General features: G+C 44.0%; 4 protein-coding genes and 1 pseudogene across 6 annotated transcripts; 2 read left to right on the forward strand and 3 right to left on the reverse strand.

Moving 5' to 3' along the window:
* Positions 1 to 14535: 14535 nt before the first annotated feature.
* On the reverse strand, positions 14536 to 22965 carry LOC120028668 (BTB/POZ domain-containing adapter for CUL3-mediated RhoA degradation protein 2-like). Its single transcript, XM_038973878.1, has 7 exons — positions 22776 to 22965; positions 21626 to 21834; positions 21078 to 21266; positions 20636 to 20805; positions 16779 to 16915; positions 16387 to 16582; positions 14536 to 16275 (listed from the first exon to the last, which is right to left on the reverse strand). Exons 2-7 carry the CDS (start codon positions 21720 to 21722, stop codon positions 16039 to 16041), a joined length of 1026 nt encoding a protein of 341 aa, XP_038829806.1. The 5' UTR covers positions 21723 to 21834; positions 22776 to 22965; the 3' UTR covers positions 14536 to 16038.
* A 1168-nt stretch (positions 22966 to 24133) lies between these two features.
* Positions 24134 to 31277, forward strand: LOC120028350 (intraflagellar transport protein 20 homolog). Of its 3 annotated transcripts, none has more exons than XM_038973568.1 (5): positions 24134 to 24248; positions 27549 to 27699; positions 27981 to 28066; positions 28411 to 28514; positions 30250 to 31277. In XM_038973568.1, the coding sequence occupies exons 2-5, from the start codon at positions 27573 to 27575 to the stop codon at positions 30329 to 30331; spliced, it is 399 nt and encodes a 132-aa protein (XP_038829496.1). In that variant the 5' UTR covers positions 24134 to 24248; positions 27549 to 27572; the 3' UTR covers positions 30332 to 31277. The 3 variants fall into 3 exon arrangements, with proteins under 3 accessions (XP_038829496.1, XP_038829495.1, XP_038829497.1); XM_038973567.1 differs by having other exon boundaries at positions 27562 to 27699; XM_038973569.1 differs by having other exon boundaries at positions 24147 to 24248; positions 27529 to 27699.
* On the reverse strand, positions 30966 to 36234 carry LOC120028529 (annotated as a pseudogene).
* A 4168-nt stretch (positions 36235 to 40402) lies between these two features.
* On the forward strand, positions 40403 to 44265 carry LOC120028747 (signal recognition particle receptor subunit beta-like). The gene is made up of 7 exons (XM_038973978.1): positions 40403 to 40619; positions 41114 to 41208; positions 41302 to 41379; positions 41527 to 41609; positions 42169 to 42305; positions 42419 to 42473; positions 43331 to 44265. The coding sequence occupies exons 1-7, from the start codon at positions 40442 to 40444 to the stop codon at positions 43539 to 43541; spliced, it is 837 nt and encodes a 278-aa protein (XP_038829906.1). The 5' UTR covers positions 40403 to 40441; the 3' UTR covers positions 43542 to 44265.
* A 1507-nt stretch (positions 44266 to 45772) lies between these two features.
* wdr53 (WD repeat domain 53) lies at positions 45773 to 49712 on the reverse strand. The gene is made up of 3 exons (XM_038974256.1): positions 49643 to 49712; positions 48207 to 48714; positions 45773 to 48106 (listed from the first exon to the last, which is right to left on the reverse strand). The coding sequence occupies exons 2-3, from the start codon at positions 48696 to 48698 to the stop codon at positions 47417 to 47419; spliced, it is 1182 nt and encodes a 393-aa protein (XP_038830184.1). The 5' UTR covers positions 48699 to 48714; positions 49643 to 49712; the 3' UTR covers positions 45773 to 47416.
* Between the last annotated feature and the right edge of the window lie 13206 nt (positions 49713 to 62918).

The raw sequence follows: 62918 nt of genomic DNA on the forward strand, positions 1-62918 counted from the left end.
TAGCTATTGATGAAGAAACAGGCCCTACCTGTACCCTAGCTATTGATGAAGAAACAGGCCCTACCTGTACCCTAGCTATTGATGAAGAAACAGGCCCTACCTGTACCCTAGTTATTGATGAAGAAACAGGACCTACCTGTACTCTAGTTATTGATGAAAAAACAGGCCCTACCTGTAACCTAGTTATTGATGAAGAAACAGGCCCTACCTGTACCCTAGTTATTGATGAAGAAACAGGCCCTACCTGTACCCTAGTTATTGACGAAGAAACATGCCCTACCTGTACCCTAGTTATTGATGAAGAAACAGGCTCTACCTGTACCCTAGTTATTGATGAAGAAACAGGCCCTACCTGTACCCTAGTTATTGATGAAGAAACAGGCCCTACCTGTACCCTAGTTATTGATGAAGAAACAGGCCCTACCTCTACCCTAGTTATTGATGAAGAAACAGGCCCTACCTGTACCCTAGTTATTGATGAAGAAACAGGCCCTACCTGTACCCTAGTTATTGATGAAGAAACAGGCCCTACCTGTACCCTAGTTATTGATGAAGAAACAGGCCCTACCTGTACCCTAGTAATTGATGAAGAAACAGGCCCTACCTGTACCCTAGCTATTGATGAAGAAACAGGCCCTACCTGTACCCTAGTTATTGATGAAGAAACAGGACCTACCTGTACTCTAGTTATTGATGAAAAAACAGGCCCTACCTGTAACCTAGTTATTGATGAAGAAACAGGCCCTACCTGTACCCTAGTTATTGATGAAGAAACAGGCCCTACCTGTACCCTAGTTATTGATGAAGAAACAGGCCCTACCTGTACCCTAGTTATTGATGAAGAAACAGGCCCTACCTGTACCCTAGTTATTGATGACACAACAGGCCCTACCTGTACCCTAGTTATTGATGAGGAAACAAGCCCTACCTGTACCCTAGTTATTGATGAAGAAACAGGCCCTACCTGTACCCTAGTTATTGATGAAGAAACAGGCCCTACCTGTACCCTAGTTATTGATGAAGAAACAGGCCCTACCTGTACCCTAGTTATTGATGAAGAAACAGGCCCTCCCTGTATTCTAATTATTGATTAAGAAACAGGCCCTACCTGTACCCTAGTTATTGATGAGGAAACAGGCCCTACCTGTACCCTAGTTATTGATGAAGAAACAGGCCCTACCTGTACCCTAGTTATTGATGACACAACAGGCCCTACCTGTACCCTAGTTATTGATGAGGAAACAGGCCCTACCTGTACCCTAGTTATTGATGAAGAAACAGGCCCTACCTGTACCCTAGTTATTGATGACACAACAGGCCCTACCTGTACCCTAGTTATTGATGAGGAAACAGGCCCTACCTGTACCCTAGTTATTGATGAAGAAACAGGCCCTACCTGTACCCTAGTTATTGATGAAGAAACAGGCCCTCCCTGTACTCTAATTATTGATTAAGAAACAGGCCCTACCTGTACCCTAGTTATTGATGAGGAAACAGGCCCTACCTGTACCCTAGTTATTGATGAAGAAACAGGCCCTACCTGTACCCTAGTTATTGATGACACAACAGGCCCTACCTGTACCCTAGTTATTGATGACACAACAGGCCCTACCTGTACCCTAGTTATTGATGAGGAAACAAGCCCTACCTGTACCCTAGTTATTGATGACACAACAGGCCCTACCTGTACCCTAGTTATTGATGAGGAAACAGGCCCTACCTGTACCCTAGTTATTGATGAAGAAACAGGCCCTACCTGTACCCTAGTTATTGATGAAGAAACAGGCCCTACCTGTACCCTAGTTATTGATGAAGAAACAGGCCCTACCTGTACCCTAGTTATTGATGACACAACAGGCCCTACCTGTACCCTAGTTATTGATGAGGAAACAGGCCCTACCTGTACCCTAGTTATTGATGAAGAAACAGGCCCTACCTGTACCCTAGTTATTGATGAGGAAACAGGCCCTACCTGTACCCTAGTTATTGATGAAGAAACAGGCTCTACCTGTACCCTAGTTATTGATGACACAACAGGCCCTACCTGTACCCTAGTTATTGATGAGGAAACAGGCCCTACCTGTACCCTAGTTATTGATGAAGAAACAGGCCCTACCTGTAACCTAGTTATTGATGAAGAAACAGGCCCTACCTGTACCCTAGTTATTGATGAAGAAACAGGCCCTACCTGTACCCTAGTTATTGATGAAGAAACAGGCCCTACCTGTACCCTAGTTATTGATGAAGAAACAGGCCCTATCTGTACCCTAGTTATTGATGAAGAAACAGGCCCTACCTGGCCCTAACCTGATGTTTAATGTCTGGTCCCATCGGGCTCGGATTGGGGAGCAGAGCTCTACTGGTCGATAATTTGACCATGACTTCTGCAAGATTAGATAGCTGGCCGCTAGACTAATTTAACCAATCTAAAAAAAAAATGTGTTTCCCATCTCTGCTCTAGGAAATAAGGTGCAATTTGGGACACAGCAGGAGTGATACAGCTGCTTGTTCTCCTGCCAGAAGAGGAGAGTGAACACAAGCGAGCGCGTGTGTGTCTGGTACTGAGGTCGTTAACACCTGTCATTCCACTTCTGACTGAGACAGAGATGAAGATTGTGTCCCAAAATGGCACCCTATTTCCTCACAATTCATCTTTTAAAAGTCTTGGAACTTGGATTCTGTTTACTCTGTTCACAGCGAAGAAGAATTTCATGGGCTTTTTTCCCCAAAGAGATCAATACATTTTAATTTAAAAGCTTTCAATATATTGCCCATCTAGTGATGTATCAGCTACAAACCATTACAGGTGGCAGAAATCCGCTTCACGCCAGACATCCCTAACTTATCAACAGTAATGTGCCTGTCATTGTTGATCGAGCTGTAGATCGGTGGTTCAGGTTTTGTGGGGTATTGTGGGTAGGCTGGTAACACAACAACTCAATTTAATTCATTTTAAAATGTATGCTGTAACACAACACAAATGTGGAAAAGTCAAGGGGTGTGAATACAAATCAAATCGAATTTTATTTGTGACATGCACCGAATATAACAGGTGTGTCGACCTTAGTGAAATTCTCACTTACAAGCCCTTAACCAACAATGCAGTTTAGAAAAAAATAAGTGTTGAGTAAAATGTTTTAAATAAAAGAAACAAATAAGTAAAGAGCAGCAGTAAAATAACAAGTGAGGCTATATACAGGGGGGTACCGGTACAGTGTCAATGTGCAAGGGCACCGGTTAGCATATACAGGGGTACAGCTTAGTAATGAGACTATATACAGGGGCACCGGTTAGTCAAGGTAAAGGTAATTGAGGTAAAATGTACATGTAGGTAGAGTTAAAGTGACTATGCATAGATAATAACCAGAGAGTAGCAGCAGCGTAAAAAGGGGGGGGGGGGGGGGGGGCAACGCAAATATTCTGGGTAGCCATTTCATTACCTGTTCAGGAGTCTTATGGCTTAGGGGTAGAAGCTGTTAAGAAATCTTTTGGACCTAGACTTGGCACTCTGGTATTGCTTGCCGTGTGGTAGCAGAGAGAACAGTCTATGACTAGGGTGGCTGGAGTCTTTGACAATTTTTAGGGCCTTCCTCTAAACCAGGCGGTGTCAGAGGTCCTGGATGGCAGGAAGCTTGGCCCCAGTGATGAACTGGGCCGTACGCACAACCCTCTGTAGTGCCTTGCGGTTGGAGGCGGAGCAGTTGCATACCAGCCAGTGACGCAACCAGTCAGTATGCTCTCGATGGTGCAGCTGTAGAACTTCTTGAGGATCTGAGGACCCATGCCAAATCTTTTCAGTCTCCCGAGGGGGAATAGGTGTTGTCGTGCCCTCTTCACGACTGTCTTGGTGTGTTTGAACCATGATAGTTTGTTGGTGATGTGGACACCAAGGAGCTCTCAACCTGCTCCACTACAGCCTCATCAATGAGAATGGGGGACTGCTCAGTTCTCCTTTTCCTGTAGTCCACAATCATCTCCTTTGTCTTGATCCCGTTGAGGGAGAGGTTGTTGTCCTGGCACCACACTGTCAGGTCTCTGACCTCCTCCCTATAGGCTGTCTCATAGTTGTCGGTGATCAGGCCTAGCACTGTTGTGTCGTCTGCAAACGTAATGATGGTGTTGGAGTCGTGCTTGGCCATGCAGTCGTGGGTGAACAGGGAGTACAGGAGCATGCACCCCTGAGGAGCATGCACCCCTGAGGGGCCCCCGTGTTGAGGATCAGCGTGGCAGATGTTGTTACCTACCCTTACCACCTGGGGGCGGCCCGTCAGGAAGTCCAGGACCCAGTTGCAGAGGGAGGTGTTTAGTCCCAGGGTCCTTAGTTTATTGATGAGCTTTGAGGGCACTATGGTGTTGAACGCTGAGCTGTAGTCAAGAAATAGCATTCTCACGTAGGTGTACCTTTTGTCCAGGTGGGAAAGGGCAGTGTGGAGTGCAATAGAGATTGCATCATCTGTGGATCTATTGGGGCGGTATGCAAATTGGAGTGGGTCTAGGGTTTCTGGGATAATGGTGTTGATGTGAGCCATGACCAATCTATCAAAGCACTTCATGGCTACAGACCTGAGTGCTACGGGTCGGTAGTCATTTAGGCAGGTTACCTTGGTGTTCTTGGTGGTCTGCTTGAAACATGTTGGCATTACAGACTCTGTCAGGGACAGGTTGAAAATGTCAGTGAAGACACTTGCCAGTTGCTCAGAGCATGCTCGGAGTACACGTTCTGGTAATCCATCTGGCCCTGCGGCCTTGTGAATGTTGACCTGTTTAAAGGTCTTATTCACATCAGCTATGGAGAGCGTGATCACACAGTCGTCCGGAACAGCTGATGCTCTCATGCATGCTTCAGTATTGCTGGCCTCGAAGTAAGCATAGAAGTTATTTAGCTAATCTGGTACGCTCGTGTCACTGGGCAGCTCGTGGCTGTGCTTCCCTTTGTAGTCCGTAATAGTTTGCAAGCCTTGCCACATCCGACGAGCGTCAGAGCCGGTGTAGTAGGATTCAAACTTAGTCCTGTATTGACGCTTTGCCTTTTTGATGGTTCGTCGGAGAGCATAGAGGGAATTCTTATAAGCGTCCGGGTTAGAGTTCCACTCCTTAGAAGCGGCAGCTCTACCCTTTAGCTCAGTGCGGATGTTGCTTGTAATTCATGGCTTCTGGTTGGGGTTTGTACAAACATATTCCAGTCTGTGCTAGCAAAACAGGCCTGTAGCTTAGCATCTGCTTCATCTGACCACTTCCTTATTGAACGAGTCACTGGTACTTCCTGCTTTTGTTTTTGCTTGTAAACAGGAATCACGAGGATAGCGTTATGGTCAGATTTGCCAAATGGAGGGCAAGGGAGAGCTCTGTACTCATCTCTGTGGGTGGAGTAAATGTGGAGATTTTTTTCCTCTGGTTGCACATTTATTAACATGCTGGTAGAAATTAGGTAAAACAGATTTAAGTTTCCCTGCATTAAAGTCCCCCGCCACTAGGAGTGCCACCTCTGGATGAGCATTTTCTTGTTTTCTTATGGCACCTTGAGTGCCGTCTTAGTGCCAGCATCGGTTTGTGGTGGTAAATCGACAGCTACGAAAATATAGATGAAAACTCTCTTGGTAGATAGTGTGGTCTACAGCTTATCATGAGATACTCTACCTCAGGCGAGCAAAACCTCAAGACTTCCTTAATATTAGATTTTGTGCACCAGCTGTTATTTACAAATAGACACAGACCTCCACCCCTTGTCTTACCGGAGGCAGCTGTTCTGTCTTACCGAGGGACCGAAGACCGTGCCAGCTGTATGTTATCCATGTCATTGTTCAGCCACGACTTGGTGAAACATAAGATATAACAGCTTTGGTAAGACAGTCTTGATCGGAGCTCATCCATTTTGTTATCCAATGATTGCACATTGGCTAATAGGACTGATGGTAGAGGGGGATTACTCACTCGCCATCGGATCCTTACAAGGCACCCCGACCTACGTCCCCTATATCTCCTTCTCTTCTTCATGTGAATGACGGGGATTTGGGCCTTGTCGGGTGTCTGAAGTAAATCCTTTGCGTCCGACTCGTTAAAGAAACAATCATTGTCCAGTACGAGGTGATTAATCACTGTCCTGATGTCTAGAAGCTATTTTCTGTCATAAGAGACGGAGGCAGAAACATTATGTACAAAATAAAGTTATTTCTATGTGAATTTTTTCGGGGCGCCCAAACATTTAGATATTGCAGCAATAAAAGGTTTAATATATTTCTGTATACAGAGACACTATAGTACATTTTAGGTTACACAGTTTACAAAGTACATACAATTACATTACATTCTGTGTATTGTACAAAATCATTGCATTGATTTCTAAAAATGTGAAATAGAAGGAGAATATACAAATGCCGTCAGTAATAACAGTTCCATTTCCAGATGGTGATTGAGTTATCGGGAGCGATAGGTAATCAATATACATTCCTCACGTCTGCCGATCGTTCAATCCAGACAGATTGACCAAGCCAAGGGAACTGCCAATACTAAAGGATGTTTTTTTACCTTTAAGTAAGCAAAATCTTATTTACAATGACAGCGTACAGGGGAACAGTGGGTTAAACTGCCTTGTTCAGGGGCAGAACGACAGATTTTTACCTTGTCAGCTCGGGAATTTGATCCATCAACCTTTTGGTTACTAGTCCAACGCTCTAACCACTAGGCTACCTGCCGCCCCAAAGGTCAAAGCATTATCTCTCCTCATACACTGGGTCCCAAGTGGCACGTTAATCCCTTCATCAAGGATCTCTCTGTACTTTGCTCCGTTCATTTTTCCCTTCTATCCTGACTAGTCTCCCAGTCCCTGTCGCTGAAAAACATCCCCACAGCATGATGCTGCTGCCACCACCATGCTTCACCGTTGGGATGGTGCCAGGTTTCCTCCAGATGTGACACTTGGCATTCAGGTCAAAGAGTTCAACCTTGTTTCTCATGGTCTGATAGTCTTCAGGTGCCTTTTGGCAAACTCCAAGCGGCTGTCATGTGCCTTTTACTGAGGAGTGGCTTCCGTCTGGCCACTCAACCATAAAGACCTGATTGGTGGAGTGCTGCAGAGATGGTTGTCCTTCTGGAAGGTTCTCCCATCTCAACAGAGGAACTCTGTAGCTCTGTCTGAGTAACCATCAGGTTCTTGGTCACTTCTCTGACCAAGGCCCTTCTCCCCCGATTGCTCAGTTTGGCCGGGCGACCAGCTCTAGGAAGAGTCTTGGTGGTTCCAAACTTCTTCCATTTAACAACGATGGAGGCCACTGTGTTCTTGGGAACCTTCAATGCTGCATACATATTTTGGTACCCTTCCCCAGATCTGTGCCTCGACACAATCCTCAAATTCCTTCGACCTCATGGCTTGGTTTTTGCTCCGACATGCACTGTCAACTGTGGGACCTTATATAGACAGGTGTGTGGCTTTCCAACTCATGTCCAAGCAATTGAATTTACCACAGGTGGACTCCAATCAAGTTGTAGAAACATCTCAAGGATGATCAATGGAAACAGGATGCACCAGAGATCAATTTTGAGTCTCATAGCAAAGGGTCTGAATACTTAAGTAAATACAGTATCTTTACACACACATATATATATATATATATATAAGACACACATACAAAAAAAAAAAATCTTAAAACCTGTTTTTGCTTTGTCTTGTGTGTAGACTGATGAGAATGGTTTTTTTACATTTAAATTATTTATTTTTTTTAATACATTTTAGAATAAGGCTGTAACGTAACAAAATGTGGAAAAAGGGAAGGGGTCTGAATACTTTCCAAATAGGGTGCCATTTAGGATGCACACACTGATTTATAGCAATAAGCTACACGGAGACAATCAGCGTCTCCCAAGTTGGCAAACTGATCTCGACCAGCGTGTCTGGCCAGTACAGGGCCTACGCTGCACAGAAAACTGATCTCGGCCAGCGTGTCTGGCCAGTACAGGGCCTACGCTGCACAGAAAACTGATCTCGACCAGCGTGTCTGGCCAGTACAGGGCCTACGCTGCACAGGAAAAGCGAGACCTCCACAAAAGGCTGTCTTCATCAGTGTCAAGAAATGATCTCAATGAAACAAACTGAAGGGTTTCCTGGACGGAGATCAAGTCTAGTCCGAGGCTAAAAAGCAAGCTCAGTGAGTACCTCCTTGGAAAGTGTCTGGGGAAACTGGACACAATTGTGCATTTCATCCTACAATAAACCACCTAAGGACATTCATATGACTGCATCACTACCAGACATTGAATCACATTCCTGAAAACAAGCTTGTCTTTGGTGCACAGCAGGCAATTAGGTTTTATGAAAACATCAACAGGAAATATTAACTATTCATCTTTGCCGTTTTTAAAACACCGGTGAATATAACCAGAGGCAATTTTCAAAGACTAGAGCCCATAGCACCATGCTGCTGTCTCTACGTCTGTCTGTCTCTGCCTGTGTCTGTACCCCACAGGTACACCACCTAGTCTTTCCCCAACTGCCTGGTCTGTGTTGGGTAGCGGTGATGTCACATCATCTTCTGGCCCTATTTTATTCTCAGCATCACAGATATTATGATAGTTCTATTATTCGTATCATTATGCCAAGTCTCATTTTATATGGCAGGGGACACAAAACACAGTAGAAAACTCTGTTCGGCTGATGAGTCAGCCCACCAATTGTCATGTTCGACAAATAGTGTCCTAAAAGCTGGACAATCAGATGTGTTCATTACACTTCAATCAAATGAAATAGTAATGGTTTACTGGCATTTATTTTATGCAAAACTACAATGTATTCGGAAATAAAATGACAATTCTGCCCAAGCAAACTGCTCACAGTGTGGAACTGAGAAAAAAAAAACTTTATGCAGTTACTGCTAACATGACCCCCATTTTCTCCAAAATAGAAGCAGGATACTTGCCCAAAGAGGTTTTAATCATGTGGACTAGGGGGCAGTATTTTGACGTCTGGATGACAAGCGTGCCCAAAGTAAACTGCCTGTTACTCAGGCCCAGAAGCTAGGATATGCATATAATTGGTAAATTTGGAAAGAAAACTCTAAAGTTTCTAAAACTGTTAAAATAATGTCTGTGAGTATAATAGAACTGATATGGCAGGCGAAAACCCGAGGACAAACCATCCAGAAAAAAAGATTTCTGCCCACCATTGATTCCTATGGCTGTCATTTTTAATATGAAGGGTAAACCTCCCAGATTGCAGTTCCTAGGGCTTCCACTAGATGTCAACAGTCTTTAGAAAGAGTTTCAGGCTTGTTTTTGGAAAAATGAGCTAGAATTTGTAGTTTTTCTAAGTGGCTCCCATTTTGGCTGTAGTGTTTGTTACGCGTTCTGGTGAATGCGCGTACTTTGTTGTTTATCTCCGGTAATGACAATAACGATTCTCCGTCTTAAATCGTATCATTTATTTACGTATTAGGGTACCTGCAGTTTGATTATAAACGTCGTTTGACTTGTTTGGAGAAGTTTATTGGTAACGTTTGGGATTAATTTTGTATGCATTTTGAAGGAGGGAAACCGGTGGATTATTGAATGAAGCGCGCCAGGTTAAGTGAATTTTTGGGGATATAAAGAAGGACTTTATCGAACAAAAGGACCATTTGTGATGTAACTGGGACTTTGAAGATCTTCTTCTGTTGGCACTCAAAGGTAAGGCATTTATTTTAATCGCCATTTCTGACTTTCGTGGCGCATCTGCCTGGTTGGAAAATGTTTTTAATGCTTTTGTAGCTGGGCGCTGTCCTCAGATAATCGCATGGTGTGCTTTCGCCGTAAAGCCTTTTTGAAATCTGACACAGCGGCTGGATTAACAAGAAGTCAAGCTTTTAACTGATGTATGACACTTGTATTTTCATTCATGTTAAATATTACTATTTCTGTAATTTGATTTTCGCGCTCTGCAATTTCACCGGATGTTGTCGAGGTGGGTCGCTAGCAGCACGTCTAGCCCAAATAGGTTATTAAGCACTATGAAATGACTATTGGTTAACTATTGGTTAAAAGCTATTGGTTAACTTAAACTACCCTATTTCTTTCTGCATTTCAGAATCTTTAAAAACAAATGTTTAACCTTTAACTAGTCAGAACTCATTTTTATTTACAATGACAGCCTACCGGGGAACAGTGGGTTAACTGCCTTGTTAAGGGGCAGAACGACAGATTTTACCTTGTCAGCTCGGGGATTTGATCCGTTCGGTTACTGGCCCAACTCTCTAACCACTAGGCTCCCTGCTGCCCCTAATGTACAACAGGAAGAGATATCATTAGCGTACAAAATAAGTAAAACAGGGTTTCAGGTCCTTTTATGTCAAATCTGTTAATAGCAGTGAATAAGCTATGTTCCACGTAGTTTTTTAAAGAATAATTTTAAAGGCATCCAACTAACACCCTCTTACAATCATATTAATAGGCTCTACTGGCCAGCAATATAGGTCAATCTATTATTTTGGGGGGGGAAATCAGTGACAGTGGGGAGATTGCTTCAGGCAAAGTCCCATAACACCTGTTGTTATTGTGAAACTACAGTGTCGCTACACAGGTATAAGGTAAATGTGAAGTGTTAACATTCTGTGATCGCGTTGAGTTACAATTTTCTGATAGTATTGTACTGTATAGTTATGAAAAAAAAAAAAAATGGGTAGCGTTTTTAAACTGCTGTAAAAACTGATGGATTAGATTGTAACAATGGTTGTAATAACACCGGGCTCCCTCCTATTAATTTACCATTGAGAAACATATGGCTATTACTACGCTAATGGAAACTGCACAACATATAGTGCCGGAGGATCTTTAGTATGACTTAATAATATCGACATGGAAATTAGTCTTCACTTGCACAATGGCGCAATTAGCCACGCCAGTAGATAGATCATAGAGCTATTGTCTATATGGCACTGCAACAGCCTAGGCTGTGTGTTCCACCTGTAGCAATCGGTTTTTTCTATAAAAGGCTTCCATGGGATGCTTTTCATTCCAATGGCTCTTCCACATCATACTCCCTTGGGAAACTAAAAGTACTGAAGCGTCAACATTTAAGGGAAACCGAGGGAAGCCGCGACAAAAACCTGAAAAACGTAATGTAGCGTGTTCAATTTTGTAAATGTACTTCTAACATGCGTTGCATTATTCCAGCCGGTGGCTAGAGTAGGCTACACAGGTATAACAGAAATATGGTGTATCAATTCCTCTCTCGCGACGTATCCACAACATTATCATTCTTCATCATCATCATGTATCACGGAAATTGACCGAGAAATACATGATGAACCGGATTTGCTTAAATTTCCCCATTCAACCCTCACTCATTATAGACCAAGAGCTCAAAAGAGGCGTGAAACAAAATGCACTTACCTCTCTTTTCACATTCCATAGTAATTTATCTTTGAATTCTTCATCTGGGCACGAACCCATGGCTCTCGGTGGTCTTGTGTCCTTCTCTGTGACAAAGTTACGACTACAACAGCGTCAACGTGATTGTCCACAATCTCGGATGTCTGGTGCTCTCCGCCCTTTCATAAAGCTTTTATTTACTTCCCCCCTCCTTCCTTCCCTCTCACAGCAAAGTGCTCGGGCCTCCAGATTGCAGGCGGTTGACGCATCTGTGTGGCGGTCCTGCCGCGGAGCATTGAGGAGTCATCTTCATTTCATCTGTGTGGCGGTAGATGCGGTCCTACCGCGGAGCATTGAGAAGCCATCTTCACATCCCCTCAGAATGACGCCAGCGGTGCTTGACCCACCCCCTTTACCACTGTTTATCAATGGAGTCAATCACTTCACGTATCTCACGCTCCATACACATCTCCAGCACTATGACAGCCAGTTATTTATAGCTCTCCTCTCTCTCTCTGTGTGTGTGTGTGTGTGTGTGTGTGTGGACAGGACGATTGGGGGATATTGAGGTGTGATGCTCAGAAGCATTTCAGCTGTAGTCTTTTTGTATGTAATATGAAAGAGCCATGAGGGTTTCAAAGACAGACTGACTCACAGAACAACAACACCGATAGGACAAACAAAACACACAATACTATAACAAAAACACAGGACACACACAACTGACAACACAATTTCTCATTCATTTTGTTGTGCTCCAGTCATGTGTGTGACTATCATTAAATTGATTAATGGTATTGTCATGTAACATATGCCAAAGCAAATAACCCTACTTGTACTAGTGCTTAATTCAATTAAGAAACACATGGCCATTATTCTGATTTAGGGCATGGGTTCGTCTGAGCCTATTTTGAGGCTAGGGATATCTTGAATGAAGATGATCGAGGCCAGCGCCTCCCTGTTTTAGAAGAAATGTATGTCATCGCATGTTTTGGCTGCAGTAGAAATTAATCAATGTAGTCATTATCATCATGATATACAGAATAACCTTTTTCACTGGGACTTTTTTTCTGTCATTATATCTCTAACTAGCGCCCCCCTGTGGCCTGTCAATGAACTACAGATGTCTGCGCAGAACCATGCCCGTCACTTCACTCCAATGGTTCCAGAACCATACCCGTCGCGTCACTCCACTGGTTCCAGAAACATACCCGTCGCTTCACTCCACTGGTTCCAGAACCATACCCGTCGCTTCACTCCACTGGTTCCAGAACCTTGTCCGTCGCTTCACTCCACTGGTTCCAGAACCATACCCGTCGCTTCACTCCACTGGTTCCAGAACCATGCCCGTCGCTTCACTCCACTGGTTCCAGAACCATGCCCGTCGATTCCAGAACCATGCCCGTCGATTCCAGAACCTTGCCCGTCGATTCCAGAACCATGCCCGTCGATTCCAGAACCATTTCTGCTTCCCTCCACTGTCCAAGTGGAATATGGAGAGATGTTTCGTGAGCTGAAATAAAAGATCCCAGAAAGTGAGCTGCAGAAATGGCTACCAGAACTGTTGCCAGAGAACTAAATGTTCAATTCTCTACCATAAGCCGCATCCAACATCCTTTCAGAGAATTTGGCAGTACGTCCAACCGGACTAAACACATTGTGTAACCACGCCAGCCCAGGAACTCAATATCCGGCTTCTTCAGCAGCAGGATCGTCTGAAACCAGCCACCCGGACAGCTGATGAAACTGTCCATAGGGTGAGTAGCAGCGGGAGGAGAGAACACCTAGCTGACTTGTGGTGGCTATTCAGCAGCCTGATGGTCTGAGGGTAGAAACTATTGGCTAGTCTCTCAGTTTTTGCCATGATGCACCTGCACTGCCCGTGTTGGAGTGATTTAAGCGGGGAGAACAGAGCATGGCTTGGGTGCCTGATGATCTTCTTGGCCTTCCAGAGACACCTGGTGTTGTAGGTGTCCTGGAGGGCAGGCAGTGTGCACCCAATGGTGCGTTTCGGCTGCACGTAGCAGCCTATGAAGAGCCTTGTGGTCCACGGTGGAGTTGACGTACCAGACTGCGATGCAGCCCGACAGTATGCTCTCGACGGTGCTCCTGTAGAACACTGTGAGGAGGTCCTCGGGGACAGACTGAATTCCTTCAGCATCCTGATGTTGAAGAGTCGCTGTGGTGCCTTCTTCACCGCGGTGTCCGTGTGGTTAGACCATTTCAGCTACTCGGAGATGTGTACGCCGAGGAATTTGAAGTTATTGACCGTCTCCACGGCGGCCCCGTTGATGTGGATGGGGGCGTGTCCAGCCTGGTTCCTCGTGAAGTCCACAATGAGCTCCTTTGTTTTGGTAACATTGAGGGAGAGGTTGTTTACCTGGCACCACGCAGTCAGAGTGCCTCCCTCCCTCCCTGTAGGCTGTCTGGTCATTGTTGGTGATCAAGCCTACTACTGTTGTGTCGTCAGCGAACTTGATGATGGAGTTGGAGCTGTGAGAGGCCACGTAGTCGTGCCTGAGTGAGAAAGCAATGAGAGCGAGGAAGCTATTCTGCTAAGCAGCACAGTGAAGCCTGTCGTTAGATTCTGGGTTAAACTTCTTATACTAGACACATGATACATCAGGAGTAATACTATAGTATACGCGGAACGATAGAGACTGGTTTTTACATCACAAGTTAATGGTTATCTATAGGAGCCAGATGGCTTTGGAATGTGCTGGGTAGACGGGAGGAAGTCACAGGATTGCTATAGGTGATACGGGTGGAGACCTTTGGATTAGGCATCAACGGGGTTGAGGTCAGGTCACCTTAAGGGAGAAGGAACAGTTATTACCCCATCACTTCCTGTCAAACCATAAAAGATGTAATGTTGGAGAAGAGGAGGAGTGCATCTAAATTGGAGTATAAAATATATATGTGTATATATATATGTGTATATATATATATATATATATATATATATATATATATATATACACACACACACATATGTATATGTATACATATATACACACATATACTTGTGTTGGTGTAAACATGTTTTGTCTGATGCAGCTGTATTGATCCTCTGGGAAGAATAAACTTGGGAAGTTGGGAAGAATAAACTTGGTTTAAGCTTTCATAATGTCCGTAGAGTTTATTTACTCTGAGAATTAGAACCTAACACTGTGACACAAAGACTGGGCTATTTGTGTTGTATTATTATTTGAAACGTTTTTATTACGGAAAACCAAGTGAAAAACAAAAAGGAATAAAGATTCAACTGCATTAAAAACACAAGAGGCTCTTAAGTGTTAAGAGGAAATGTCTTGAGTGAATACTTGATTAAAATTGTTAATAAGCACGATCTGCCATTCATTAACCTCGTCCCCCCACGGGGGCTACTGCACAAAGCATTGGGCCGAAGTATCTGGTAACGAGGATGAACGATTCATAGACGTCGCTGAATGTGTCCCTCGTGTTAATTTCATTGAAAGTCTTTGGCATGATTATATGTCAAAATGTGAAATGAGAAAATCTCAAAACTATAAATATACTCAAAAAAAAAAAAAACATTCACCGTCTTCCATCTATTCACAGAAGGCAATAGGGCTATGATAGCTGATTTTGAATCTATAACTTGTCACACAACGCCAAAAGAAATGGTCTATAGCTGTATAATAAATGAACCTGTGTCTAATGGCTACCTATTAGTAGTCTGTAGACCTATCTGATATGTGATTGGCTGCTGAAGTGATGACAGTATAGGACTGTCTCAAATGGCACCCTATTCCCTATATAGATCCCCACAATACCCATAAAACCTAGCGGTCAAACAGGGAAATGGTTCCAATCGTACTTCCACCATTTATTTTCCCTCCTAGATTTTAGAAACACTTAAAATAAGGGCTGTGTTTCACGTTGACTTACCCTGGCGTGACGTTTTGATGATGCAACTCTCTCTCGGACAAGGTGACTTATCAATATAGTCGCCTGTGTTTACCCACACTTCTGTACTCTGTAGTGCACTACATTTGGACCCTGGTCAAAAGTAGTGCACAATACAGAAAATAGAATGCAGCCTAAATTATCTGAATAAAAAGCCTAAATTATCTGAATAAAATATTAAATTATCTGAATAAAAGCTCACGTGGGAAAATATATCTTATCGGTTCCATTCTAGACCGAGGTATAAACATGAAGATCGTCATTTTGATTGATTGTGAAGAAGAGAGTTCTATATAAATTGAAAAAAGGAGAAATAGCATAAGCATCAACATTTTTAAAATCATCAGTTGTCCATCGACAAAAAGTCTGTCAGGCACCAGGGTGATGCAGCATGGCAGCCATTTTGTGCCCAAGGCCATATTTGTGAGACCACTGACAACAGTGCCTCAGCGGTGGGTGTTTGTGAATGAGTGAAGAGCCAGCGGGGAACCAGTTTCCTTTCTCTTGCACCCTTTTCCCTACATAATGCACTACTTTTGACCAGTGCCATATGGGCATAGGATGGGGAAATAGGGCACCATTTGGGAGCCAACACTAACTCTCACCAAGGACTGCAGTAGAAGCAATTGGTGTTGCTGATAAGTATGATGAATCATCTGACCCATTTTTTTGAGGAGGCTCTCTTTGAGATGTGACTGACCAGGAGACAAGGAGTTGAAGGATTAGTAGTACACTTGGTAGTACACTTCATAGTGCGCCATTTGAGATGCATCCTTAGTGTCCCAGCGGCCGGTCGTCGTAGGTGCTGTACCTCTTGACGTGGATACGGCGCACGCGCTCCCTAAGGTCCGCCCCCGAGTGGGTGGGGCCTTCCTCCTCCTCACTGTGGGAACCGCAGTGAGCGTGGCGACGGCGTGTGGCCTCCAATAAGGTGTCGTCAGGGACAGGAAGTGTCTCATAGAGCAGAGCGTTCAGGGTCTCCTCGTAGATCTTGGCCTCCGGGAACTCTACCTGGGATAGACAGACGGACAGGGCCAACATGAAGATTAGCTGCTGGGCAAAAGTAGTGTGAGTGAAGGAGTGAGTGAGTAAGTGAGTGAGTGAGTGTGACTCTGAACAAACCTTGGTCTGTTTTTTCTCCGTGGCGTAGACTATGGAGGTGCAGCAGACCTCTGCCAGTTTGCGTCCCTGTCCGTAGAACGACCAGCAGCAAATCTCGTCACCGATCACGTCCTTGATGAAGAGAACACGGCCATTGTAGCTCAGAGACAGCTTGTCAAACAGCTCAATGTTCCTCAACAGGTTGTCGTCTGAATTACTGTGGAGGAATACAGCCCACGGGTCAAGAAGTACAGTAAGTATTTCATTGTCAACACAGTACATGATGAGTATTTTAGAGGCCCTCACGAAGCACTTACCAGCAGTCATTACCTATTAGTGACTCTCCAAACAATAGAACAAGCATAGAGCTGCCATTTTGTAAGGCACTTGACTTGTAGTAGTAGTAGTAGTACCTTGTATAGGAGTACTTGTTGTTGCTTCGGTTGTACAGCAGCTTTACTACAGGCTTGGTGCAGGCCTGGATCAGTCTCACCTCCTCCTTGGCAGAGGTGATCACAGGGATTACACACAGAGACAGCTCTTTCTGGTCCTGTTACAGTACATAGAAGACACCACAGGCACCCTGTTACAGTACATAGCAGACACCCTGTTACAGTACTTAAGACACCACAGGCAGCCTGTTACAGTACATAAGACACCACAGACAGCCTGTTACAGTACATAAGACACCACAGGCAGCCTGTTACAGTACATAAGACACCACAGACAGCCTGTTACAGTACATAAGACACCACAGACAGCCTGTTACAGTACATAAGACACCACAGACAGCCTGTTACAGTATATAAGACACCACAGGCAGCCTGTTACAGTACATAGAATACACCACAGGCACCCTGTTACAGTACATAGCAGACACCCTGTTACAGTACATAAGACACCACAGACAGCCTGTTACAGTACATAAGACACCACAGACATCCTGTTACAGTACATAAGACACCACAGGCAGCCTGTTACAGTACATAAGACACCACAGACACCCTGTTACAGTACATAAGACACCACAGACAGCCTGTTACAGTACATAAGACACCACAGGCAGCCTGTTACAGTATATAGCGAGAAAAAGGGCCAGAAGCAGTCTAAACAATGCCTGGTTCCATTCCCACTGGCTCTGTGCTGCTGAACAATACAAAAGGCTGTGTGTCAGGACATATACGATGGCTCGGGTCAATGCCATTTCAACAACTCAGTGAGGTCAGAAGGCGAGGTTAGGTCAAAGTTCCTTTACTGATTGAAGCATGCTCACAGAATTGGAATGGACTGGAAACTTAACCCTCAACCCTTACATGTAAAGAGGTTAAGCATTGTTGTAACTAGGGTTGGGCTGTATCCAGACTTCCATACGATCCCGGGATATATGACATTACCGGTAGTGAACACAAGGGGGCACATTGTTTTGTTTCAAAAATATAAAAAAATAGCCTCTTATAGGATCTTAATCCAGGAGAGGATTGTGGGCTGCAAGCTAACGTTAGCCAATTAGCTAACATTAGCAAAAACCCAGCTGGAGAGAATTTAGCACATCTTAGAAATTTAACTTAATAGTTCTAAGATATATGGCTGGCAAACAGTAGAAGAGTTACTTTATCACCTCACAAAGCTCCCAAAGATGATTATAACTAAGATAAGCCACAGCCTGTCGTTTCCAATGGGAATAAATGAGTCATGGTGGGCAGAACAAGCAAGGCGATAGGCAGAGCCAAACATGAGTTGGCAAGATTGTATTTGGCGGTATTCTAGCACATTCTAGCATACATTTAAATATTTCCGTTAGGGAACGCCTACTCTGTGAAGTGTGCACTAACTCAATTCGCCTTTGCACTTTTCTAAAACAATGCAATTTTTTTTTAACTTTTGCAAAGACTAAAAGTCTAAAAAACTTTGTCCACTGCGTTCGTTACAGATTTTAGTTTTGGGAACAGAAAATTGCATTGGAATCAAATGTTACGTTGATGAGAAAATTTGCAGAATGTTGGCGAAAATTCATCCACGCTAACTAAATGCTAACAAGCGCATTGAACATTTTGTAAGATTTCTGACCTTAAACTAATACAAGTAAACCAGCGGGAGCTGCTGAGCAGAGGACGGTTCATAATAATGGCTGGAACGGAGCAAACGGAAACCAATCCACTGATTCCAATCCAGCCATTACCACAAGCCCGTCCTCCACAATGAAGGTGCCACCGACCTCCTGTGAAGTATACAACTACCTCAAAAATGCTACTCACAGTTCGCCGGACCCCCCAAAACAAATATTAGCCAGCAAGGCTCTTGGGTCCAAGAAGGGATTCTCTACTGTTAGCAAGGGATTCTCTACTGTTAGCAAGCGAATGGTTGATTTGGAAGATGCTAACCCCCTTAAGATAACTAGTTATTTAATTAACAAACCAAATGCACAACTGCAGATCATTTAGCACATTTTAGACAGTTAACTTAGTTAAAAGATATCTAGCTGGTAAACATTTAGTTGTGAATTCCATCGTGTTAATTTCATCACCCGGAGCATACTGCATGACAGAGAGTGACTCACAAGACTCCGGCCTCTCATCATTGTGTGTCACTACCGTAAGCTTCATAATGTGACGCAATGTTCTCTATCGTCTAACGTTTTGAACAAGTTGACTGCAGGTATTTACTTAAGTAGTTAAAAAGATTCAAATATATATATATATATATATATTTTAAAGAATAATTAAGAAATTGTTTAAAATGGTATTGAAAATCCATCCTGTGGACTTTTCCAAATACTCCAGTATATGGTATACAACCCAAGCGTAGAAACGTGTATTTACTAAACTACCACAAGTGTAGAGCATATCACATCAAACGTCAGCATAGATGAGGTAAAGAGGTCAATGGAACGCAGACCTTGGGGGATAGAGGAAGGACGCCGGATTGGCGCGCATTCAACAAATCTGATCTAACCAAGTGGATATTTGTCAAAACCGTCATGATTCATGTATTGTAACAGGCCTACAATGTGGTAATGTAACGGATGTGAAATGGCCAGCTAATTAGCGGTGGTGCGCGCTAATAGCGTTTCAGTCGGTGACGTCACTCGCTTTGAGACCTTGAAGTAGTGGTTCCCCTTGCTCTGCAAGGGCCGCGGCTTTTGTGGAGCGATGGGTAACGATGCTTCGTGGGTAACTGTTGTTGATGCTTGGCATTGCGCATGGTGATCTTAGACTTGTGTGTGGCTGCTCTGCCACGGAAACCCATTTCATGAAGCTCCCAACGAACAGTTCTTGTGCTGACTTTGCTTCCAGAGGCAGTTTGGAACTCGGTAGTGAGTGTTGCAACTGAGAACAGACGTTTTTTTACAGGCTTCAGCACTCGGCGGTCCAGTTCTGTAAGCTTGTGTGGCCTACCACTTCAGGGCTGAGCCGTTGTTGCTCCTAGACATTTCCATTTCACAATAACAGAACTTACAGTTGACCGGGGCAGCTCTAGCAGGTCAGAAATGAAACAAACTGACTTGAAATGTTATCCCATGACAGTGCCACGTTGAAAGTCACTGAGCTCTTCAGTAAGACCATTCTACTGCCAATGTTTGTCTATGGAGATCGCATGGCTGTGTGTTCGATTTAATACACCTGTCCGCAACAGGTGTGGCTGAAATAGCAGAATCCACAAATTTCAAGGGGTGTCCACATACTTTTTTATTTATAGTATATGTGCTGTGATTTGTCAATTCAACTCAAATGACATTACTGCTGATGCATTGTGGGGGGCATTGCCTAGGCAACTAAAGACCCGTTTACTTGCTTCAGCAAGGAACAAAAAACGTTTAATCCCATTGTTAAGAGTCCACGTTACGGCCGAAACAGACTCAACTAGACTCCCGTCTTCAGTCAGCTGCTCATTCCACAATACCATTTTTCTTTTAATGGTCATTTTATTTTCACGACCGTCTTCATCCATAACCATCAGTTATATGGTAATTGTGTTAGCCCTAACTGCCACTTATAGTAAACAAACAGTACTGTTGTCCTTCAGCCACTAACAGAGTAGACAAACTGGTTAAAGCAAGTATCACAACACGAGGAAGCAACCAAAACGGCAGCAAACAAACACACATTACAGTACAGTATGTTGCCTTCATGCACCGATTTAGGATCTAGCAAAGCTGCAGGTTGGATCACACAGCCTGCACCCCAAGCACCCCATTCCCTATGTAGTGCCATAATTCTGTCCAGAGTCCTATGGGGCATTCGTAGCACACGTCTCTCTCTGTGTCACTGACCTGCAGGCCTCCCTGGCACAGCTCCACCAGACCCTGGATCAGGTAATACTTGGCCTCAGCCAGCAGCTCCAGAACCCCCTGCCTGGCAGGGGGCAAGGTGACCGCTTCCTCCCGCAGGTACGTCAGGATGGAGCCAAAGTGCTTCCCACAACGATCTATCAGGATCCAGCCTGGAAAGGACCATGCAAGGCAAGTGAAAGGAAACGGTCAATTCCGGTCAGATTTTTAGATTACAAATACCATTTTGATGTACAGGTCCTATGGCACATCATAAAAAAGATACACAGAAATATGCTAATTATTGCTGATATTTGTTGCTTTAGCCACCTGTTCCATTCTGAAGTCTATATAAGACTAAGTAGAGTTTCCTCTATGTTTCTGATCACATAAGAGCGACAGGGAACTCAGCTTTTGTAAATTGTTAATTGACAGTCTTTCGCACCTTCTCTGTCAATGAAGACCTCCTTCCTGCCACTGAACATGGCCTTCAGCATGGAGTCCTGCCTAGTGAGCACCTGCAGCGTGGTGTAGAATAGGGTCCCCCCTACGTTTAGACGCACATACTTGTTACCCAGGCCCAACGCTGCTCTGTAGCTGCACGTCTTGGACTTGGGACACACCATCTGGGAGGCTGGGGAGGGGGGGGAGAATAGGATGGAAATGTCTCTTTGGCATCACCATACAAGAATGTAAAAGATATCATACACATTACAAAACAGTCAGCCTAGCACACTGTATAGCCTACATAAAACAGAGGATATTGGCACATTCATTCATAATGTCCCGTGTGGCTCAGTTGGTAGAGCATGGCGCTTGCAACGCCAGGGTTGTGGGTTCAATTCCCACGGGGGGACCAGGGTTCAATTCCCACGGGGGGACCAGGATGAATATGTATGAACTTTCCAATTTGTAAGTCGCTCTGGATAAGAGCGTCTGCTAAATGACTTAAATGTAATGTAAATGTATAACACACCGCTGGTCCATGTATACCTTCATAGGGAGGTCTGATGGCTTGGGAGTCAGTGGAGATGGCCTGGGTCTGGAGGCATAGCCGGTGCAGGGGGAGCTGGCAGCTGTCCCCGGACATGTCCCTCTGAAGGTAGATGACCACCCTGCAGACGGAGGTCTTGATGTCCCCCGCCGTGGTGAGAGCTACTGGGGGGGCCGCCACAGCCTCTCACTGGCCCTGCAGATCATACCTGGTGGAGGGGAGGCAATAGAAAACCACTGCTTTCTTTAGGCCTTGCCCTCAAAGCCCTGGCCTCTGCTGAGATGACAGACTAACAAGGTGACAGTTGGGAAAGGACTGAAATCTGAAACCTTACATTTATAGTCATTGACTGAAATGAGACCAGAGTTGGCCAACGTGGTCATACGTAAACACCAATAGTCGAAAACATTGTGAACACAATGGCTGGAGGAAGCCACCCACCCAATCAGTATCTTCCTCTCGATTTCCCTTTCCCCTAGCATGGAATGTGGCTGGGCCCACTATGCTGTGTGTGTATGTCCATCTTCATACAATAAACAAACTGTCTTATTTGGGAGAATGTCCCCAAAAACGTTGCATACCAGTGGAAGACAGTGGGTCTCTGGGGAACTTGGGTGCAGCAGTGTAATTTGTGTTGTGTTATCAACCCATTCCACATATTATGGTTACTACTATAAAAATACAATGGCATGTATTTTCATAACGGTCATGGCATAAGTCCTAATAAGTATAGTCACATTAGAGATTACTGCAATAAGCATACAACGTCTGTACGTATAATTATGAGATGAGGCCAACTAACTAGCAACATGCCATAAGGTTGAGTCACAAATTGTATTCAACTAGCTACTTAACGTTAGCTGTGCTGGCTTGCTAGCTAGCTACTGGCTAACTTACTGTTGTTAGCCAGCTATAATGTGTCTTAATAGAACATTAAAAAATATCTGTCTAAGCACAAATTCAAGATCATTGAGACGAATTTAAATGACCTAGTCCTAGTGTTTAATAACTAGCTAACGTTAGCTGGCAAACCTAACTTGAAAGATAGAGTCAAATGTGTTGCTTACGGACTTTCTCCTTTGCCACCCCGGCAAAAGCTAGCTGAAGATAGCTAAAATTAGCTAGATAGTATATTTTATAGATACTCACCCACGCCGTCTTTCTCTTGGGGTAATTATTTTGCTGAACAGTTCAGTACATTATAAGCTATGTAATGTAGCTACGCCAACTACAATGGTAAATATTCACAAGGCAACGACGTTAAATAACTATCCCCAACTACAGAAAAGTTGACTACACAAATAATTATTCTTCGATAAAGTTTAACGGCGGATGGCATCCAATAAATGTTGCATTACCGCCACCTACTAGACTGGAGTACAACTCCTTTATAATTTGCTTGAAAAAATAAATAAACAAATACCCTACCATCTAACACTACACTCACAAAAATGATTAAAAAAAATAAAACCACCCTATTCCACTATTTAAATCTATGTAGTCCTCCCTCAGGCCAACAGCCTGAAAGGATGGGACACCACCACTGTAACTCTTCTGATGTCAAGTCTCACCCACCAAAATACATCTCTGCAGCTGCCACCACAACCTCAATTTTCTGCGACTTACGTTCCATCCCCGTTCCATTTTCTGCGACTTACGTTCAGTCCCTGCAATACATATATCACTTGTTGGCCTATCCCTCTGTACTGGTACAGATCTACCACTCCTCTCAGGAGCCCTCCCCCTTGACACATCTTCCTCTACTTTCTTCACTGCCTCAGCATATGACAACTTCTGCACAACTCCAACCCTGGAAACCTCAACCTGCCTCTCTCGCACGGACGTGTCTGATCCCCAGCCCCATGGGCACCCATACAATTAACACATAACCACTTTTCCCAAACACTTCACTCCTACTGTCACAGGCTCATCTTTATCCTGACCCTCGGTGCAAGCCTCGGGCTCCGAGAACTTCACCACACCCAACACCTCGGATACTTCGCCCTCGTTCACTTCCATTTCTCCTCCCGTCTTCAGATCACTCTGGTTACACTTTCTAAAATTCTTCTTCAACACACCATCTTACTTTTTTCCGCCATTTTTAACCGACTCAAGCTCACCGCTGCCTCTCTTTTTCCCTCCATTCCTCCTCCGTATTCTAACTATATGTCTCCTTATGTTAATACAGCACTTATTCTGACATAACGTTACATCTAGTTCTTGCCTTCTCAAATGACGCCATTTAACCGGCTGTCACAATCTCCGTACAATCACCACGAACCCCTCGGGATGTAAGAGCTCAACAGTGCATCAAACTTATAAAGCAGCTGCTTCGTCTTGATGTTCTTCTTCATCAAAAGCTATCAGGACGCTTTTCCATTTCAAACAAGCGCGCTCTTCCAACCACCATCCACCATCTCGCTTGATACCCTGTCCGCAACACGACTAGTTTTACTACAAATAATGTTTGTGTACTACAATTCCCATCAAAAACTCATCCCCCCCTCCCTACCGGAAGTTACACTAGTTGGTCAAACACAACTGTTCCCTGGCAGCCGAAGTGTACTGTGGATTATATGCCACATAACCGCCACGTTGATATTACGTTTAAATACATTTAAGGTAAGTGAATGACTGACTTTAAGAGTTTTCTCACTTGTAAACAATAATAATTAGAATTTTGTACAGATTGTAGTTAGCAACTCACGCTCGGCTAATAGCTGGTCAGCTAAATGAAACAGTTCACTAATGCTACCGGCCTCTACTAGCTATTTTGCCCACAACAGGACAGTCCGATAAGGGCATCAGGGCAAGCTGTGAGATAGCCAGCTAACGTTAATTAGCTATCCAGATAGCTAGCTAAGTAGCAAGACCCCACTGAAGAACCTGCGTTGGCTAGTTAACGTTAACCTAGCTACATAATATTGCCAAAGTAGCAGCTGGCTAGCTAGCACTGATTAACGGTTATTGTATGTGTGCCAACTAATTCGTAACTAATTGATGTCAGATATGTTGCTATTGATTAGTCAAAGGTCACAGAATCAAATAGTATGTTTTTTATTTGTTATTGTAAACTATATTTTCAGGTATTCCCTCTTGTCACCTACTCCTCGCGTTTACTAATGTAGCAACGGTCATAAATTGTTAAACGGTTAAAAAACGTTTGTGAATAAATGCAACAGTTGGACAATGTATGAAGATACTCCAAACTTTTAGAATATTTATATTCCATTAGATATTTACTGAATTATAGCACATTTTACTGGCATGGACAAATAATTAATGTTCAGGGTTTTTGGTGGGAATTCAAGTATTTCATTTATTGGAAAATGTCACTTTCTTTATTAGAATGCACTCCATATTTTCTTATTGTATCAGGGTTTTCACCTTTTTACCCTTTGTGCTAAAATAAAGACAGTTACAGTGCATTTGGAAAGTATTCAGACCCCTTGAATTTTCCACATTTTGTTATATAACCTTATTCTGAAATAGATTTATTTTATTTTATTCCCTCATCAATCTACACACAATACCCCATAAATGATTGGACATGATTTGGAAAGGCATACACCACTCTGTATATGGTTCCACAATTGTCAGTGCATGTCAGATCAAAAACCAAGCCACGAGGTCGAAGGAATTGTCCGTAGAGCTCCGAGACAGGATTGTGTCGAGGCACAGATCTAGGGAAGGGTACCAAAAAATGTCTGCAGCATTGAAGGTCCCCAAGAACACTGTGGCCTCCATCATTCTTAAATGGAAGGCATTTGGAACCACCAATACTCTTCCTAGAGCTGGCCGCCCGGCCAAACTGAGCAATTGACGGAGAAGGGCCTTGGTCAGGGAGGTGACCAAGAACCCGATGGTCACTCTGACAGAGCTCCAGAGTTCCTCTGTGGAGATGGAAGAACCATCCAGAAGGTCAACCATCTCTGCAGCACACCACCAATTAGGCCTTTATGGTAGAGTGGCCAGACTGAAGCCACTCCTCAGTAAAAAGCACATGACAGCCCGCTTGGAATTTCCCAAAAGGCACCTAAAGGACTCTCAGACCACGAGAAACAAGATTCTTTGGTCTGATGAAACCAAGATTGAACTATTTAACCTGAATGCCAAGCATCACGTCTGGCGGATACCTGGCACCATCCCTACGGTGAAGCATGGTGGTGTCAGCATCATGCTGTGGGGATGTTTTTCAGCAGCAGGGACTGGGAGACTAGTCAGGATCGAGGGAAAGATGAACGGAGAGATTCTTGATGAAAACCTGCTCCAGAGCGCTCAGGACCTTAGACTGGGGCGATGGTTCATCTTCCAACAGGACAACGACCAAAAGCACACAGCCAAGACAACGCAGGAGTGGCTTCGGGACAAGACTTTGAATGTCCTTGAGTGGCCCAGCCAGAGCCCGGACTTGAACCCGATCGAACATCTCTGGAGAGACCTGAAAATAGCTGTGAAGCAACACTCCCCATCCAACCTGACAGAGCTTGAGAGGATCTGCAGAGAAGAATGGGAGAAACTCCCCAAATACAGATGTGCCAAGTTTGTAGCGACATACCCAAGAAGACTCGAGGCTATAGTCGCTGCCAAAGGTGTTTCAACAAAGTACGGAGTAAAAGGTCTGAATACTTATGTATAAGTTTTATTTTTTATAATAAAATCTTTTTTTTTAAATAAAACCTGTTTTTTGCTTTGTAATTATGGGATGTTGTGTGTAGATTGATGAGGGGGGGAAAACAATTTAATACATTTTAGAATAAGGCTGTAGCGTAACAATGTGGAAAAGGTCAAGGGGTCAGAATACTTTCCGAATGCACTGTATGTACCTCATTTGCATAAATACACCCAGTGTATTTGCATATATGAATAAGTTAACATAAAGGGGCGGAACAGGGCTGCAACAATCAAACACTTTTTTTGGGGGGGGTCTACACAACGTGCACTCACCTGCGCTTTCTAGACAGCCTCATTAATTACTATTGTGTGGCTTCGTTTATTAGGATCCCCATTAGCTAATGCCCATGCAGTTATAGACAAGAACAACATCAGATATTACATTAAAAGTAGTCGGAAACACGCCTAGAGACAACAAATACTGTTTACACACTATGCATGTTTACATATTCATATTGTTATATACATTAGTTAAATGAGATCTTTGGAAAAGAGGAGAGGCGCTGTGACACAATGTTTTATTAAAGTTGCTTTCATTTCAGCGCATCTCATTTCTAAACATTTCAACTGGATTAAATTATTACTTTTATTTTTTTTATTCAACAAAAAAAAAATCTTTAGTCTTTCTGAAATAAAATGTTATTGGTCGCATACAAAGCAGATGGTTTTGCAGTTGTAGCAAAATGCTTGTGATGTAAGTGTTGAGGCGGTGCGTTAAGTCCCTGACAAAGCTTAAGCCGTTTTATAGAATCAACGAAAAGACAGATGTATCCCCGTTGAGTTCATTTCAGCAATTACCTGGGGTGTGTTTGACAGGTCATTACAAACCATTTCCGCGGTCGTAACGTTAACGGTGGAAAACATGACAGGCACAAGCAAGAGTATGAAGGAGTCGCATGAGTGAAATGAAAGCGTTCAATCCAGCGAGATTTTAATGGCAAGATGTTGCACACCTCCGACACAGGAAATGGAAGTCTGAAAAAATATAGATCCTCAGGTGGGCGGGGCATGTGCATTACTATACTAATGTGACACACCTGACCCAAAATAATACAAATCCCCAAGTTATCTTTCACCTATTCCGCCCTCTTAGATCGGTGCAAATTAGCGAGAGATGAGGACAGGAAACCTCTTTAGACTAGATTGAGATGCAGGATAAAATTTAAAAAAAGTTAAATAAATAAAACATCCATATAATCCATTGGTGTTAAAGCAGTTGTTTTCCCAGCCCCCTAATCTATAACCCAGCTCTTGGGGACAGGTCTTGTGGCCATGACGAAAGACCCGTTGGCTGAAGCGGGTCTTCATTTTGATGAGCTCAACAAGCTACGGGTGCTGGAACCAGAGGTGGACCAGAAGACCAGGGAGCTCAAGGAGGAGTGTGAAGACTTTGTTGACAGTAAGAGCAGTCCATTATCTTCTGATTCGTGTCCCAAATGGCACCATATTCCCTATATAGTGGGCCCTGAGCAAAAAGTAGTGCCCAGGTAATAGGGTGATGTTTGGTATGGACGACTGTGGTTCAGTTGTGTAATTTGCATAGAATATTGTTTTGTAAAGAACAGCGGAGATGTCTACTCACATCTCTTCCTAATGTTAAAACTGTTTTCTTCAAATGTTGTTGCCCCCTAATTACAGCATAGGGTATTATTAACTTTCGTGCATTCATTCAATACACAGAAATGGGACAGTTTCAGAAGATAGTGGGTGGTCTCATCGAGCTGGTGGATGAATTGGCAAAAGAGGCAGAGACAGAAAAGATGAAGGTAAGGGTCTGCGTTGGCTCTTTTTTTAAGTGTTGTGAGTTTCTTAGTCCATCTTTACAGGGCTCAGACACACACACACACACACACACACACAGATATTAGATGCTTGTTGTTCACTCCTTCAGTCAATTGTTTTCAACGTGTCAGTCAGATCAACGTGACCGCTGGCTCTAAAATCTGCCTATTTTTGCAAGCAATCTCAGGTTGAAAACAAAACAGTGGACTTTGACTGCTAGCTAGCTAGCTAGGCCACTAAGTACACTTGTTGCACTTCTCTGTGGGAATGACCTGAGGGCTTGTTATCTGTGTGATCAACCTACTGCTGTACTGCCTCCTTCTCCCAGGCTATTGGAGCCAGGAACCTGTTGAAGTCTGTGGCCAAGCAGAGGGAGGCCCAGCAACAGCAGCTCCAGGCCCTGATAGCAGAGAAGATGATGCAGCTGGAGAGGTAAGAAGACTTTAAATCCATTTCACCTCAAAAAAGCACAAGAAAGATGGTTGACACCCAACATCTCAGATTGTTCTGAAATTGTTTTTTTGTCGTTAGAAACAGATTAGTATTCCTGAAACATTTTATTATGTTGAAATATAATTTGATGTCTGAGTAATTAAGATAATTGATTGCAACCAAATTGGTCATTTCTTTATTTATTTATAGGATTCATATCACAGGTTGTTGGTGGAACCTTAATCGGGGAGGACGGGTTCCACACTGATTCATATAATGTTCAATAAATATAGTACCTAACATACGATTTGGAACACAATTCTTTGGAAGCATGAGTAAGACACGAGGAATCCAATAAAATGATCAGAAGCCCCCCCACGGACCACCCCCCACACACCACTCCCACCCCAACAACCAGTATACAGTATCAGTTCCTAATGTCTGACATGTAGTATGGAGATGCTGCTTGGATTATTGTTTCTTCATACTATGTCATGCATTCCCAAAGTTGGATTCCTAATTTCTTACTCAATGACAGGAAGAAGTTTGGTCTAAATCAGATGTTGGGTACTATTTTTGTTTAATATTATGTGAATCCTATAAATTAAAAAAGGGACAATTTTTGGTGGAATCAATTAGCTTAATTTCTTAGATCAAATACAATTTCAACAAAATAATGTTTCAGGAATGCTAATCTTATCTGGGGGGGTTTTTAACTACAGAAATAATTTCGGGAAACAATCTGAGATGGTGGGTTTCATAACTTTCTGAAATGACATGGAATGACCCTGTAGCATGGCATGGAATGACCCTGTAGCATGGTCCCAGATCTGTTTGTGCTTTTGCCCACTCCATTGTCAAGCCAAACATGTTTGGGAATGACAATTCCATATGGTGTTGGCAAGAGAGCAGAAACGGACTGGCACCCAGGCTTAGAAGACTGAGCAGATTTAGTGTTTTTCTTGTTCTGAGGACAGCTCTGCCTCAAGGCAGAAACGAACGTGATTGGCCTCCCGAGTGGCGCAGTGGTCTAAGGCACCTCATCGCAGTGCTAGCTGTGCCACTAGAGATTCTGGGTTCGAGTCCAGGCTCTGTCGCAGCGACCGGGAGACGCATGGGGCGGCGCACAATTGGCCCAGCGTCGTCCGGGTTAGGGGAGGGTTTAGCCTGCAGGGATGTCCTTGTCCCATCGAGCACTAGCGACTCCTGTGGCGGGCCGGGCGCAGTGCACGCTGACACGGTCGACAGGTGTACAGTGTTTCCTCCGACACATTGGTTCGGCTGGCTTCCGGGATAAGTGGTTATTGTGTCAAGAAGCAGTGCGGCTTGGTTGGGTCGTGTTTCGGAGGACGCGCGGCTCTCGACCTTCGCCTCTCCCGAGTCCGTACGGGAGTTGCAGCGATTAGACAAGACTGTAACTACCAATTGGCTACCACGAAAAAGGGGTAAAAAAATATATATATAAAAAATAAAAAGAAAGAAATTTATTAGGAAAGAAATGTAAGACGTGTCAAATCTCCTTCTGAAATCAATAATGATGAGGAAATCTAGTCAGTTAGTGTCTCATTCTCAAGAGTTGACCTTAAAGTCAGTCAGTTATTTAGTCAGTCAGTCAGTTATTTAGTCGGTTGGTCATTTAGTCAGTTGGTTATTTAGTCAGTCAGTTAGTTGGTTATTTAGTCAGTTATTCAGTCAGTCACCTGGGTCTTAATTAAGTTTGTTTAATCTATTCCAGGTATCGTATCGAGTATGAAGCTCTCTCCAAAGTGGAGGCTGAGCAGAAGGAGTTCATTGACCAGTTCATTCTGCAGAAATAAGGAGCGTGATGAAAGCCCGCAGTATTAGTGTGCGTTTGTGACCATGTTTCCAGGGTGCCTGTATTGTTTTCAATGGGTGATATCCACTACACTATGGGTTCACGCGAATCGCTCATCTGAACACAATAACTTTTCTGACACCCCACACAAGCAATACAAAACTGCTCCAACTAAAAACAGACATGTTTTGCTTAGCGAGATGGACTACATGCAAAGTTAGAAGTAACTTGTCACCCATCTATTAGAGCAAAACATGTTTTTTTCACTAGCAGGTGTCTGAAGTGACAACCCTCTTTCCTAGTTAATTTTTTTTTTTTGCATTATAAGTGTTGAACGCTTGAATGTAATCAGAACCTGAGGCTCTATAGTCATAACCTTTCACACCACTACAGTACGTCAGACAAGCAAATGGGGAAGAAAGCTATTTATATACAAAGGAGTGGATTTATACTATTTATATCAAAGGAATTACTATGTATAGATTGTTTTCCACTTGTAGAAAAGGTAAAAGGCTAAGTACGGTATTTGCATGTTACTGTAAATAATTTCATGATTTTTGAGGGGGGGAAATCATGTATTTTTTGCTGTGTGTTGACTGTACACCCCCCCCCCCCCCCCCCCCCCCCGTTGTCATCTTAACGCTGTTTGTTTACATCTAAGGTACGAATACGTTGTGTTGGTGTTTTATCTGATCATTTCACCATTGTCTGGGACCACACCAGAACATCTTCCCTCGGGTGCCTTATTGGAATTTCAGGCCAGTTTTATAACCAAACACTAAGTACATTCGAAAAGTTATATTAATCGTTTTATGTTTACAGTATATATATCCAGACATTTTCAAAAATTCTCATACTCTGTATTCATCTTATCTATGTTAAAGGTTAATAGACCTACTTCATCAATAGATGAGGTATACTTGAATAAAAATTATATTTTGATTCTCTTGGTGTCAACATTCTTGACTATTGCTCACCTGTGTGCAGATTATCAAACGTTTAAATTCTTATGAAGAATGTTTAATATAACCTTGATATTTTTCTTGATTTAAAATGTACCAATTGATAATTCATCACTTGAGAAGAAGAAAAAAATCACTGAACTTGTGTACAATAGTCTAGATTAGAGGGATGATTGCCTGGGTGGATGTACAATAGTCTAGATTAGAGGGATGATTGCCTGGGTGGATGTACAATAGTCTAGATTAGAGGGATGATTGCCTGGGTGGATGTACAATAGTCTAGATTAGAGGGATGATTGCCTGGGTGGATGTACAATAGTCTAGATTAGAGGGATGATTCCCTGGGTGGATGTACAATAGTCTAGATTAGAGGGATGATTCCCTGGATGGATAGACAGTGGGGTCATACTTTGAGATTGACTAGTAATCCACCTGTACAGTCAATCCAACTAGTAATAGATGAGTGTCTCATTTGATCTTCTTGGCCTTAGCTGAGTCCTTTCCCCTCCTTGGCCTTAGCTGAGTCCTTTCCCCCTCCTTGGCCTTAGCTGAGCCCTTTCCCCCTCCTTGGCCTTAGCTGAGTCCTTTCCCCTTCCTTGGCCTTAGCTGAGTCCTTTCCCCCTCCTTGGCCTTAGCTGAGTCCTTTCCCCCTCCTTGGCCTTAGCTGAGTCCTTTCCCCCTCCTTGGCCTTAGCTGAGTCCTTTCCCCCTCCTTGGCCTTAGCTGAGTCCTTTCCCCCTCCTTGGCCTTAGCTGAGTCCTTTCCCCTTCCTTGGCCTTAGCTGAGTCCTTTCCCCTCCTTGGCCTTAGCTGAGTCCTTTCCCCTCCTTGGCCTTAGCTGAGTCCTTTCCCCTTCCTTGGCCTTAGCTGAGTCCTTTCCCCTCCTTGGCCTTAGCTGAGTCCTTTCCCCTTCCTTAGCTGGGCCCTTTCCTCCTCCTTGGCCTTAGCTGGGCCCTTTCCTCCTCCTTGGCCTTAGCTGGGCCCTTTCCTCCTCCTTGGCCTTAGCTGAGCCCTTTCCCCTTCCTTGGCCTTAGCTGGGCCCTTTCCTCCACCTTGGCCTTAGCTGAGCCCTTTCCCCCTCCTTGGCCTTAGCTGAGCCCTTTCCTCCCTGAGTGTTGTAAATTGATCTGAAGAGCATTGTGAGCAGCTGCAGCAGAGGAACCAGGAGGTACAGAGCATAGATGACTGCCAGGGTGTAACGGTCCGTCTGGGGGACCAGGGTGGGGCTCTGTGGGGAAGGGGTAGTAAAGGATGGGGACCAGGGTGGGGCTCTGTGGGGAAGGGGTAGTAAAGGATGGGGACCAGGGTGGTGGCTACGTGGGGAAGGGGTAGTAAAGGATGGGGACCAGGGTGGTGGCTACGTGGGGAAGGGGTAGTAAAGGATGGGGACCAGGGTGGTGGCTACGTGGGGAAGGGGTAGTAAAGGATGGGGACCAGGGTGGTGGCTACGTGGGTGGAATAGACAATGGCCGGAGTCCTGATCCACTTGCCGCCTCCTGGAAGAGAACCGCATTAGGTTGGTATCCGCTCATGTCATGACAGACTTGTCGTCACGTCTGATCTATGACATAACGTCTGCGTTTCATATGGCACCCTATATAGTACACTACCCATAGGGCTCTGGTCAAAAGTAGTGCAGCACATGGGGAATAGGGTGCAGTTTGGGATACATACACTAATAAAGGGTTGAGTTACACACGACTAAATGACTATCTACTACGTGTCAAACCAAAGGTCTTCTTGCAACATCGGCCTCATTTTGTAAATGTCAACACCACAGATGTTTGCTAGCCGTATGGGGCCTTGATTCCCTATGTAGTGCACTGGTGTTGACCGTCCTGGTCAAGTAGTGCACTGGTGTTGACCGTCCTGGTCAAGTAGTGCACTCGTGTTGACCGTCCTGGTCAAGTAGTGCACTGGTGTTGACCGTCCTGGTCAGAAGTAGTGCACTAGTGTTGACCGTCCTGGTCAGAAGTAGTGCACTAGTGTTGACCGTCCTGGTCAGAAGTAGTGCACTAGTGTTGACCGTCCTGGTCAGAAGTAGTGCACTAGTGTTGACCGTCCTGGTCAGAAGTAGTGCACTGGTGTTGACCGTCCTGGTCAGAAGTAGTGCACTAGTGTTGACCGTCCTGGTCAGAAGTAGTGCACTGGTGTTGACCGTCCTGGTCAGAAGTAGTGCACTGGTGTTGACCGTCCTGGTCAGAAGTAGTGCACTGGTGTTGACCGTCCTGGTCAGAAGTAGTGCACTGGTGTTGACCGTCCTGGTCAGAAGTAGTGCCCTGGTGTTGACCGTCCTGGTCAGAAGTAGTGCCCTGGTGTTGACCGTCCTGGTCAGAAGTAGTGCCCTGGTGTTGACCGTCCTGGTCAAGTAGTGCACTGGTGTTGACCGTCCTGGTCAGAAGTAGTGCACTAGTGTTGACCGTCCTGGTCAGAAGTAGTGCACTAGTGTTGACCGTCCTGGTCAGAAGTAGTGCACTAGTGTTGACCGTCCTGGTCAGAAGTAGTGCACTAGTGTTGACCGTCCTGGTCAGAAGTAGTGCACTGGTGTTGACCGTCCTGGTCAGAAGTAGTGCACTGGTGTTGACCGTCCTGGTCAGAAGTAGTGCACTGGTGTTGACCGTCCTGGTCAGAAGTAGTGCACTGGTGTTGACCGTCCTGGTCAGAAGTAGTGCACTGGTGTTGACCGTCCTGGTCAGAAGTAGTGCACTGGTGTTGACCGTCCTGGTCAGAAGTAGTGCACTGGTGTTGACCGTCCTGGTCAGAAGTAGTGCACTGGTGTTGACCGTCCGGGTCAGAAGTAGTGCACTGGTGTTGACCGTCCGGGTCAGAAGTAGTGCACTGGTGTTGACCGTCCGGGTCAGAAGTAGTGCACTGGTGTTGACCGTCCGGGTCAGAAGTAGTGCACTGGTGTTGACCGTCCGGGTCAGAAGTAGTGCACTGGTGTTGACCGTCCGGGTCAGAAGTAGTGCACTGGTGTTGACCGTCCGGGTCAGAAGTAGTGCACTGGTGTTGACCGTCCTGGTCAGAAGTAGTGCACTGGTGTTGACCGACCTGGTCAGAAGTAGTGCCCTGGTGTTGACCGACCTGGTCAGAAGTAGTGCCCTGGTGTTGACCGTCCTGGTCAGAAGTAGTGCCCTGGTGTTGACCGTCCTGGTCAGAAGTAGTGCACTGGTGTTGACCGTCCTGGTCAGAAGTAGTGCACTGGTGTTGACCGTCCTGGTCAGAAGTAGTGCACTGGTGTTGACCGACCTGGTCAGAAGTAGTGCACTGGTGTTGACCGACCTGGTCAGAAGTAGTGCACTGGTGTTGACCGACCTGGTCAGAAGTAGTGCACTGGTGTTGACCGACCTGGTCAGAAGTAGTGCACTGGTGTTGACCGACCTGGTCAGAAGTAGTGCACTGGTGTTGACCGACCTGGTCAGAAGTAGTGCACTGGTGTTGACCGACCTGGTCAGAAGTAGTGCACTGGTGTTGACCGACCTGGTCAGAAGTAGTGCACTGGTGTTGACCGACCTGGTCAGAAGTAGTGCACTGGTGTTGACCGTCCTGGTCAGAAGTAGTGCACTGGTGTTGACCGTCCTGGTCAGAAGTAGTGCACTGGTGTTGACCGTCCTGGTCAGAAGTAGTGCACTGGTGTTGACCGTCCTGGTCAGAAGTAGTGCACTGGTGTTGACCGTCCTGGTCAGAAGTAGTGCACTGGTGTTGACCGTCCTGGTCAGAAGTAGTGCACTGGTGTTGACCGTCCTGGTCAGAAGTAGTGCACTGGTGTTGACCGTCCTGGTCAGAAGTAGTGCACTGGTGTTGACCGTCCTGGTCAGAAGTAGTGCACTGGTGTTGACCGTCCTGGTCAGAAGTAGTGCACTGGTGTTGACCGTCCTGGTCAGAAGTAGTGCACTGGTGTTGACCGTCCTGGTCAGAAGTAGTGCACTGGTGTTGACCGTCCTGGTCAGAAGTAGTGCACTGGTGTTGACCGTCCTGGTCAGAAGTAGTGCACTGGTGTTGACCGTCCTGGTCAGAAGTAGTGCACTGGTGTTGACCGTCCTGGTCAGAAGTAGTGCACTGGTGTTGACCGTCCTGGTCAGAAGTAGTGCACTGGTGTTGACCGTCCTGGTCAGAAGTAGTGCACTGGTGTTGACCGTCCTGGTCAGAAGTAGTGCACTGGTGTTGACCGTCCTGGTCAGAAGTAGTGCACTGGTGTTGACCGTCCTGGTCAGAAGTAGTGCACTGGTGTTGACCGTCCTGGTCAGAAGTAGTGCACTGGTGTTGACCGACCTGGTCAGAAGTAGTGCACTGGTGTTGACCGACCTGGTCAGAAGTAGTGCACTGGTGTTGACCGACCTGGTCAGAAGTAGTGCACTGGTGTTGACCGTCCTGGTCAGAAGTAGTGCCCTGGTGTTGACCGTCCTGGTCAGAAGTAGTGCCCTGGTGTTGACCGTCCTGGTCAGAAGTAGTGCCCTGGTGTTGACCGTCCTGGTCAGAAGTAGTGCCCTGGTGTTGACCGTCCTGGTCAGAAGTAGTGCCCTGGTGTTGACCGTCCTGGTCAGAAGTAGTGCCCTGGTGTTGACCGTCCTGGTCAGAAGTAGTGCACTGGTGTTGACCGTCCTGGTCAAGTAGTGCACTGGTGTTGACCGTCCTGGTCAGAAGTAGTGCACTGGTTTTGACCGTCCTGGTCAGAAGTAGTGCACTAGTTTTGACCGTCCTGGTCAGAAGTAGTGCACTGGTGTTGACCGTCCTGGTCAGAAGTAGTGCACTACAGGGAAAAGGGTGCCATTTGGGACGTATCTCGTGTTATATGGACCTTTGAAGAAGGCGTTTACAGCTATGGGGAAGAAAGGTGATTGGACCAGGTGCCTCGCAGAAGATGAAGGACTTGAACCAGGTGGGGGGATCAAGCATCATGGAGTCTCTGAACTCATCCCCATGCCAACTCAAAAGATCTTTCATTTAATAACACTTTTTTTTTATGTCAAATTTACAGAGGTTACACCTGTGCAGGAAGCAACAACTGAAGATATATGAGAAGCAAAATAAAAACTATAATCTCTAGTATACGAAGAATACCCATAATGTATCAAAGGAAATATACACCAAAAATATATACAGCTATCTAAACTTGAATTTAGATTTTTTGTTGTTGACTGGAGGTGGTTAGAATAAGGACTGTCCAGCATGTCTCCTCTCTGGAGGTGGTTAGAATAAGGACTGTCCAGCATGTCTCCTCTCTGGAGGTGGTTAGAATAAGGATTGTCCAGCATGTCTCCTCTCTGGAGGTGGTTAGAATAAGGACTGTCCAGCATGTCTCCTCTCTGGAGGTGGTTAGAATAAGGATTGTCCAGCATGTCTCCTCTCTTGAGGTGGTTAGAATAAGGACTGTCCAGCATGTCTCCTCTCTGGAGGTGGTTAGAATAAGGACTGTCCAGCATGTCTCCTCTCTGGAGGTGGTTAGAATAAGGACTGTCCAGCATGTCTCCTCTCTGGAGGTGGTTAGAATAAGGACTGTCCAGCATGTCTCCTCTCTGGAGGTGGTTAGAATAAGGACTGTCCAGCATGTCTCCTCTCTGGAGGTGGTTAGAATAAGGGCTGTCCAGCATGTCTCCTCTCTTGAGGTGGTTAGAATACGGGCTGTCCAGCATGTCTCCTCTCTGGAGGTGGTTAGAATAAGGACTGTCCAGCATGTCTCCTCTCTGGAGGTGGTTAGAATAAGGACTGTCCAGCATGTCTCCTCTCTGGAGGTGGTTAGAATAAGGACTGTCCAGCATGTCTCCTCTCTGGAGGTGGTTAGAATAAGGACTGTCCAGCATGTCTCCTCTCTGGAGGTGGTTAGAATAAGGACTGTCCAGCATTTCTCCTCTCTGGAGGTGGTTAGAATAAGGACTGTCCAGCATGTCTCCTCTCTGGAGGTGGTTAGAATAAGGACTGTCCAGCATGTCTCCTCTCTGGAGGTGGTTAGAATAAGGACTGTCCAGCATGTCTCCTCTCTGGAGGTGGTTCGAATAAGGACTGTCCAGCATGTCTCCTCTCTGGAGGTGGTTAGAATAAGGACTGTCCATCATGTCTCCTCTCTGGAGGTGGTTAGAATAAGGGCTGTCCAGCATGTCTCCTCTCTGGAGGTGGTTAGAATAAGGACTGTCCAGCATGTCTCCTCTCTGGAGGTGGTTAGAATAAGGACTGTCCAGCATGTCTCCTCTCTGGAGGTGGTTAGAATAAGGACTGTCCAGCATGTCTCCTCTCTGGAGGTGGTTAGAATAAGGATTGTCCAGCATGTCTCCTCTCCGAAGACGGTGAGAAGAGTGGAAGAAAGGAGTGGAGTTGAAGAAGTCATGGTAGCAGGACTAGTTGAAGAAGTAATGGTAGCAGGACTAGTTGAAGAAGTAATGGTAGCAGGACTAGTTGAAGAAGTAATGGTAGCAGGACTAGTTGAAGAAGTAATGGTAGCAGGACTAGTTGAAGAAGTAATGGTAGCAGGACTAGTTGAAGAAGTAATGGTAGCAGGACTAGTTGAAGAAGTAATGGTAGCAGGACTAGTTGAAGAAGTAATGGTAGCAGGACTAGTTTTTGTCAACAGAGAGATCCTGACATGTTGCATGTTTAGAAGGTGGACATTGTAACGTTTAAATCTGAGAAAACAGGCATCACTATCCCCGTACAGTAGATACCAGCAATACATCAATATGTAGTCTGCCATAAAAACTCAAGAAGAAGAAGAAGAAGTAGAAGTAGAAGAAGAAGAAGTAGAAGAAGAAGTAGAAGAAGTAGAAGAAGAAGTACAAGAAGAAGAAGAAGTAGAAGAAGAAGAAGTAGAAGAAGAAGAAGAAGAAATAGAAGTAGAAGAAGTAGAAGAAGAAGAAGTAGAAGAAGAAGTAGAAGTAGTAGTAGAAGAAGAAGTAGAAGAACAAGTAGAAGAAGAAGTAGAAGAAGAAGTATAAGAAGAAGAAGATTGTCAACTGGAGTTTGTGATTCCGGGATTCAGTTCTGTACGGTGTCATAGAGTGGAGGGGTCAGGTGGGGGTTGTGCTACGTTGGTAAAAGAGGGGATGGCGTACGTACACAGTATTTTGGAGATATTAGAATGTGTTGTGATAGAAATATGTATGAATAGAGGTAACATTGTAATAGCTGTCTTCTATAACCCCTACAAACCTCTCCTGTTAGCACAGTTAGAAGGGATTGATTAGACGTTTAGTGGTAGGAAAGTAATATGGTTCGGTGATTTTAATGCCCATAATGAATTTTGGGGACATAAGCATAAAGATAACGATGGGAATATCGTTGAAGAATTTACAGATAACGGGACTAGTGAGTGTTAATGATGGGAAGGGGAGGAGAATCAATGTGGAAAGGGGTATAAAGTCATGCTTGGAGTTGACATCTGCAGTGGTGGCAGGGAGGTGTGAATGGGAAGTGATGAGAGAACCCATGATAGTGAAAGGGGAAAGACCTAGTCAGTTGTACAAGGTACAGGGGGCTACAATAATCAACATCCATGGAACAGTGGGTTACCTGCCTTGCTCAGGGGCAGAACAACAATTTATTTACCTTGTCAGCTCAGGTATTTGATCTAGCAACCTTTACGGTTACTGGCCCAACACTCTAACCACTAGGCTACCTGCCGCCGAGTGAGTACGTAAGAATTTAACTGATTGTGTCAGTGTATGCGGCCGAGTTGATGGCCATGATTCTAGGTCTGAGATGGGTGAAGGAGGTTTGAGATGGGTGAAGGAGGTTTGAGATGGGTGAAGGAGGTTTGAGATGGGTGAAGGAGGTGAAACAACTCAGAGAGGTGATCTGCTCTGATTGGGCTGCAGTGTTGAGTAGTGTGAAGACGGGCAGGTCGGATAGGACAGACTTGTTTGTGGCGATGATGGTGCTGTTAATGGGATTGAAGAGGATGGGTGTGGAGGGTAAAATGAGAAGTCCGATGTTGTGGCTAAGAATGCTGTGAGGAGAAACGGGGGTGGATATTCAGGTCCCGCTGGGCAGCAGAGAAGTGAAGTTCTGGACCAGGGAAAAAGGGCTCGATCTTAAATAAAGGTTAAATAAATAAATAGTAAGGGGAGGCAATTCTATCTCGTGCAACGTTCAGTAAAGGAAGAGGTGGGGAGTATGGGATGTAGGGCAGAGGAAGTTGTGTAGGGTACACTACGGTTTGGTCAAACAGGTTTGAAGTTGTGTAGGGTACACTACGGTTTGGCCACACAGGTTTGAAGTAGTGTAGGGTACACTACGGTTTGGTCAAACAGGTTTGAAGTAGTGTAGGGTACACTACGGTTTGGTCAAACAGGTTTGAAGTTGTGTAGGGTACACTACAGTTTGGTCAAACAGGTTTGAAGTTGTGTAGGGTACACTACAGTTTGGTCAAACAGGTTTGAAGTTGTGTAGGGTACACTACAGTTTGGTCAAACAGGTTTGAAGTTGTGTAGGGTACACTACGGTTTGGCCACACAGGTTTGAATGCCACATTGTGGATGATAGGGAGACATGATACAGGTCTGTTGGATGAGTGTTTAGTGGAGGAAACGGTGGAGCATGTGTTGATATGTTGTGAACTGTATGACGTAGATGGGGAGAGATTGTGTGAAAGGGTTAGAGAGCCTGGACTGGGTTGGGGTTTGGGTGGTGCAGTTGGGGGAGGGAAGTGGTGTCTAGGGCTCTAGAGGGTTAGAGAGCCTGGACTGGGTTGGGGTTTGGGTGGTGCAGTTGGGGGAGGGAAGTGGTGTCTAGGGCTCTAGAGGATTAGAGAGGCTAGAGGGGGTGTAGTGGTGGGAGGAAAGTGGTGTCTAGGGCTCTAGAGGGTTAGAGAGGCTAGAGGGGGTGTAGTGGGGGGACGGAAGTGGTGTCTAGGGCTCTAGAGGGTTAGAGAGGCTAGAGGGGGTGTAGTGGGGGGACGGAAGTGGTGTCTAGGGCTCTAGAGGGTTAGAGAGGCTAGAGGGGGTGTAGTGGGGAAAGGGAAGTGGTGTCTAGGGCTCTATTTCACTTTCTTAGAGGAACAGGACTAATGAAGATCATTAAATTTAGGTAGGCCGTGACTGGCCTCACACACCAGTACAGTAGGTGGCGGTGTATGCACCTTAGAGAAGTTGGACGCAATTCGCCAACCTAATCCCGAAGAAGAAGACTGTACACGTGTCCTCAGTGAAGTGACAGCTCAGATATGAAGGCAGATATTGCTACAGAGTCCGGCATCAATATGGAGGAGAAAATAGACGTGGAAGCGGGAGAAAATCCCTTTCAACCTTATTTAGACGCTTTAAAGAAGGTGTTGGAAGACCAAGATCCCATATTTATGATCGGAATTGTTGTTTCTTTGGCTGTTGTTGTCATTACTTTTGGTAAGTTTAGCAAGCTAACGTAACTAGCTAAATTAATTCCAGCTCACGTTAACTCAGTGTTGCCCATATCCAGTCCAGGGGTATCACCAAAAGCACACCGTTTTGTTCTAGCCCCCGACAAACATACGTCCTTCAACTCATTGATGGCCTGAAGATTAGTTGACAAGTTCAATCCGTTGTGCTTTGCCGGGGCTACAATAAACACGTGTACTGTGGAGGTACTCGAGGACCGGAGTTTGGAACCACTGCGTTAGCTAGCTAGCCGGGCTTCAGCCTGCTGGCTTTCTATGCTATGAGATTTTCAAACAAACTTGTCTTTTATCAAGCCTGCTGTCAAAAGGTTCGCTAGCTAACTTGCTAGTAGTGGTCACTAGCGATCTGTCTAGTTAACGTCACTGTACTAGCTACGCTCTTTGTCAGGTGCTCGTCTGCTTTGTTGGCAGCTTTGTATGGTAGCTAAAACCAAACCTGCTATTATTGGGTTTACATTTCAGTGTTGTTGAAGCACTTACTAAGCAGAAAAACTGTCCAAAGTGCTGTGCTGCTGGTTGGGCTCTGCGATTCTGGAAAGACCCTTCTCTTTAGTCGAGTGAGTACATCCGTGCAACATATGGCATGTCCATTCCAACTATTTACAGACGGCAGAAGTTGTATGGCACTGATGGATGGTCATTGTTTGCAGTTGTTATCAGGAAAGTTCAAGAAAACCCAGACCTCCATCACAGACAACAGTGCCCCTTACAAAGCCAAGAACGAGAGGGTAAGGGAGGAAACGGATGTGGTGAGGGCAGTGAGTTGAAGGTCCAGGAATGGATCTAGAACTTTACATTATGAAGACAAATGCATTTGTCAAATGTGTCACACACTGGCTTGACCGTCCCCCTGTACTCTGTACTACGGTGTGCAGGGCAGCAGCTGGCTCCTGATTGACTTACCTGGACATGACAGTCTTCGGCCTCAGTATGTGGAGAAGTTCAAGTCAGCTGCCAGGTGAGTAAAGATGAAAGGTGTTTGTATTCAGGGGAGGTCTATAATATGGTGCTTGTATTTCAGGTGTAAGGTATCCATGGGAGATTTATAACTTATCTAAGACATGCCACCAGAGGTCTCTTTAGTCTCCAAGTCCAGAACAGACTATGGGAGGTGTACAGTACTACATAGAGCCATGACTACATGGAATTCTATTCCACATCAAGTAACTCATGCAAGCAATACAATCTGATAAAAACAAAAACAGGTAAAAGTACACCTCATGGAACAGCGGGGACTGTGATAACATCTCAGTGCTTGAGGTGTCACTACAGACACCCTGGTTCAATTCCAGGCTGTATCACAACCGGCCGTGATTGGGAGTCCCATAGGGCGGCGCACAATTGGCCCAGCGTCGTCTGGGTTTTGCCGATGTAATGGAGATCCATATTGAATATGGTGTTTATATTTCAGGTGTGAGGTGTATAATGTGAATAACATGCAGTGCTTGACCTAAGATCAACATCCTGAGAGACGCCCTCTCACTTTGTCTTTTGTTCTCTCCTTTCTCTGACTGCAGAGCCATGGTGTTTGTGGTGGACAGTGCCATCTTCCAGAAGGAAGTGAGAGACGTGGCTGAGTTCCTGTACTTCCTGTTGACTGACAGTGTAGTGTCCAGGAATGTCCCCTCTCTGATAGTGGCCTGCAACAAGCAAGGTGACACATCACTTGTCAAACCCTCCCCCACCCTCTACAAAAAACCTCCCCAGAATGACGTTGTGTGCTAATGATTTGAAAGGAGTGTTACTTCATATATTTTCCGTCTCTAGATATCACCATGGCAAAGTCGGCTAAGCTGATTCGTCAGCAGCTGGAGAAAGAGATGTAAGTAATCATGTTATGAATCCTTTTTTGACTCCGTGTGTTGTGGAAAGGGAAACACTTCATTGTTTCAAGCTAACGTTAGAGAACATAAGATGGACATTCTGTAAGGGCTCTAAAGTGACAACAGTTCACTCGCATTTTGCTCGTGAAAGAAATGAAATGCAAAGAACGAAAATGAACTGGTCACATTTTTGCGTGAGGTGTGATCTACATTTAATTCTGCGTCCCGTTAGTTTTATTTTCCACGTAACATTATGAGGATCACGCAACCTGATAGACTGCAACTGTAATTATGATTCACGTCACAAAAAGCATTACAAAAGTATAATCACAAGTAAATTGAAACATCTTGGCATTAAATGGAGTCGTGAGTTTAGAAGACTGGGCGATGAAGAATGAATGAGTGTTCGCTATTAGCTATAGAGGCAATGCTTCTAAAATGCCTTTGGCACTAGATTTGCGAGTTGAATCTCCAATTTGCCACATGCGTCTGGTACTCTAAAAAGTTGGACAGGGTTCACAGTTCTGCCAACATCAACACCAGGACCGGGATGATACCAGTGTCACGACACTCGTTAGTACCATGGCAAGGAAACAAAAAACGAAGCGGATTTAACTTCTTTATTAGAACAGTCCTAATGTTGGAAACAAACATTACTGTTGTCATCCAGAGTGACATGTATTTATTTTCCAAGCTGTAGCACAATATTTTACATACAACTAGTTTAAGGACCGAATCGTTCTGTTTTTTTGCCATAAAAAAATATTTTCTTCCTGTTAAAGTCACAGCCATAATTTTAAATGGAAGTGTGATTCTACAGAATGTATTGATCCTAACCTTTCTCGTTTCCCCTCAGGAACACACTGAGAGTGACACGGTCTGCGGCTCTGGGCGCCCAGGATGGGTCTGCGGGGGCCACCGTGCACCTGGGGAAGAAAGGCAAGGACTTTGAGTTCAGCCAGCTGCCCATGAAGGTGGAGTTCCTGGAGTGCAGCGCCCGAGGCAGCAAGGGGGAGGACGGGGAGGCAGACATCGCCAGCCTCGAGAAGAGCCTGGCCAAGCTGTGAGATGACTGGGTCTCTTTATTGACAATTTAGTTCCCGTAGGTCACTACTTTGGCCAAGAGCCATTTAGTTCCCATAGGTCACTGCTTTGGCCAAGAGCTCTTGAGTGGGGTGCATTATGGGAAATTAGGCTAAGGTCTCTCAGCATATCAGGTATCTTCGTCAGGACTCCAGACTCAACACAACTACACTATGGAAGTGAGTTGTGCTGACATCACAGTGGTACTTGATGTATTGAATGCTAATTTTGCTTAAAGATCTGATAATTTCATTTGTTGCTTTGCTCGTCTCTAGCAGGTGTTACTTTGTGTCTAGCAAATGACCCGTCCTCTTCATAGTGGATAGTCTCACCCACTGCTATGAAACAATGGCAATATCTATTTCTACTATTTTGTTTTTTCCCCTCATCAGCATTTGAATAATCCATCAATCATGATATCCTGTGAATGTGATGAGATATTTCACTAAACCCACCTCAGACGACCTATCGGATTTCTCCATTTTAGATTACAGCAGTTAGTATTCCGAACACAGATTTTGGTTCCTTTTTGGAATGGGTTAGTTGAATGTTCCATCCGTTTGTATTGTGGTCCAGTGCATTCTGTAGTTCCAACACCTTTTTAAAGGGGGAAGTTGACCATGAATCTGTATGACTTTTAGCCAAATAGGAATGTTCTTATGTTTTTGTCTTGTTCAGCTTGTAAATAAAATCTGTTTTTATGATTTATTGGTGACATCAACGCTGTGAAAGAAAAAGCCTACTGACAAGGTTGAGTCTTACCTTTTTTTAATTGGAAAAAAAAAAAAAAGACTTTTTTTTTTTTGGACCTGGTATGACTCAATCATACATCCTTACCTAGCTGCTGACATCTGGCCTGATATTGACTCGATTGTATGAAAAATACAGTGATATTCAATCTGATTGTAGGTCATGGGCATTGTGGCTCTTTTTAAAGGGTATGTTCAGGCATTTGCTGATATCCCATTCACGGTAAAAGTTACATATGTCGGCTCAATCAGAAATTGCCTTAAAAAGCTGCAATGCCTAGCAATACACTGAGTACACCAAACATGAGGGACACTTTCCTAATACCCTCCCTCCCTCTGTTTTCCCTCAGAACAGCCTGTTGGTTGGGGGTGGACTCTACAAGGTGTTGAAAGCGTTCCACAGGGATGCTGGTCCATGTTGACTCTAATGCTTCCCACAGTTGTGTCAAATTGTCTGGATGTCCTTTGGGTGGTGGACCATTCTTGACACACACAGGAAACTGTTGTGTGAAAAACCCAGCAGTGTTGTAACTCTTGACACATACCGGTGTGCCTGGCACCTACTACCATACCCCGTTCAAAGGCACTTAAATATTTTGTCTTGCCCATTCAACTTGTCTCCTCCCCTTCATCTACACTGATTGAAGTTGATTTAACAGGTGACATCAATAAGGGATCATAGCTTTCACCTGGTCAGTCTATGTCATGGAAAGTGCAGGTGTTTCTAATGTTTTGTATTCTCAGTGTATGTACACTACATGACAAAGTATGGACACCTGCTCGTCGAACAACTCATTCCAAAATTAGAGTTAGATGCACTATTGTAAAGTGGTTGTTCCACTGGATATCATAAGGTGAATGCACCAATTTGTAAGTCTCTCTGGATAAGAGCGTCTGCTAAATGACTTAAATGTAAATGTAAAATCATTGGCATCAATATGGAGTCGGTCCCCCCTTTGTTGCTATAAAAGCCTTCTTCTGTAAAGATCCTTCCCCAAACTGTTGCCACAAATTTGGAAGCACAGAATCGTCTAGAATGTCATTGTATGCTGTAGCATTAAGATTTCCCTCACTGGGAACTAAGGGGTCTAGACCGAACCATGAAAAACAGCCCCAGACCACTATTCCTCCTCCACCAAACTTTACAGTTGGCACTACGCATTGGGGCAGGTAGCGTTCTACCGCGCAACCTCCAAACCCAGATTCGTCCGTCGGACTGCCAGATGGTGAAGCGTGATTCATCACTCCAGAGTCCAATGGCGGTGACCTTTAAACCACTCCAGCTGACGCTTGGCATTGCGCATGGTTGAGGCTTGTGTGCTCGGCCATGGCATCTTTAGCAGGACAGAAATTTAACTAACTGACTTGTTGGAAAGGTGACATCCTTTGACGGCGCCACGTTTAAAGTCACTGAGCTCTTCAGTAAGGGCTGTTCTACTGCCAATGTTTGTCTATGGAGATTGCATGGCTGTGTGCTCGAATTTAATACACCTGTCAGCAACGGGTGTGGCTGAAATAGCCAAATCCACTAATGTGAAGGGCTGTCCACATACTGCTGTATATACAGTCTACATGCATATATACATTCAGGAAAGGAAAAACTCCACTCAGCACATTTGTAATAAAGCTCCATTGTAGTAAAACTGATGACAAACATCCTGTCACACCAACCAATATAGTTTTACAATATAGTTTGTCATGGTGCGGTCCTATCAGATGGACCTGTCTTCACCCCTCTGGTTTGTCATGGTGCAGTCCTATCAGATGGACCTGTCTTCACCCCTCTGGTTTGTCATGGTACAGTCCTATCAGATGGACCTGTCTTCACCCCTCTGGTTTGTCATGGTACAGTCCTATCAGATGGACCTGTCTTCACCCCTCTGGTTTGTCATGGTACAGTCCTATCAGATGGTCCGGTCTTCACCCCCCTGGTTTGTCATGGTACAGTCCTATCAGATGGTCCGGTCTTCACCCCCCTGGTTTGTCATGGTACAGTCCTATCAGATGGTCCGGTCTTCACCCCCCTGGTTTGTCATGGTACAGTCCTATCAGATGGTCAGTGGTTCAGTCTTTTTGAAGGGGAGAACCCTGCTGATAAAGATGTTGTTCAGTCCTCCTTTAGGTGGATGCCTCTGGTTAAAGAAGGTTCTGTCTGCCAGTCTTATTACACAGACAGGCTGATGATACTATCGCTCAGTGAGCAAAACTCAGAGGAAGGAGGGCCCCTTAAACTACTAAGTAATACAAGGTAAGACAGTCTGTATATTGCTACAGCCAAAGAGTAGACAGACAGGTTAGGTCTATAGACCAGCCAGACAGTAGACAGACAGGTTAGGTCTATAGACCAGCCAGAGAGTAGACAGACAGGTTAGTTCTATAGACCAGCCAGAGAGTAGACAGACAGGTTAGGTCTATAGACCAGCCAGAGAGTAGACAGACAGGTTAGGTCTATAGACCAGCCAGAGAGTAGACAGACAGGTTAGGTCTATAGACCAGCCAGAGAGTAGACAGACAGGTTAGGTCTATAGACCAGCCAGAGTAGACAGACAGGTTAGGTCTATAGACCAGCCAGAGAGTAGACAGACAGGTTAGGTCTATAGACCAGCCAGAGTAGACAGACAGGTTAGGTCTATAGACCAGCCAGAGAGTAGACAGACAGGTTAGGTCTATAGACCAGCCAGAGAGTAGACAGACAGGTTAGGTCTATAGACCAGCCAGACAGTAGACAGACAGGTTAGGTCTATAGACCAGCCAGAGAGTAGACAGACAGGTTAGGTCTATAGACCAGCCAGAGAGTAGACAGACAGGTTAGTTCTATAGACCAGCCAGAGAGTAGACAGACAGGTTAGGTCTATAGACCAGCCAGAGAGTAGACAGACAGGTTAGGTCTATAGACCAGCCAGACAGTAGACAGACAGGTTAGGTCTATAGACCAGCCAGACAGTAGACAGACAGGTTAGGTCTATAGACCAGCCAGAGAGTAGACAGACAGGTTAGGTCTATAGACCAGCCAGAGAGTAGACAGACAGGTTAGGTCTATAGACCAGCCAGAGAGTAGACAGACAGGTTAGGGCTATAGACCAGCCAGAGAGTAGACAGACAGGTTAGGTCTATAGACCAGCCAGAGAGTAGACAGACAGGTTAGGGCTCTGGTCAGCCACCACAAGGCTGGGCTCCCCTCTCAGCAGAGTGGGACACACCCAGTTCACCTTGTCCCCATGGCTGAAGCTGAGTTTAGGTCCTGACTTCAGGGCCTCCTCTGTGCCTGGTGACTGATCCACTCTGCTGCCCTCCTCCACCTCTTCCTCCTCCCTCTCCTTCTTAGTCTCCTCTTTTGCCTGCTGGGGCTTGGCCTGGGACTGGAGTTTGGCTTTAGCCCTGGCCTTGGGTCTCCTGCGGTGGGCTGGTGCTGCTTGTGGCTTGCCCTGATCCTCAACAGTAACTACCGGGTTCTGACTGAGGTCCCAGAGGGCCACCATGCCGTCGTTGCCCCCAGTGGCCAGCCAGTATGGGTGGGGTAAGAAGCTAAGGAAGTGGGCCTGTGAGGCTCCCTGGCTGTGGGCCTTGATGGCCCCCTGCTGGTCCAGTTTGGAGCCACTGCCGACCCGCATCAGGTGCACACGTCCGTCCTCGGCGGCGCAGGCCAAAACATTCCCGCAGGTTGCTACAGAGACGCAGTGGGCCAGAGGTGGGTTGAAGAGCTGACCGGCCTTCTGCTGATGGCCCTCCTCTTCCTCAGCCACTTCCTGCAGGTTGAGGGTCCAGACGGGGCGGGTCTTCTGTAAGCCCCACAACATCACCTGCAAGAGATTGAGGACAGAAGGGGTCAAGACATGCTTACTTAGTCAAACAGGGTACTCTCAAGCATGCCCTTTCTTTCTCCGTCTCCAGTCGTCTCACCTGCATGTCGAGCCCGGCTGAGACCAAGTTGTTGGGCCTGAGAGGGCGGAAAGCCACAGATGAGACGATGTTGGTGTGTCTGCGGAGCGTCCTGTTTACTTTGCCCCCCGGCAGCTCTAGCACCCTCACCACTCCTGAGTCATCAGCCACGGCCAGAGCTGAGCCTGTCTCATTCAGAGCCAGAGAGTTGATCTCCTCCTCTCCCGCACCCTGCAGCTCCTCTACCGCCCCCTTCAGGCTCCTAGGGTCCAGTACGCTCACCATCTCTCCGTGGGACACATACAACAGGCCTGGAGCCGCCGGCGAGAACACAGCGCTGGTCACATCATCCCCGCTGGGCAGACGGAGACTAGCTAACACTGTTCCCTCCTGGTTCCACACTGTTACCTCACCCTCCTCTGAGCCAGAGGCTAGGAGACCCTCCGGACCCCCAGAGGCCCCCACACACAGCACTGGGGTGGAGTGACCCTCACACCACTGCCTGCTGGCCATGATCACATTGGCATACCTGGGGTGAAGCAGAATATATATACTACATATAAATAAATACTACATAAGGTGGTATCTTTTGCTAACAGTGACATGACCCTGTACATATCTAGCTGTAAAAAAAAAACACTGCAGAACGTTTTGATACAGTAAAAGTAACTGGTAGCTACAGATTATTACACCAGACAATGTAATTTAACCAAAGATTTTTGGTATCTATGACTGGGAGTTTGGGGAGAGTAGGGTAAGTTGAAACCAGACACATCACCTGAGACATGCGCAGACCCATGTAAACACGTGCACGAGCTCGGCAAGTATGCATGCGTCTCGTGCTTATCCTTCAGGTGATTTTATATCTGAACGCACTACTGTTACCAACGCTTTGAAACCTTTAATGCAATTATACTTTCCTGTGGATATATTGTCTCACATTCCTACCTCAAGAGGACCAACCAACACAGCCAACCGGTTAAGTACGTTCAAATATCATTTTATTCAACGTTCTGGCTTGAAGAGGTAAGAATTAACTTTCCTGATTCAAATGCTAATTTATACCTGACAGAATTCAACGTCGGGTCTCCAGGCGACCTAATTAACCTTAACTCCCAGTAATGGATAACACAAATCTTTGTTAAACCACATCTGGTGTTAATATGTAACTACAGTAACTGGTAGCCCTATAAATAGTCATGATATTAATAATAAACGTTTACATTTGGATGTCTTTATTTATGTAATAGGACAGAAGTCAAATCTAGCAAAGGACTAACCATGTGTTTACCAGAACGCTGAAGCTATGCTAGTTAAGGTAGCATGTTAACACAACTATCGAAACACTTTAGCTCGATGTCATTGGCGAAATATTTGCTAATAACGCATATGACATGACATAACACAGCACCACTACATTAAATAAACGTTCAGCAAATGTGATGTTTCCACTTTACCTTTCATACGAACGTTAGCTTCCCCTGTTCGAAAACTACTTGTAAAGTCGCACATCGATGACATCAGAGGGTAGGTAACTTGACACAATCATCTGCATGAAAATAGCCGTAAAGCCTATTTCACAATGGGAAAACAATCATTTCTACCACACAGTATTCTTTTATTTGATTTATGTTTGATCTCCATTACCCCGAGTGGCGCAGCGGTGTAAGGCACTGCATCTCAGTTCAAGAGGCGTCACTATAGTACCTGGTTCGAATCCAGGCAGTATCACATCCGGCCGTGATTGGGAGTCCCATAGGGCGAACAATTGGTTGGCCCAGCGTCGTCCGTGTTTGGCGGAGTAGGCCATCATTGTAAATAAGAATTTGTTCTTAACTGACTTGCTTAGTTAAATATAGTTAATAAATAAATTACCATCCTCAAACTGATTTATATGAAATTAGGTTTCATGGGTATTATGCCTATAGCAGTATTGACTGTAAATATTTCTATGCTTGCTGACAGGTTAGGTTTATACAACTGAAATGTGACATAGTAAACTCCTAAAGTCATGCAGGTAGAGTTGACAGAACCTCCCTCTTTTTGTTAAATGTACATAGAAAGCGATGTCTTTCATTGTTTTTCATGATCAACTAACATGCTTTGTGTCCAGGTCTACTGTAAGAAGACTGTGTTGGTTGGTGCTACTGAATTCTGTCATTCTTCTGAGATAACTAAACAGTAATGCACTTCTACAGACTAAATACAAGCATATTCGGCAGAAATAATTCAGTTAGCTTCAACAGCAGATTAAGGACACAGTGGAGATACTCGGGCATTCAAACTCTATAAACTGTTGTGCCAAGGGATGGGCTTGAGAGAGCACACTTGAGCTAAAATAGGTATCTCTGTCACTCTCTCTGTCTTTCTCTGTCTCTCTCTCTCTGTCTCTTCCTATAGCGGTAAGGCTGAAAATGAGGAACACAATGGTTGCTGCCTGCTGATTCGTCCAAAACTGCACTTCTGATGAGTGTGGTCCATTTCTGGGTGGGTGAACGTAACACCATCCTGTCAGACTGAAGGAAGAACAGACAGAGGACACCAGGGCTATAACACACACGCACACACACACACACGCACACACACACACACACGCAACCACACACACACGCAACCACACACACGCTCTCACCCAAAAGTGCATCCATATGCTGACACATAGATTCTCACAAAGCTCATCTCACACTCCCTGTCAAAATATTTCACCGTAAGTATAGTTCCTTCTAGTTTTCAGGTTACTCTCTCTCTCTATGCATCTATAGTTTAGAAACAATATCTAACAGCTGAAGTTGTGAAGAGCTGACCCGTGTGAAATATCTAACGGTCACAGCTGTGCTGTCTTCAGATGGTAGCTTAAGGCCACTACACGCTTTTCGCAAACACAGCGACCGACCATAGTTTTCTATGTAGTTCTACATACACTACCGGTCAAAAGTTTGGACACACCTACTCATTCAAGAGTTTTTCTTTATTTTTTTTTACTATTTTCTACATTGTAGGACAATAGTGAAGACGTCAAAACTATGAAATAACACACATGGGGATCATGTAGTAACCAAAAAGTGTTAAACAAATATCTTTGATTTGAGATTCTTCAAATAGCCACCCTTTGCCTTGATGACAGCTTTGTAAATACTTGGCATTCTCAAGCAGCTTCACCTGGAATGCTTTTCCAACAGTCTTGAAGGAGTTCCCACATATGCTGAGCACTTGTTGGCTGCTTATCCTTCACTCTGCGGTCTAACTCATCCCAAATCATCTAAATTTGGTTGAGGTCGGGGGATTGTGGAGGCCAGGTCATCTGATGCAGCACTCTATCACTCTCCTTGGTCAAATAGCTCTTACAAAGCATTGTGGTGTGTTGGGTCATTGTCCTGTTGAAAAACAAATGATAATCCCACTAAGCCCAAACCAGATGGTATGTTGTATCGCTGCAGAATGCTGTGGTAACCATGCTGGTTAACGTGCCTTGAATTCTAAATAAATCACAGACAGTGTCGCCAGCAAAGCACCCCCACACCATAACACCTCCTCCATGCTTCACGGTGGGAACCACACATGCTGAGATAATCGTTTCACCCACCTCACGTCTCACAAAGACACAGCGGTTGGAACCAAAAGTCTCCAATTTGGACTCCAGACCAAAGGACAAATTTCTACCGGTCTAATGTCCATTGCTCGTGTTTCTTGGCCCAAGCAAGTCTCTTCTTCTTATTGGTGTTCTTTAGTAGTGGTTTCTTTCCGGTTTCGTCATAGTGCTTGATGGTTTTTGCGACTGCACTTGAAGTTCTTGAAATGTTCCGCATTGACTGACCCTCATGTCTTAAGGTATTGATGAACTGTCGTTTCTCATTGCTTATTTGAGCTGTTCTTGCATTAATATGGACTTGGTCTTTTACCAAATAGGGCTATCTTCTGTATACCCCCCCTACTTTGTCACAACACAACTGATTGGCTCAAACGCATTAAGAAGGAATAAATTCCACAAATTAACTTTTAACAAGGTACACCTGTTAATTGAAATACATTCCAGGTGACTACCTCATGAAGCTGGTTGAGAGAATGCCAAGAGTGTGCAAAGCTGTCATCAAGGCAAAGGGTGGCTATTTAAAGAATCTCAAATATAAAATATAGTTGGATTTGTTTACTACATGATTCCATATGTGTTATTTCATAGTTTTGATGTCTTCATTATTATTCTACAATGTAGAAAATAGTAAAAAAAAAATAAAGAAAAACTCTTGAATGAGTAGGTGTTCTAAAACTTTTGACCGGTAGTGTACTTTTTTGCTGCACAAATTTTGGAACGGACCGTATAGGACACTCCATCGCTCTGTTTGCATAAGGTGGTAGGGCCCTATGGCCACACAATGTGTTTTTCTACAGTTAAATTCAGTCTATTATTATTATTATTATATTCTGTTATATTAAGAAGATATGTCCATGTTATGATTCAGCTGAAATACTAAGGTTATATTGAGAATCCAATAGAGAATCCAATACATTTCCACTTTGCTTCAGATGGCGATGGGTGAGACGGTGTGAGAGAGATGGGAGAATGTGAACGAAATGAGAATCAATGAAACAAGAGACAACAAATGAGTGGAAGAGAAGAACATGAGGGGGTGCACGTCATAGGTCAGACCACAATGGTTCTTAAAGCCTGTGGTCTTTTAAAGAATGCTGACAGTGATGGGGAGGTGTTCTACTTTGGAAGCCTGTGTCTCTGCTACTGCCATGTGATCACAGCTGTCTGCTACTGTCATGTGATCACAGCTGTCTCTGCTACTGTCATGTGAGCACAGCTGTCTCTGCTACTAGCTACTGTCATGTGACCACAGTTGTCTCTGCTACTGTCATGTGACCACAGCTGTCTCTGCTACTGTCATGTGATCACAATTGTCTCTGCTACTAATTTGACACACACACACACACACACATATTTACTCTACTTTGTTCATGTGTTTCACCTAACCTCATGACCAAAAACACACAGAACCCTCTGAAGTCTTCGGTGGTGTTATGTGGACTGTGTCAATGTGCATTCCATAGGAAGTGCATCTCTATAGATGAAACTAACACTAACGTATGGTTGTATTGGATATGTGAGACGTACACTTCTATGTTACTTTTCCACTCTCTGGATGATTCTGACTGTGTATCTCTCTTCGTTGGGCAGCATATCAACTCTGATAACATGGTCTTTAACCCGTTAGATAATAATGAAGCCAAGGATATCAACTCTGATAACATGGTCTTTAACCCGTTAGATATTAATGAAACCAAGGATATCAACTCTGATAACATGGTCTTTAACCCGTTAGATATTAATGAAACCAAGGATATCAACTCTGATAACATGGTCTTTAACCCGTTAGATATTAATGAAGCCAAGGATATCAACTCTGATAACATGGTCTTTAACCCGTTAGATATTAATGAAGCCAAGGATATCAACTCTGATAACATGGTCTTTAACCCGTTAGATATTAATGAAACCAAGGATATCAACTCTGATAACATGGTCTTTAACCCGTTAGATATTAATGAAGCCAAGGATATCAACTCTGATAACATGGTCTTTAACCCGTTAGATATTAATGAAGCCAAGGATATCAACCCTGATAACATGGTCTTTAACCCGTTAGATATTAATGAAGCCAATGATAAATATAATGATTGTGTTGATGTAGATTCAAATTTCCTGAAATGTACCTGAAATTTGTGATATACTATAATGTTAAGCAATTTAACAACCTATATAGCAATTTATCTAATTCCAAGATGAGCTTATTTTTTTAATACTTTTAAAAAATTTGAACGTTCGCTGTCTTCCTAATAAAAATCACGACCACCTTGTTCATTGTCTGTCTTCTCTCGGTCATGTTCCGTTGTTGTCCTTTCGGAAACGCGGTTGACTGACGAGACAACGATGCTTTATGTCTCCTTTTTATAATGCTGTTCACCCACTGTAGCACGTCAAGAATGGGAGAAGATGAGTCTATTTTTGTTCATAAACATTTTCAATTCTTTGTAAGAGAGGACCTCGCACTTAAATCTTATAACATTATTCTTGAATCTTTTTTTTTCTTCTAGAAATTCCCTCCTGTTAGTTTGTTTTTGCTGGTAAAAAAGTGGTCATTGGATACGTCAATCTGCCACCCGATTCTGACGTTGGTAATTTCATTGATATCCTCTCATCCACCTTCCATTTGATTAATATTGAAGATAACACGTGTTTTCTATTGGGTGATTTACAACATACATTTATTTAAAAGTGAGAACCACTCACTGACATCTGACTTTTTGAGTTCTTTATACTTCAGCTATCTGTACCCTCTCATCTATTAGCCCACAAGACTGACCAGTTCACCTGCCACCGTTATTGATCATATTTTTTACAAATTATTTGAATAATGTGGCTAATACAGGTATACTTTATACTGCCATATCTGACCACTTTCCAATGTTCCACTTCTCTTTGGCAGCTGGAAATGAACAGATGGGAATGATTTAGTAGCATTAAATGTAGAATATTTAACTAAAGTAATTGTGAGTCCTTTTAATATATTGATTGATGATATTTCTTGGGAAAATACTTATAATCAGGCCAATGTAGTCTGCTTACCAGACTTTTCTCACATATTTCAACTCTGTATTTCACCACTGTGTTCCCATAGTTAAACCACGTAAGAGACCAGCAGAAGGGTTCTGGAAACCTTGGTTTTACAACCGGTCTCAAAATATACTCCGTTAACAAAAAACAAGTTGTATGAAAAGTTTCTCACAAATCTCTCTTCCCTGAATTCTGCAAATTACAAGAAGTATAAGAACAAATGGACTATTTTGGATATCCCCCCCAAATATATTTTACTAACAAATTTCAAGAATCCTTAAATAATATAAAGTCAACTTGGAAAATCCTCAATCAACTGTTGACTCAGAAAAAGGCATCTACAACTATTCCATCTCAATGTCCTGTTGGAAATTGAGACCTAGAGTGATCCTGATGTTATTTCATGTCAATTGAATAACTGTTTTTTGTGAATGTGGGTTCCTCTTTGTCAAAGAAAATAGAGAGAACTGATGGAAATCCCCTTGGATTTCTGCTTCAGTTTTGATGTTCCTAATGTAATGGAGGTGATGATGTAATGGAGGTGAAGAAGGTGATTGGTAACTTAAAGATATCAACAGCAGGTCATGGTGAGATTGGTGTCTCTTTGGTGAAATCAGTGTCTTCCTCGATCACTGAGCCTCTAACGTGCATCTTCACCAAATCAATCCCAACTGGTATTGTTCCTAAGGATTTGAAAATTGCCAAAGTTATCCCACTTTTTTTTTTAAATCTGGGGATCCAAGATCTTTTATAAATGATTGGCCAATATCTGTACTACCATGTTTTTCTAAAAATCCAAGAAAAATGTGTGTATAAGAGAATGTTGAAACATTTTAAATCAACACTGTATTCTACATGAGCACCAGTATGGTTTTGGTACAAAAATATTCCACAGATATGGCTCTTTTCCAACTTGTGGATAAAATATTTACAGGCCTTAACAACAATGAATACGCGCTTGGCATGTTTTTGTTTTGTTTTATCTAAAGCATTTGACACGGTTGATCGTGAAATATTACTTTTTTAAATGGCATTATTTCGGTTTTCATGATTAAACATTTAGTTGGTTATATAGTTGTTCATCTACCAGGTCCAAGATATCTTGTGGCGTCCCACAGGGTTCAATAACTAGACCTTTTGTTATTCCTCATCTATATCATTGACCTCGCTGCTTGGTCTTCTACCATTCCATACTAATCTATATCATTGACCTCGCTGCTGGGTCTTCTACCATTCCATACTAATCTATATCATTGACCTCGCTGCTGGGTCTTCTACCATTCCATACTAATCTATATCATTGACCTCGCTGCTGGGTCTTCTACCATTCCATACTAATCTATATCATTGACCCTGCTGCTGGGTCTTCTACCATTCCATACTAATCTATATCATTGACCTTGCTGCTGGGTCTTCTACCATTCCATACTAATCTATATCATTGACCTTGCTGCTGGGTCTTCTACCATTCCATACTAATCTATATCATTGACCTCGCTGCTGGGTCTTCTACCATTCCATACTAATCTATATCATTGACCCTGCTGCTGGGTCTTCTACCATTCCATACTAATCTATATCATTGACCCTGCTGCTGGGTCTTCTACCATTCCATACTAATCTATATCATTGACCTCGCTGCTGGGTCTTCTACCATTCCATACTAATCTATATCATTGACCCTGCTGCTGGGTCTTCTACCATTCCATACTAATCTATATCATTGACCTTGCTGCTGGGTCTTCTACCATTCCATACTAATCTATATCATTGACCTCGCTGCTGGGTCTTCTACCATTCCATACTAATCTATATCATTGACCTTGCTGCTGGGTCTTCTACCATTCCATACTAATCTATATCATTGACCTCGCTGCTGGGTCTTCTACCGTACTTCCCATTCTCTTTGCTGGGGATACCAATTAGATTTTATCACACGTATTTTGATTCACTAATTAATGAAGCCAACTCAGATGTGGCCAAATTTTCTGAATGTAAAAAATAAAATAATCTAACTTTATTATATTTACTAGTAAGATTATTATATATATTTTTTAAAGAGCCAGAATCTCAATTAGTGGGAATGAGATGGAACAAGTCACATCCACTAGATTCCTCAGAGCTCTAATTGATGAAAAGTTATCTTGGAAAGATTATATTCAATTTGTCTGCAGCAAAGTGAGGAAATCTGTTGGTATCATGAGAAAGATCAGTGATTTGGTTCATCAGGCTTCCTAACTCTTTACTATAGCTTAATTTACTCAAATCATATTTACTGTAATATTGTCTGGGCCAGTACATATGCCTCCTACCTTCACAAATTACTCATCTTACAAAATACATTTGCAAGACTAGCCAACTTCTCTAATTACCTGGCTCCATCTGCACCTTTGTTTAATAAACTCAATATCTTGTCTATTTACGTCATTAATGTACACCAATTATGCATTTTCATCTTCAAGTACTCATACCTCCCAGACAGTTTACCTAAACCCTTCAATGGATTCTTCCAGGTTCATTCTGAAATCCATCTATATAACACAGGACGATAACCTTCTACCATCAATTCTCTATCAGATACAGAGGTACCATACTCTGGAATTATTATCTTCACATTGACAAAACCTCATCATCCCTCAATAACTTCAAGTGAAGACTGGGGGTCAGCCTGATGAACCAAACTACTCAGTAATCTCCATGAAGACTGGAGGTCAGCCTGATGAACCAAACTACTCAGTAATCTCCTCCATGAAGACTGGAGGTCAGCCTGATGAACCAAACTACTCAGTAATCTCCTCCATGAAGACTGGGGGTCAGCCTGATGAACCAAACTACTCAGTAATCTCCATGAAGACTGGAGGTCAGCCTGATGAACCAAACTACTCAGTAATCTCCTCCATGAAGACTGGAGGTCAGCCTGATGAACCAAACTACTCAGTAATCTCCTCCATGAAGACTGGGGGTCAGCCTGATGAACCAAACTACTCAGTAATCTCCATGAAGACTGGAGGTCAGCCTGATGAACCAAACTACTCAGTAATCTCCATGAAGACTGGGGGTCAGCCTGATGAACCAAACTACTCAGTAATCTCCATGAAGACTGGGGGTCAGCCTGATGAACCAAACTACTCAGTAATCTCCATGAAGACTGGAGGTCAGCCTGATGAACCAAACTACTCAGTAATCTCCTCCATGAAGACTGGAGGTCAGCCTGATGAACCAAACTACTCAGTAATCTCCTCCATGAAGACTGGAGGTCAGCCTGATGAACCAAACTACTCAGTAATCTCCTCTATATAGCCTTACTCACATCCAAACACACATTGAAACAAAACATATACTGTTTTTTTTTTTTTTTGTGATTGCTGATTGGTTCATTTGTACATTTTATACTTAGTAGATTGTTTTAACAAACTTTTTTTCTTCTTATGTATTAAAATATTATATATTCTTATATCTATATGTATATAGTTTTACAATTGTATATATTTTGTGGTATATTTCATGTCAGCCCTTGGGCTTCCAACCTGCACACAGGTTCCAACCTGTTTTTATCTGTATTGTTGTTGATCACTTGTTTTCTTTGGTGACAATGAATACAGTCTAAATATAGGCTGAGACCTGCCCCCTTATTTACAGAACTATCAATGAATACAGTCTAAATATAGGCTGAGACCTGCCCCCTTATTTACAGAACTATCAATGAATACAGTCTAAATATAGGCTGAGACCTGCCCCCTTATTTACAGAACTATCAATGAATACAGTCTAAATATAGGCTGAGACCTGCCCCTTATTTACAGAACTATCAATGAATACAGTCTAAATATAGGCTGAGACCTGCCCCCTTATTTACAGAACTATCAATGAATACAGTCTAAATATAGGCTGAGACCTGCCCCTTATTTACAGAACTATCAATGAATACAGTCTAAATATAGGCTGAGACCTGCCCCTTATTTACAGAACTATCAATGAATACAGTCTAAATATAGGCTGAGACCTGTCCCCTTATTTACAGAACTATCAATGAATACAGTCTAAATATAGGCTGAGACCTGCCCCTTATTTACAGAACTATCAATGAATACAGTCTAAATATAGGCTGAGACCTGCCCCGTATTTACAGAACTATCAATGAATACAGTCTAAATATAGGCTGAGACCTGCCCCCTTATTTACAGAACTATCAATGAATACAGTCTAAATATAGGCTGAGACCTGCCCCTTATTTACAGAACTATCAATGAATACAGTCTAAATATAGGCTGAGACCTGCCCCTTATTTACAGAACTATCAATGAATACAGTCTAAATATAGGCTGAGACCTGCCCCTTATTTACAGAACTATCAATGAATACAGTCTAAATATAGGCTGAGACCTGCCCCTTATTTACAGAACTATCAATGAATACAGTCTAAATATAGGCTGAGACCTGCCCCTTATTTACAGAACTATCAATGAATACAGTCTAAATATAGGCTGAGACCTGCCCCTTATTTACAGGACTATCAATGAATACAGTCTAAATATAGGCTGAGACCTGCCCCTTATTTACAGAACTATCAATGAATACAGTCTAAATATAGGCTGAGACCTGCCCCTTATTTACAGAACTATCAATGAATACAGTCTAAATATAGGCTGAGACCTGCCCCGTATTTACAGGACTATCAATGAATACAGTCTAAATATAGGCTGAGACCTGCCCCGTATTTACAGGACTATCAATGAATACAGTCTAAATATAGGCTGAGACCTGCCCCGTATTTACAGAACTATCAATGAATACAGTCCTAAATATAGGCTGATGAACCTCCTTTTTTACAGGACTATCAATGAATACAGTCTAATATAGCTGAGACCTGCCCCTTATTTACAGAACTATCAATGAATACAGTCTAAATATAGGCTGAGACCTGCCCCGTATTTACAGAACTATCAATGAATACAGTCTAAATATAGGCTGAGACCTGCCCCTTATTTACAGAACTATCAATGAATACAGTCTAAATATAGGCTGAGACCTGCCCCTTATTTACAGAACTATCAATGAATACAGTCTAAATATAGGCTGAGACCTGCCCCTTATTTACAGAACTATCAATGAATACAGTCTAAATATAGGCTGAGACCTGCCCCTTATTTACAGAACTATCAATGAATACAGTCTAAATATAGGCTGAGACCTGCCCCGTATTTACAGAACTATCAATGAATACAGTCTAAATATAGGCTGAGACCTGCCCCATATTTACAGAACTATCAATGAATACAGTCTAAATATAGGCTGAGACCTGCCCCTTATTTACAGAACTATCAATGAATAAAGTCTAAATATAGGCTGAGACCTGCCCATATTTACAGAACTATCAATGAATACAGTCTAAATATAGGCTGAGACATGCCCCTTTATTTACAGAACTATCAATGAATACAGTCTAAATATAGGCTGAGACCTGCCCCGTATTTACAGAACTATCATGAATACAGTCTAAATATAGGCTGAGACCTGCCCCGTATTTACAGGACTATCATGAATACAAGTCTAAATCGATGGCTGAGACCTGCCCCATATTTACAGAACTATCAATGAATACAGTCTAAATATAGGCTGAGACCTGCCCCTTATTTACAGAACTATCAATGAATACAGTCTAAATATAGGCTGAGACCTGCCCCCTTATTTACAGAACTATCAATGAATACAGTCTAAATATAGGCTGAGACCTGCCCCTTATTTACAGAACTATCAATGAATACAGTCTAAATATAGGCTGAGACCTGCCCCTTATTTACAGAACTATCAATGAATACAGTCTAAATATAGGCTGAGACCTGCCCCTTATTTACAGAACTATCAATGAATACAGTCTAAATATAGGCTGAGACCTGCCCCTTATTTACAGAACTATCAATGAATACAGTCTAAATATAGGCTGAGACCTGCCCCTTATTTACAGAACTATCAATGAATACAGTCTAAATATAGGCTGAGACCTGCCCCTTATTTACAGAACTATCAATGAATACAGTCTAAATATAGGCTGAGACCTGCCCCTATTTACAGAACTATCAATGAATACAGTCTAAATATAGGCTGAGACCTGCCCCTATTTACAGAACTATCAATGAATACAGTCTAAATATAGGCTGAGACCTGCCCCCTTATTTACAGAACTATCAATGAATACAGTCTAAATATAGGCTGAGACCTGCCCCTTATTTAGCAGAACTATCAATGAATACGTCTAAATATGGCTGAGACCTGCCCCTATTTACAGAACTATCAATGAATACAGTCTAAATATAGGCTGAGACCTGCCCTTATTTACAGAACTATCAATGAATACAGTCTAAATATAGGCTGAGACCTCCCCTTATTTACAGAACTATCAATGAATACAGTCTAAATATAGGCTGAGACCTGCCCCTTATTTACAGAACTATCAATGAATCAGTCTAAATATAGGCTGAGACCTGCCCCTTATTTACGGAACTATCATGAATACAGTCTAAATATAGCTGAGACCTGCCCCTTATTTACAGAACTATCAATGAATACAGTCTAAATATAGGCTGAGACCTGCCCCTTATTTACAGAACTATCAATGAATACAGTCTAAATATAGGCTGAGACCTGCCCCGTATTTACAGAACTATCAATGAATACAGTCTAAATATAGGCTGAGACCTGCCCCTATTTACAGAACTATCAATGATACAGTCTAAATATAGGCTGAGACCTGCCCCTATTTACAGAACTATCAATGAATACAGTCTAAATATAGGCTGAGACCTGCCCCCTTATTTACAGAACTATCAATGAATACAGTCTAAATATAGGCGGAGACCTGCCCCTTATTTTACAGAACTATCAATGAATAGCAAGACTTCATTCCCTGCCAATGTGATTACTCTGACACACAGTTTGGGACGGGGCTAATCTTCATGAATGGACTAAAATATACTCTCACATGTTGTTGAATGATGTTGAAGGACAACTCTCTCTTTCTGCATATTGGATCACTTTCACTAAACTCAACTGTCTCTCTGGGGTGGGCTTCTCTGGGACCACACACAGACACCCAACTCTGTCAACTGTCTCTCTGGGGTGGGCTTCTCTGGGACCACACCCAGACACCCAACTCTGTCAACTGTCTCTCTGGGGTGGGCTTCTCTGGGAACACACACAGACACCCAACTCTGTCAACTGTCTCTCTGGGGTGGGCTTCTCTGGGAACACACACAGACACCCAACTCTGGCAACTGTCTCTCTGGGGTGGGCTTCTCTGGGAACACACACAGACACCCAACTCTGTCAACTGTCTCTCTGGGGTGGGCTTCTCTGGGACCACACACAGACACCCAACTCTGTCAACTGTCTCTCTGGGGTGGGCTTCTCTGGGACCACACACAGACACCCAACTCTGTCAACTGTCTCTCTGGGGTGGGCTTCTCTGGGAACACAGACAGACACCCAACTCTGGCAACTGTCTCTCTGGGGTGGGCTTCTCTGGGACCACAGACAGACACCCAACTCTGGCAACTGTCTCTCTGGGGTGGGCTTCTCTGGGAACACAGACAGACATGAGATCATTGCCGTATTTCCCAGCACGATGCTGTTCCATAAGGAGGTCAATGGAGTGATGTACCGTGTCCCCGACATGCTGTCCCTCTCCAACTCCTTCCTGGCCACTTCTGACCTCAAGACATAGGACAGTCAGTTACGGGCCCGAGTGCTCACCTACTAGTCATACGGCGCAAGGGCCCTGTATAGCAGGAACTATGTTAGAAGGTTCATTACGGGTCACAGACTTAGGGTATGGATCACCGTTAGTAACATGGTTCCCCCCGCGCGTCTCTAATACTTTCTCAAACTTCTACCCTTTACCATTCTCTACCCTGTCCCTACCCTCCCTCCCTGTCTCTAGCTCCGTCCCTACCCTCGCCTCCTGTCCTCTACCCTGGTCTCCTAACCCTCCCTCCCTGTCTCTACTCTCCCTCCTGCTGTCTCTACCCTCTCCTCCCTGTCTCTACGCCTCCCTCACTGTCCCTCTCCTCCCTCCCTGTCTCTAACGCCTCAACCTCCCTGTCCCTACCCTCCTCCCTGTC

The sequence above is a fragment of the Salvelinus namaycush genome, chromosome 34 (assembly GCF_016432855.1).
Source record: "Salvelinus namaycush isolate Seneca chromosome 34, SaNama_1.0, whole genome shotgun sequence".
Taxonomy (NCBI): domain Eukaryota; kingdom Metazoa; phylum Chordata; class Actinopteri; order Salmoniformes; family Salmonidae; genus Salvelinus; species Salvelinus namaycush.

Excerpts from the sequence above, each read along its gene's own strand:
- LOC120028668 (XM_038973878.1), bottom strand. The coding sequence starts at position 21,722 with ATGTCCGGGGACAGCTGCCAGCTCCCCCTGCACCGGCTATGCCTCCAG. Across the intron at positions 21,267-21,625 it reads CATCAGACCTCCCTATGAAG|CCTCCCAGATGGTGTGTCCC; the intron begins GTATACATGGAC and ends CCCCCTCCCCAG. Across the intron at positions 16,276-16,386 it reads CGGAGAAAAAACAGACCAAG|GTAGAGTTCCCGGAGGCCAA; the intron begins GTTTGTTCAGAG and ends TGTCTATCCCAG.
- LOC120028350 (XM_038973568.1), top strand. The coding sequence starts at position 27,573 with ATGACGAAAGACCCGTTGGCTGAAGCGGGTCTTCATTTTGATGAGCTC. Across the intron at positions 27,700-27,980 it reads GTGTGAAGACTTTGTTGACA|AAATGGGACAGTTTCAGAAG; the intron begins GTAAGAGCAGTC and ends TTCAATACACAG. Across the intron at positions 28,515-30,249 it reads AAGATGATGCAGCTGGAGAG|GTATCGTATCGAGTATGAAG; the intron begins GTAAGAAGACTT and ends AATCTATTCCAG.
- LOC120028747 (XM_038973978.1), top strand. The coding sequence starts at position 40,442 with ATGAAGGCAGATATTGCTACAGAGTCCGGCATCAATATGGAGGAGAAA. Across the intron at positions 40,620-41,113 it reads TGTTGTTGTCATTACTTTTG|TGTTGTTGAAGCACTTACTA; the intron begins GTAAGTTTAGCA and ends TTTACATTTCAG. Across the intron at positions 41,380-41,526 it reads ACAAAGCCAAGAACGAGAGG|GGCAGCAGCTGGCTCCTGAT; the intron begins GTAAGGGAGGAA and ends TACGGTGTGCAG.
- wdr53 (XM_038974256.1), bottom strand. The coding sequence starts at position 48,698 with ATGGCCAGCAGGCAGTGGTGTGAGGGTCACTCCACCCCAGTGCTGTGT. Across the intron at positions 48,107-48,206 it reads CAGCCGGGCTCGACATGCAG|GTGATGTTGTGGGGCTTACA; the intron begins GTGAGACGACTG and ends AATCTCTTGCAG.